General features: G+C 47.6%; 2 protein-coding genes across 2 annotated transcripts; one reads left to right on the top strand and one right to left on the bottom strand.

Annotated features, from left to right (window-relative positions):
- Positions 1-3931: 3931 nt before the first annotated feature.
- Isca2 (iron-sulfur cluster assembly 2) lies at positions 3932-5540 on the bottom strand. Its single transcript, XM_036206188.1, has 4 exons — positions 5423-5540; positions 5122-5224; positions 4888-5003; positions 3932-4475 (listed from the first exon to the last, which is right to left on the bottom strand). Exons 1-4 carry the CDS (start codon positions 5491-5493, stop codon positions 4301-4303), a joined length of 465 nt encoding a protein of 154 aa, XP_036062081.1. The 5' UTR covers positions 5494-5540; the 3' UTR covers positions 3932-4300.
- A 171-nt stretch (positions 5541-5711) lies between these two features.
- Positions 5712-25224, top strand: Npc2 (NPC intracellular cholesterol transporter 2). Its single transcript, XM_036206561.1, has 4 exons — positions 5712-6018; positions 12653-12760; positions 20571-20743; positions 24499-25224. The coding sequence occupies exons 1-4, from the start codon at positions 5937-5939 to the stop codon at positions 24583-24585; spliced, it is 450 nt and encodes a 149-aa protein (XP_036062454.1). The 5' UTR covers positions 5712-5936; the 3' UTR covers positions 24586-25224.
- The last annotated feature ends 35724 nt before the right edge of the window (positions 25225-60948 follow it).

Here is a 60948-nt window from a genome sequence, read left to right as displayed (position 1 = left end):
ACTGAGAGTGTTATTATCTTAGTAATATCTATACACAAGAGCTTCCGTGCAGAGATCCTAAGCAGTTAAGGAATCTGCTCACTTCCCAGGGTTCCCTTCTGTCCTCTACGCTTGTGATAAGCTTGCTTCTTCTGAGAATTTCCTACATGGAAAATATGTTTCTGATTCCAAACTCAATTTCCATGTTCTTTGGCAAATTGTCTTCCTATACCATCTTAATTATTAATTACATACAATTTTTGAATTATTAATTACATACAATTAATTAAATACAAGTTTTGGTTGTTAACAAGCTTTTTTGTTTGGTTTGAGACAATCTTACTATTGGCTGGCAATTTGCTGTATAGACCAAGCTGGCCCTGAACTTATAGAGATCCACTGCCTCTGCCTTGTGAGTGTTTGGATTAAAGATGTGTGCCACTATGCCTGCCTAAAGTTTTTTTTTTTTTTTTTAACTATGTGGGGGGAGGGTTATGCAAATGAGTGCAATGTGACCTTGGAGGCCAGAGAGGGTGTCTGGTCCCCTGGAGGTGGGGGTACAGGAGGTTATGAGCCTCCTGATATGGGTACTAAGAACGGAATTTAGGTCCTTTCTGAAAACAGTAATATTCTTGACCCCTGAACCATCTCTCCAGCTCTTCCCGACAACAAACTTTTAGGAAACCAAGCAGAATATGCATTTGACCAGTAACTCTTCCAGAGTCCACCTGTCTATGGTTTCCCATAGTATGGATAGCTATCTGTTGTGACAGTGGTATGGACTCTCTTTCTTTTTCTTTCTTTCTTTCGTTCTTTCTTTCTTTCTTTCTTTTTTTCTTTCTTTCTTTCCTTTCTTTTTTTTCTCAGAGCTGAGTACCAAACCTAGGGCCTTGTGCTTGCTAGGCAAGTGCTCTACCACTGAGCTAAATCCCCAACCCACATGGATTCTTTTTCTAATACCTGTCTAAACAGTTCTAGACTCCACAGCACTGCACTATAACTGTTTCAAGTTCTGTAGCCCATTTAAGTGTCACGCCTAAGTACCTTAAAAACTATTAGAATTTGTTTTAAAAAGCTTTTTCTCATGTGGAGTGGGGCTCATGGCTTCTGAATACAAGACCGAGTTATCCAAAAGTCTACAGTGCGTGAAGTTCATGCAAAGGGCGCTGGGCTTGAACACCATTAGTGAAGGGCTCTGGTGCTGGGGCTTTGCCAGAGCTTGAAGAAAGAGAGCCTCATTACAGAGCAGAACTCCTTGTCATGTCGAGATCTTTCTTAAGGACAAATGTCGTTTAGGGATTCAATCCTGAGGCCGAGAAGTTAATGTTTCAGATGAGCATTGAGAATGAAGCTGACGATTATCAAGATGCCACAGTGGAACTTGAAGATGGAGAGACAGATAAAGAAATGTCTAGAGAACACAAGACTTTGCTGGGAACAATTGGGAGTTTGCCAGGACAGACTGTGCCAGTTACGAAGACGAAAATGCAAACAGAAACCAACTAAAGCAAAGATGTTCTGAGAGACATGAGATTAAAATAACTCCAGGGTGCCCAGGAGCACAGCATTGTTTGGAGCACAACAGAATCCGGAACTCATCTTGATGGTTTCTGTAGTTGTTGACTTGTAAAGAAATGCAGTTTTGAAAACATGCTGCTCTTGAGACAGATATGTGATGAATGTTATATATCATTTTTCTAGTGGCATTCTTTTGTTTTAAATATTTATTTCTATTTTGTGTACGTGGATGTTTTGCCTGCATGTATGTCTATGTGCCAAGTGTGTGTCTGATGCCAGTGGAGACCAGAAGGAGGCATTAGATCCCCGGGTACTGGAGTTACAGATGGTTGTGAGCTGCCATCTGAGTTCTGGGACTCAAACCCAGGTCCCTTGGAAGGGCAGCAAGTGCTCTTAACCACTGAGCCACCTCTTCAGCCAGCCCCTTTAATGACATTCTTCAAAGTGGAACTTTAGCCCTTCATCTTCAGATATACATGTACACACAGGGCTGCTTTCTAAGGACTTTTTGATTTTATGTATATACACACATAGACACACACACACACACGAGAGAGAGAGAGAGAGAGAGAGAGAGAGAGAGAGAGAGAGAGAGAGCTCTCCACTTACTGACCTGAAATACATTGCTATAAATTAGTGCCATTGTTTAAACTGCCCTTATATTTATATTTTTACTTCATTAATCCTGGAAAGTCAATTTACATACTTTAGAATCAAATGTTATAAGAACTCAGCAAATATAGCTTATCAAGAATAAGCATTAGCTGGGCAGTGGTGGTGCATGCCTTTAATCCCAGCATTTAGGAGGCAGAGGCAGGTGGATCTCTGTGAGTTCAAGGCCAGCCTGGTCTACAGGGTGAGATCCAGCCTGAAGTATTTGAATGTTGAGGTTATTGTCAGTTTATAGTAGATATATTTTGTTTACATAGGCAGTTAGTTGAGTTACTTTTTAAAATTTATTTATTTGTATGAGTGCTCTATGTGCATGTATACCTTTATGCCAGAAGAGGCATCAGATTCCACTACAGATGGTTGTAAGCCACCATGCAGTTGCTGGGAATTGAACTCAAGACCTCCAGAAGAGCAGCCAGTGCTCTTAACCCATGAGCCATCTCTCCAGCCCCCTAATTGGGTTACTTTTTGATGTTCTATATAAAAGCTTTTCTTTTGGCTGGGCAGTGGTGGTGCATGCCTTTAATCCCAATACTTGGGAGGCACGGGCAGGTAGCCCTCTGTGAGTTTGATGCCAGCCTGGTCTACAGAATGAATTCCAGAATGGCCAGGACTATATAGAGAAATCCTGTTTTGGAAAACAGAAAACAAAAAACAGCTTTCCATTCTAATGATCAATAGCTTGCAATGGAAGGTTTAGCAAATAAATAAAAATGTCTAATAGACATACACAAGCATGATACATATTAAAGATTAACACAAAAGTAGTTGTACATCTGAAACCCAAATCTTACTAGTCATCTTGTATTTAACCACTCTCTATTTTTCAAGTAATCCGGATATCAACAGGGGTCTGGCCAAATTTGTTTTTGGGGGGGCTGGGGGTAATCTCTTGTTTTATAAAACCTAGCAGATTCAGGAGGATGAGAATAAAATATATTTTCCCTATAATATTGTAAGTAGAAAATGGCTTCATAGGACACAAGAGTATATCCCTAACACTTTTGAAGAGTGCAATAAAGCTGGACTGGTGACACAGGCCTATTATCCCAACTGATTGGAACACCAAGACTGGAGGATTGACAGTTCAAGGCCTGCCAGAACTACAGAGGAAACTCATGGCCAGCCAGGGAAAGTTTGAGACTCTCTCCAAAGAAAAAGTAAAGCAGCCTAGGAATATAATTCAAGTGCTAGAGCAGTGGTTCTCAGCCTTCCTGATGCTGTGATTCTTTAAGTTTCTCGTTTTGTGTGACCCCCAAACATAAAATTACTTTCTTCCCTACTTCATAACTGTACTTTTGCTATTATGAATCATAATGTAAATATTTGATATGCAGGATATCGGATATGTGACTCCCAACGTGACTGATACGAGAACCACTGTGCTAGAGTGTTTGCCTAGCAGATACAATGACCTAGGTCCCATGGGGTGGGGTGGGGGTGCGAGAACACACACACACACACACACACACACACACACACACACACACACACACCACACAAAAAAAAAAGAAAGAAAAAAGGAAAGAAGAACGAAAAGAAAAAGGAATGAACCAGGCCTGGTAGTGACATGTCTCAAAGGCTGAGGCAGGGAAATGGAGAGTTCAGAACCAGGGCTACCTATAAGACCCTGTTGAAAGAAAGAAGGAAGGAAAGAAGGGTAGATGGAAGGGAGAGAATATTGCATTTGCCTTTCTAATTCATTCTGGTTACTGGTGTTCAAGCTACCCAAACTGTGATCCTGATTGAAAACACAATAAGGAATAGTTTAAGATGATGCTTTATACATAGCTATACACATATATACAAACAATTCTGAAGGTAGAGACGTTAACTCCAAACTTTGGAGTCTTGGAGGTGCTACAGATTATACTGGGTTCCAACCAGTGATTAAAGTTGAGGTAACAGCATTTGGCCTTGGCCTTAACATTGTGCCGGGGAAGGGAAGAGTGTTGTGGCCAAGAGTAAAAGCTTCATGTTCCATAATTAATAGTGGTAAAATAAAATGCTCCTGGATTAAATTAAATAAAGTGAGAATGGGACATGATAAGAAAGAAATCTCCAGAATTCTGTTCCCAGGTTTTTCATACTGGTACAACTGGTGGCAATCCCAAGGTCATCTGTCACTGTGTCAGATTTTGATGGAGAAGGATGACCCACAGGAGCAGCCTTGCTGGGCTTGGGGGTTATTCAACACTTGAAATGAGCTTCGGATGAGTTCTTGGCTGAAGTCCACCTGGGCCCCTTTCACGAAGGCCAAGCTATCACGATCAACCACCACTCTTGCCCCACCCTGTTCAAATACCCTGTAAAGACAAGAGAGAAGCATTAATGACGAATATCACAAACGCCAGGAACCCAACACCCTGAGGCCACAGGTGCTCATCCTGTTCTCCAAGACATGAAATATTGCTTAGGACTTCTTTCAGGTGCTGACTTTACCTGAAGCAAAAAGACTCAATGTGAGGAATAGGAGAAATAGTTAGGGACTTGGCCTGAATCTAGTCTATCCTCTCTCTACCCAATGGACTCTAAGTAAGCCAATGTCCTTATTTTGAAACAAGAGGACAAATCTTTGCTGTATCCTCACAGGATGGGGAGGGTGGTTGGTGTTGAACATCCTTAAACGCTTTTAAGTGTGGAATAAAAGCTTATCTTAAACTGGGGTCACTTATATCCCTCTTATACTGCCTCTAGCGACCCGTCCGTCCTCCTTGCCTGTCGTCGGGGTTAATAACTGTATCCAGTGAAAATTTGTATTGGAATCCGGAGCATCCACCTCCCTCCACTTGCAGCCTGAGGAATTCTGACCCTTCGGTGATTTCCAGAAGCCTCTGAAATGTAGGAAAGGGGATCAAGAACGCCAGGCAAGCGGTGATAAAGGGGTGGATGAAAGGGAACTCTTTTAGGGCCCTCCCGGGCACCGCCGCCGCCCTGCGACCGGCCTCCTACCTGGACGCAGCTGTCCGTGAGGCGGATCTGTCCCTCGCCAGCCTCTGGAATGGAGGACGTCGCTTCCCACCGGGTCCAAAGTCCGGGAGAGGACGCGAGGAGCCTGCGATGTGCAGAAGGAGGATGAGTCCCGGGGCCAAAGTGGCACCCGATGAGCCTCTATGGCTGTCTCGCACCCACACCCGGCGACACCGTCATCGGAACTGCCAAACCTTCACCTCCCCCGTGAACTTTAGTCTCCCATCTATCCTGGAGGCGCAGAACCCAACACCCTTCCTAAGTGACCTCCCACCCTTGGTACCTGCCCCGGCGCCAGGGAATGACCGCCCTGAACGCCGCGGCCGTTAGGGACAAGGACCTGGCGGCTGCCATCTTGCCCCGTAAGCTCCGCCCCTAGCATGGTCCAAATCCCCGCCTTGGCCTCGGTTTCGGGAGGCGGGGAGATGGGGCAGGGGCGGGGTTGCACTGAGTCTCCGCCCCTAAGTGTGCCTATTGGATAATGAGACAAGAGGGCTTTGATTGGCTGAAAGTGCTTCCAATTGCCAACGCGGGGCGGTACCAATAGAGTGGGACGCAGGCAAGGAAGAGCGGGATCTCTGCGGGCCGTGCCTGGGAGCGGAAGAGATGGGCGGAGATAAAGGGCAAGCTGCTGGCCAAGCGCCCCGGAGCCCCGGGCGGGGCGCGGGCGGGCCTTCGCTGGTTACTGGTCGCAAGTGGCCTGACCCGGCTCCTCCCTCGGTCCGCCGTGACAAGTTTATCTTGTGACTGCCGCAGCTGCATTTTCCTTCCTAGATTGCGGAGCCTTCTTATCCACGATGCGTTTCCTGGCCGCCACGATCCTGCTGCTGGCGCTCGTCGCCGCCATCCAGGCCGAGCCCCTGCACTTCAAGGACTGCGGTGAGCCCTGAGCCCACTCGAGGAGACCCGGGGGCTGGATTGGGGCGGGTTCGTAGAACGTGGAAACTCAGCCGCGGACCCAGGGTGGAACGGGACGGGTTCAGTCCGAAGGTATCACCAGCCTTGATGAAACTTAACACCCCTTTCCCCCCCCCCCCATCCCCGCACAACTTTGATTCTCCTTTCAACGCGTGTTTTGAGATGATCGCCACACTAAAAGATGAACCTCTAAAAGTTCGTTGGGTGGACATCAACCAAGCCGGCATGTAGTCGCAGCACTCGACGGGATGAAGACCAGAAGGTTGCGAATTCATGGCTAGCCTGGGCAATGTAATAGGACCATAAAAAAAACAATAGGGTCGACAGCAAGTCTGCATCCAACACAGATTGAGGGGATGGGCAGAGAATTCCTTTTGATTTTCTCCTTGTATCTTCTCCTAGCTTTCCCCTTTGTTCGTTTGAAGATTACTCGGGGGGGGGGGGGGGGGGGGGGGGGAGGAGGGGTATGAAGCAGTCTCACTCAGTTTGGTCAATTAAGCTTTTTTTGTCTTCCTTTCTCTTGCTGACAAGACAGAAATCAGTTCTCATCATTTACAAAGTAGGGTTTCATTTGGGCCAATGAATTTCGTGATTCTTGGTCTGTGTCTCCTATAAAACTCGTATTTCGAGAGATAGGACACCTAACTTCCTCCCAACGCGCCGCGGGACTCTGTTAAAAAAAAAAAAAATACAACAGAGGGTAGAAATCTTGAGTTCATCCAGTCAAGCCTATGCAATTGGGGGTGGGGTGGCAAGTAGAGTTGGAAAGGCGTAGTGATAAGTGAAAGACAGAAACTGATTTTATAAAATACGTGAGCAGGAGGGAAAGAAGCATGGAGATCACAGTGAATCATTGAATTAAAGAGTTATTAGGTCGGGTTGGAGAGATGGCTCAGTGGTTAAGAGTGCCTACTGTACCAGAAGATTAGAGTTCAATTCCCAGCATCCACATCGGGTAGCTCAGAACTGCCTATAACTCCAAATCCAGGGAGTCCAATGCCTCTGGTACCAGCACTCAGAGGCACAGGCACACACTCAGATAACCCTAATTGAGGCTGTGGGGTGGGGTAGGTTAAGTTAGCCTTCCTAAAGTCACACCATTGAATGGGGAACCGAGTTAAGTATGCTTCTTTGTAGCCAGTATCCAGACAATACTCAATAACAACTCAATAAATACTTAACTGGAAAAGTAAATGAGGGAATTAGTACTTTTTCTAAGATGTTATCAAACCTCCTGTTCAGGCAAAAGCAAAGGTGTGCGTGTGGAACTGGATTGATTAATAAGGCCCGCTGCCTGGTAGTACCTCACAGATGCCATTTCACTAAACTAGGAGACTAGCTGAAAGTGGCCTTTTCCCCTGTTAAACTTCTTACATTCTTATTCTATTTTTAATATGTGTGTGTTCATGTGTACCCAAGCATGTGGCAGCCAGAGTACAGCCCCTCAGGTATCATCATCAGGAACACCATCTACTTCTTTAGAGACATGGCCACCCACTTCTTTCGAGCCAGTGGCTCTCACTGGCCTGGGGCTCACCAATTAGTCTAGAATGGCTAGACAGGGAGCTCTGTGGTCCTCCATGTGTGAGCTGCCATGCGGGCCTTGTTTGTTTGTTTGTTTGTTTGTTTGTTTGTTTGAGATAGGGTTTCTCTGTAGCTCTGGCTGTCCTGCAACTCGCCCTGCAGACCAGGCTGCCTCTGCTTCCCAAGTGCTGGGATTAAAGGCGTGTACCTCCTCTACGTGGCATTTTCTGTGTATTCTGGAAATTGAACTCAGGTCTTCTGCTTGCAAGACAAGCACTTTATCCACAGAGATATTCCCTTCCACCTGTCCTTTGGCAGCCTTAGGACCAACACTTGGATGAAGGCACTGTACTAATTTTATTAACTCATCCTTCAACATCTGTTTCACAGGAAGGAAACCAGAGCACATAGACTGCCGTGTCTAAAATCCTACAGCGAAGCAAGAGGTTGATTGATAAGTCTCTGAGCCATTTTGGCCTTCAGTATTTTTTTTTATTGTATTTATTTGTTTTATGTATGGGAGTGCTCTATCTGTACATTTTTATTTCAGAAGAGGGCATCAGATCCCACTAGAGATGGTTGTGAACCTCCACGTGGTTGCTGGGAATTGAACTCAGGACCTCTGGAAGAGCAGTCAGTGCTCTTAACCCCTGAACCATCTCACCAGTGCCTGTTGTAGTTGGTTTCTGTTTGTTTGAAACAGCTTTGTAGACCAGCCTGAACTCACCAAGATCTGCCTGCCTCTACATTAAGAAATGCTGGGATCAGCCGAGCGGTGGTGGCGCACGCCTTTAATCCCCGCACTCGAGAGGCAGAGCCAAGTGGATCTCTGTGAGTTTGGGGCCAGCCTGGGCTACAGAGCAAGATCCAGGACAGGTACCAAACAACACAGAGAAACCTGTCTCGAGAAAAAAAAAAAATAGAAAAGAAAGAAATGCTGGGATCTAAGTCATGTTCCTCCATGCCTACTTTCTCTTCTTCTTCTCCTTCTTTTTTTAAAGGACAGATACCTACCTCTGGGAAGAACTTGTTTTTCGCATTTTATTTATTTGTGTGTATGTATGTAGGTGGACCCACACATGCACAGCACACATGTAAAGGTCAGAAGACAACGCATAGGAATCGTATCTCCTCTTCCTCTGCGTGCGTTCCAGGAATTGAACTCAGGTTGTCAGCCTTGGTAGCAGGTACTTTTACTCTCAGACATAAAGAACTTAAAAGAAAGAGGGGTTCCCATGACAGATTTTTTAAATTAGAAAATACAAGGTAAAAATTTTAGCACCCGATGAAAAGATTTTGCATTCCACTTTGCGCCTACCTTCTCCTGGGGTGGAATTAACTCAAGTGAGACCTAGAAGCTAGCTTATGCAATATTTGCAGTGGGAACTGAGGGGTTTGTTCTATTGACATTTGAAATCCCGGAACCTCTTGTCAGGGGATGGGGTGGGGGGAAAAAAACCACACAAAAGAACTGTAAGTACCCTTTACTGTGTTTGATCCTGTGAAGTCACATGACCCAACTTTGAAGAGGCGGGTAGAGCTGGACACTGAAGCCTTGCCACAGGAGCATCATATTTTCAACTTTATTTTTCCTGACCGCCCATCATGGGATGCAGTGAGAGGGCGCCAAGAGCGTGGACACTGTGTGAGCAAGCTGGGAGATAGGGACTGCAAAGTGTCACTTACAGACCCCAAGGGGACTAGCTCATCGATCGGGTATGATGATAGAGGGAATTTCAAGGGAGCCTTCCAAGCCGAGGGCGAGCCCAGGTAGAGAAAGTCAAGCGCATTCGCTTTGTCATTTCATGTTCTCCGTGACCAGTTCTAAGCTAACGTGGAAACTACATGGCAGGCCATGTAGCCACAACTTGTGACCAGAGTCCATACTGTTGGCTGTAAACGTTACTGTTGTCCGTGAAGTGTGTTTAAGGTGAGAAGCTTAGCTTTCATGCCAGAGGAGGCCTTGCTTCCCCCACCCAGGAGCAGCTGTTTCAGTTCCTGGACCGAATCCAGAAATAATGGTGGTTACAGTCAATGATTTTAGTGGTACGGCTTGCTCCAGATCTGAGGCCGTGTGGGCTCACTACCCTCAGGGCAGCCCCAGGTGGTATCTTGCCTTGAGGCTGTGCAGTAAGAAGTTTAGCTGGTGAGACTCCAAACCCAGGTGACAGGCCTAAGTCTGCCCCTCAGTTCCAGTAGCTGAAAAGTACTGTCCCCCTGCCTGTCACAGGCACTCCTGTGCTCATTCTCTCCCATCCTGCCGTCCAGTGGCGGCGGCTTGAATTACCTTCGCGTTTTTGACCCTTTTTTGTTTGTTTGTTTTGTTTTTTGTTTTTTTGAGACAGGTTTCTCTGTGCAGTTTTGCACCCTTCCTGGAACTCACTCTATAGACCAGGCTGGCCTCGAACTCACAGAGTTCCACCTGCCTCTGCCTCCTGAGTGCTGGGATTAAAGGCGTGCGCCACCACCGCCCGGCCTGACCATTATTTTTTTTAAACATAAGTAGTATTTACAAGTATATTATTTCCAGCAACTGTGCAGCCCTTAGCCGAGTAATTTCCCTGGAGAGGAAAAGAAATCTAGGGTGGAGTACTCGTAACTGGTAACTGGTACTGTTTCAGGGAGAAGGAGTATGTAGAATAAAAGCCTGGGCCCTGGCCACCCCTCTGAGGTATGGCTCAGTGGCTCAGGGTACTCTGTTGCTCTTCCAGAGGATTCAGGTTCAGTTCCTGGCACCCTCTTGGTGGCTCACAACCATCCATAACTCCAGTTCCAGGGGATCCAATGTCCTCTTCTATCCTTCATGGGTACCTATGTGTAGGCAACACATTCACACACAGAAAATAAAAAACCTAGCCAGGTGGTGGTGGTGGTGGTGGCGCGGCACGCGCCTTTAGTCTCGGCACTTGGGAGGCAGAGGCAGGCAGATCTCTTGAGTTAGAGGCTAGCCTGGTCTACAGAGTGAGTTCCAGGACAGCCAAAGCTACACAGATAAGCCGTGCCTCCAAATAATCAAATGGACCTTTTAAAAAATTTTTTTTAAAAAAGCAAGTAATATTGAAAAGCCTAGAAAGGACATTATTCAGTGTGGCCATGTTCCAAAGAACATACAAAGGAACCACTCATCGATCTTCAGGGTACTCATAAGAGGTTCATATTGAAATGGAGGTCAGGAGATATGAATAATAAGGTAGTTGGCTCCGGTCTGTCCTGCAAGGTGGTCTGACAAGTTGTCAGAACCGTGAAATCTCTTCCTAGGGAAGCAGGTCTCTTATCTGGCTGGCACCAACGTGTCACACTGCCCCTGGTCCAAGCCACTGGGGTCCATTGTTTGAGTGGTCTGATAGATTTCTTTCAAATACATTCTCTTCTGCTAGAAGGGTTACTGTACCTGTTAATGTAGCTGGTCTTGCTTCTATCTTGACTGGGTGAATCAGCCCTGCTTGGGACCTAAGTTTATTTTTTCTTTGTTTGAAACAAGGCTGGCCTCAAACTGTGCGCTTCCCGCCTTAGCTGGCCAAGCACTGCATGTACTGACCAACCTGGTCCCTGCCGGGCCCTGAGTGTCTGTTGAAGCTATAAGGGTCTTGACCTCTGGCTTGCTCCTCCTCTGCTTGCTTCTGGGAAAAGTCAAGGTTGATGACTTAGGATTGGAGATCGAGCCTGTTAGAGCCAGAGTACTTCATGACTGTGAGTGATCCTCTTAGATCCTGCCCCGGAAAATGTGACCGACAGGAAAGCAGAAGTACTATGGAGAACTTCAGCTTTAAGGGACGGTCCTCCCGCTCTTGAGGGAACTGTTTCCTCTTTTAGGACCAACCCTCTATTGAGGATTGAGACAGTGGTTAAATTCTATAAGCCACTCACTCATAAGACAGTGGGTTTTAGGTACCACTGATTTAAAAAACCAAGTTTGGCCAACTAACCCAGACCACTAATATAACTGTCTATTTCTTTTTTGTTTGTTTGTTTTTGTTTTGAGACAGGGTTTCTTCTTGTAGCCTTGACTATCCCAGAACTCAATCTGTAGACCAGGCTGGCCTCACACTCAGAGATCTGCCTGCCCCTGACCTTCACAAATGCACTGTGGCACATATGCATGTACACATACAATAAATGAATTTTTTTAAAAAAGGAATTTAAGACAAGATATGAAGATCCCTGAGTCCGGTCCCCAAGTACCCCCACAAAAAAGACAAGGGGGAGAAAGGAAAAGCAAGACAAGAATCTAGGAGCTTTTAGAATTTTTGTGTATTTGTTGTTTATTTTTTACTTTTTTGTTTTTTTGTTGTTTTTGTTTGTTTGTTTGGTTGGTTTTTTTTTGAGACAGTTTCTCTGTGTAGCCCTGGCTTTCCTGGAACTCAGAAAGATCCATCTGCCTCTGCCTCCCAAATGCCGGGATTAAAGGTGTGTGCCACCATGCCTGACTTTTTTTTAATACAGTGTTGTGTGAACATGGTCTCACTATATTTCTTAATTAGATAAATTAGTGTTCTCTTTGCCAAGAAATCAACTGGCTTCTCATTCAGTTTATAGGATCGATTTTAGCAGTACCAAGATTCTTGACTTTTGCTTTATTGTGTGTGTGTGTGTGTGTGTGTGTGAGAGAGAGAGAGAGAGAGAGAGAGAGAGAGAGAGAGAGAGAGTGTGTGAGAGAGAGAGAGGTGCGTATATGATGTACATGCACATGTGGAGATGAGAGGAAGTCTCAGATGTGGGTCCTTGCCTCTGCCTTGTTTGAAATAGGGTTTCTTCGCCACTAAGCTGGCTGCATCCCACGGGCTAGCTGGCTAGAAAGCTTACAGGGTTACCTTTCTCTACCTCCATGCCTCTGTAAGAACACTGGGGTTGTAAATGCACACGGCCACACCCAGCTTTATGCAGGTTCTGAGGATGCAAACTCAGGCCCTCATGCTGTGCAGCAAGTGCTTTGTTTACCTTTTGAGGCTTCTCCCCAACCCCAAACTCTTGCCAGTCAGAGGAAAATCAAGTACACTGAGAGAGGAGAGGCGCTGTCAGCCTCAGTGATATATCTTCCCTCCTATTCAAATTCACTTTTCTTTTTTTGCAGGCTCTACGGTGGGAGTTACAAAGGAAGTGAATGTGAGTCCATGTCCCAACCAGCCCTGTGAGCTACAGAAAGGCCAGTCTTACAGCGTCAATGTCACCTTCATTAGCAGTGAGTAAATGTGACTTTACCTCCAATTCATGCCGAACCATAATAGAAATGGGAGGCGTTGAAATGAGCATGAGAATGCAGAGGACCATGGCTTGGCTGCCAAGAATTTGTCAGCCTCCTCTCTGACCTGCACAAAGCTAGAATTCACTGTTTTGCTGGACAGGACAGAATCTGGGTCCATAACTCTCCATTACTTGTCCCATTCTGAAAAACCTGGAGGATGGATTGATCAAAGGGAGCACATTTAACTTACAGTTCTGGCTAGAAGTAGGGAGGAGGGAAAAAACACGGAGTAGTTTCACAACGTATAGAAAGGATGTCGTAAAAGCTGGGAGCTGTGCCGACTTAGCTGTGAGTCAGAACTGGGAGAGAGTCTCTCTGAAGCCAGGGTAGCAGTCTGCTGTCTCCCAGCAGGAAACCCCAGGGCCACAACTGTGTCTTGAGACACCCTTTCTCATCCTGGGCTCCTGCTGTGTCCAGTGCAGCTCTGGAGACCTGACCGAGACAGCGACAGCGAGAAAGGACAGACAGACATCCTAACATCCTGCATAGTGTTCTTTCAAGCCAGGCTGCAGGGGAAGAATCATGAGCCCAGGAGCAGCCTCATATTATAGGAAATCCCAGGCTTGCCACAGCCACATGGAGAGACCTCATCTCAGTGGTTCTCACCCTTCCTTAACGCTGCGACCCTTTAATACAGTTCCTCATGTTGTGGTGACCCCACCACCACCTTGCAATTATTTTTGGCTGGGCAGTGGTGGCGCATGCATGTAATCCCAGCACTCGGGAGGAAGAGGCATCTGGATCTCTGTGAGTTCGAGGCCAGCCTGGTCTACAGAGCGAGTTCCAGGAAAGGCACAAAACTACACAGAGAAACCCTGTCTCTAAAAACCAAAAAAAAAAAAAATTATTTTTGTTGCTGTTTCATTACAGTAATTTTGCTACTGTTATGAATTGTAATAGCTGATATTCAGGATGTCTGATATGCAACCCCTGTGAAAGGGTGGTTTGATCCACAAAAGGCCTTATCTCAAAAGGGAAGAGAGGGCGTGTGTGAAATGGCTCTGTGGGTAAGGCACTTGTCACCAAGCTGGATACTTAAGTTCAGTCTCTAGAACCCACATGGTCAAAGGAGAGAACTAATTCCTACAAATGCATTGTTCCACACTACACACACACACATACACACACACACACACACACACACACACACACACTTTAAAGGCAGAGGTTGTGCACCAGGTAGAGATGGCTCAGTAGTTAAGAGAGATCGCTGCTCTTGAAGAAGACCTAAGTTGGATTCCCAGCACCCACATGGCAGCTCACAACCACCTGGAACCCCAGCTCCAGGCCATCCAGTGCCCCTCGCCAGGCTTGCACAGGCAGCCACACATATGTGCACGTACACACACATAAACATAAATGAAAATAAAATTTTTAAACGTTTAAAGAATCTAGACAAGTATAAAATGCTTCTTCTGGACAGAGCAGCGGTCTTCAGCGCTTCCTTTGTTTACTCTCCCATGAACTATCTAGAACTCAGAGTTCTCAGCACTGCTTGCTTCAAAGCTCAGAGAATGAGCTCTCTGCTTTCTTTCTTAATCCTCCCTATCCCCTCTCTCTGCTTGTTTGTTAAAAAAATAAATAAATAAAGAGGCCGGGGAGACGAGATGGCTCAGTTGCGTAAGAGCACTTATCGCACAAACATGAGGACCTGAATTCACATCCCAGCACCCACATAAAATGCTGGGTGTGGCTGTACACGTGCCTATAAGTCCCTTGCTATGAGTCCAGAGGCTGGAGGATGGTAGGGAGTGGGGGCCCTTGCTGGCCACCAGCCTAGCTCCAGTTTAGTGAGTGTCTTAGGGTTTCTTTTGCTGAAACGAAACACATGACCAAAAAGCAAGTTGGGGAGGAAAGGGTTTATTCAGCTTACCCTTCCACATCACTGTTTATTATTGATGGAAGTCAGGACAGGAACTCAAACAGGGCAGGAACCTGGAGTCAGGAGCTGATGCAGAGGCCTTGGAGGGGTGCTGCTCACTGGCTTGCTCCCCATGCCTTGTTCAGCCTGCTTTCTTATAGAATCCAGGACCAGCAGCCCAGGGATGGCACCACCCACAGTAGGCTGGGTCCTCCCCCATCAATCACTAAGAAATGCCCTACATCTGGATCTTACGGAGACATTTTCTCAACTGAGGTTCTCCCGCTTTCAGATGACTCTAGTGTGTGTGTATCAAGTTGACAGAAGACAGCCAGCACAGTGAGAGACTTTATCTCGGTGATTTATCTTTGAGAATCAGAGAGTAAAAGGGCAGAACTCAGGGTGTCCCCCTCTGGTCTCCTGCATATGCTCCTGTGGATACACACATGGCATTGTAAGTGAAAGCCATGCCCACCCTATACACACACACACACACACACACACACACACACACACACACACACAGAGCCTTGTAAGTGAAAGCCGTGTCCACTCCACACAGAAAGAAGGAAACAGCCACGTGTAGTAGCTGATGCCTATAGTCACAACACTATAGAGCAAGAGAATTCAAAGCTAGCCTGGACTAAATAGCAATATCCTTCTGTGGGTCCGAAGCCAGCCTGGTCTGTAGAGTGAGTTCAAGGATAGCCAGAAAAAAAATTTGTCTTTCTGTTTTTCAAAGACAGGGTCTCACGTGTAGCCTTAATTGGCCTGGAACTCACTATATAGACCAGGCCAGCCTTAAACTAACAGAGATCCCGTACCTCTTCCTCCCTAGTGCTGGGATTAAAGGCAGGAGCCACCATGCCCAATTAAAATTTTTTTTTTTAAATTGAGGGCTAGAGAGATAGCTCAGTCAGTAACATGCTTGCCATACAAACGCAGAGACCTCAGATGGATCTTCAGAAGCCGTGTAAAATGCCGGGAACGGTTGTCCTGGCAACAGGCTCATAGCCCCAGCAATGGGAAGGTGGAAACAGGTAATCCCCAAGGCTCACTTGCGGCCAACCTGGCCAAATCAGTAAGTTCTGGGCCAGTAGGAAGCCGGTCTCAAAAAACAAGGCGCAAGGCATCTTGAGGCAACCTCAGGCGTGTGTTCACACACAGACACTCGCACATGTTCTTACACAAAAAGTTTAAGGACCGCTTTCTGTGTGCTGCAGGCCGCGGGAATATATCATAAGAACTCAGCTGGTTATGGCAAAGCCACTACCTGAAGGGATCAATGAATACCTCCAGAGGAAGCCAAATTCCAAGGAGGTTTTGGTGTTACTTGGCTCGTTATATATCAGCTGTCTTCTGTTATGACAATCGTGTATGCCTTCATAGTTTTCCCAATTGACTTTTCCCTAAGAAGGGCTAACTGTGTGGACTGATCGCTCGCTGGACATACACATTCAAGGTATTTGGAGAACAGCCTCAGGAAAGGCTTCCTCTGGAATCAGATATCTCCCTTAGCCACTTTCAAGGACTAACAGTGATAACAGCCCACATGAAAGTCTCCTGATTTAAGGTAAATTCCACAAAGGGATACCGCCTAGATCAGGTGGACATTAAGTAATAGCTTTGCACAATTCAGCTTGGACCCTCCTTTCTTACAGCCTTACTAACTTTATAGACCTTTAACTCCTTACCTAACCACTTCTAGGAATATTTAACCTGTGCACTAACAGCTATACTCAGCCAGAACCCCAATTCAAGCCTCCCTGTAATTATCATTGGCAGCATCCGGCCAGGTCCATCCCCAGATGCAGGAAAGTACCTCATCAGAGATACCTCTGTACTCTCTAAGAACAGACTTAAGCATCCAGGCCACCTGTTTGAGAAGGCTTGGCGGATGTGCCAATTAAGCTTAACTTCCTCCTTTCCCAAATCTTACCTCCAGTTCCAGATCTCCCTTTAACTATCACCAGAGGCATTTAGCTGTACACAGGTTGCCTAGCAACTGAGCACACTTTCTCCCACCCTGCAGAAAAACGGCAGATAGCTACAGGAAAAAAGAAGGCAGTTTTATTTTCTCCCATTGACCTAGCAACCTATAGATTTTTAACATTTTCTACCATCACATTTAAGATTATAGTTGAGCACATAAGATCCCTCTTCTTTGATATTACTCATATTTAGTCTTTAGTTAATTCATTAGTCATTTCCCTTTTGGGTTGCAAATGATAATTAACAATTACTGCCCCTCTGTGTGATTCTTATCTCCCCTCCATTTGACCCTGGAAGCCTGACAATCACTGCCTGAGGAAACTCTTACCTGCCTTTATGACCACACAGGAATTCAGGCCAGGTGACCTGGGTGGAGGAGAGGATTGTGATTGTTTGGGTATATAACTGTAAAGCTAGAGACGGATGATGAATTAAAGTGAATGGACTGACGAGCTCGGTGTGCTGAGATTCTATTTCCCAAAAATAGTCCTCACCGTTAGTAGTTCTCTCTCCTGAGCCCCTGGGATGTATAATATTAAGGCTGGTCCCGCTAATATTATACCGGAGCTGAGGAAGCATGGCTGGAGGCTGTCAGAGGCTGTCGTTTCTCTGACAGCATGTCTTAGAAAGGGTCTCCTATCCGGGTGCACAGGATTTAATCCCAGCACTCAGGAGGCAGAGGCTAGAGGATCTACAGAGGCCAGCCTGCTCTACACAGTGAGTTCCAGGATAGCCAGAGCTAGGTAAAGAAACCCTATCTTAAAAAAAAAAAAAAAAAAGTAAAAGTTTCCTAAGGAGCCCCAACCACTGCAGAAGCTCCCCCAACTACTCCCCAAGCAGGGAACCGAACTCAGGGCCTTGGGCTTGCTAGACAAGCGCTCTACCACAGAGCTAAATCCCAACCCGAAGCTCTCTTTTCTAGTTCTGAGTTTCAGTACAATTGAAGGGCCATTTTGAGCAAGAGAGAACACTCACCCAAACACCAAGCACTCTGGGTCTTTGTAATTATCACTACACCATGGTGGAGGAGGTTGGTACAGCCATGACTACAGGGCCACATAAAGTGTCTGGAAGTGTTGTGGAACCAAAGAGCTGTGAGAAGAGAGTATCCTGAAAGAGCAGGTCCCACTCACCCATGAGACAGGTCTTCGTTGATATCGAAGAAGACACCGCAGTGCATCCCCTCTGAGGCTGCAGTGAGTGACATCATGATGGGCAGGGAGAAAAAGAGGAGCTTTGTTTTGTCACCTTTAACAACCATGACTGCAGATAAGAACCCCATTCAGAACCCCACCCTGTAAAGTAAGAATAACCCCGTGGAAGCAAGAAATAGCTAGCGCTTCATCCAGCCGAAGAAGGCAGAGCGGTTCTGGGAACTTGGGTGGTGGTCTGAGGTGGTGTTAGTGGTAATGACAGTTTAGGTACAGAGGAAACTTTAGTGGTCATGGTGGCTCCAGTGGTGGCAGTATATATATATATGATGGCTGTGGGGAGAGCTATAGTGGATTTGCTAGTCATGGAAGCCATTTTGGAGGTGGTGGACGTTGTGGTGATTTTGGCAATTACCACAATCTGTCTTCAAATGTGGGATCAACGACAGGGGGTGGGGGGGTGACTTTGGAGGCAGCAGCTCTAGCTCCTGGAGTGGTAAATGTACTTAGCTAAACCTTTACAAAACCCAGCTGATGATGCTGGTTCCACAGTAGCGATCTGTGGCAGAAGGTTCTAGTTACTGCCAGCAAACAAAGCTTAGCAGGAGAGGAGAAGCCGAGGAAGTGATGGGGAAGCCACAGGCTACAACAGTTGGGAGCTCAGAGAGTACAGTGGCAGGCAGGGCCCGCTCCCAAGATGACATGGTTCAGACATTTCTCGTGTTTCTGGACTGTGTCTGTGACTAATTGTGGAACAGGTTATTTTCATTTCTGTCCTATGGAAAGTGTTCCTGTGATGGGGGTTTGTGGGGTGGTTTTTTGGTTTTTGTTTTGTTGTTTTGTTGTTGTTCTGTTTTGTGATTGTTTTTTTGTCTTTGGTTTTTAGTTTTTACTTTTAGATTTATGCATATAAGGTTTTTGCCAGCATATATGTACGTGCACATGTGCAAGCCTGGTGTTCACAGAAGTCAGGAGAGCGTGTTGGATCTCCTAGAGTTGGAGTTATGGATGGTGGTAATCTACCATGTAGGTGCTGAGAATCGAACCTGGGTCATCCAGAAGAGTAACTAGTGTTCTTACCTGACAGACTTACTCTCCAGTACCCTCTGCCCCCGTGAAGGGTTAAAGATTTATTTATTTATTATGTATACAGTGCTCTGTCTGCATGTGTCCCTGCAGGCCAGAAGAGGGCGCTAGATCTCATTACAGGTGGTTGTGAACAGCCATGTGTTTGCTGGGAATTGAACTCAGGACCTCTGGAAGAGCAGTCGGTGCTCTTAACCACTGAGCCATCTCGCCAGTCCCCATGAAGGGTTTTTAATGTACACTTTTCTTCAGCTGTTTTGTTTATCATGAAAAGTAATAGTTTGATCAAGATGCTGACTAATTTGTTTTAAAAAAATAAAATTAAGGGGCTGGAGAGATGGATCAGCAGTTAAGAGCACTGGCTGCTCTTGCAGAGGACCCAGGTTCAGTTCCCAGCACCCACACGGCAGCTCACAACTGTCTATAACTCCAGTTTCAGGGGATCTGGCATCTTCATTTAGATGTTAATGCAGGCAAAATCAATGCACATGAAAATAAAAATAAATTAATTTTAAAAAGTAAAATTAAGAGCTCATGAGATGACTTACAGCTAAAGGTGCCTGTTGCCAAACCTTACAGCCTGGAGTTGAGCCCAGAATCCACACAGTGGAAGGAGAAAGCTGACTCCTGAGTGTTGTCCTCTGACCTCTACACCTATGCTGTAACATGTTCACACCCTTCCCCCACTCACTACATGGATTTTAGGCTTTTTAAAAAATTGTTATTTAAAAATTAAAAGAATGAAATACAGCCAGTGCCCTGGATCTCCAGAATACCACAACAGCGTATAACATTACTGGAGGTCTTGGGGTACAGGTCTGGGCCCTGGCAGCCTGACAGGGGAGGCCCAGCCTCGTCCTTGATACTCTAATTAAAAAGACGGTTAAGAGTGAAGTACGGAGAAAGGGAACTCGCTGGATGTGGTCACTGTGGGAAGAGGAACTGATCAAGAGGCTTCGAGCTCTTCGTGGTTGCTAACAGGTCGAGGTGGGTGAGGTTCAGATAGAAGGCAAGAGGTATGCGTTCCTGGTCAAGGTGTGATACATCGTTAGCTCAGCCCTGACCTGTCTCAAGTTATCAGAGCCCTGTGACCTTCTGGCATGGCAAATTCCTTCTTTTGCGAGAATTCCAGGGGGCGTTCCAATTCCTTGGGGTGGGGCACGTTGTCTCAACAGCCTGTAGTCAGAGGGATGAGCACAGTGGCCTCTTTAGAATCTCTTCACTCCTGCCTGAGAAACTGTAATAACTAGTTGCCCTAATCTGATAATAATTTTATCCCTCCTCCTTTCTGTGTAGAGGCTAGAGGGGACCAAGGAATGACGGTCTCTTTTAATGGTACACAGTACCTAAAAGATTACCTGTCACTGCCCAGCTAGCCTGTGACATTTAAAACACGCAGTGCACACTGACAGAGGTCAGCAGTCCTGGTAGATAAGGTTATTTGTCCAGGTAGCCTGATTCCCTTGATGGGGAGCATGCTCCTCCCACCTTGTACACCAGGGCTAGGTGCCACAGGTGACCCACAAAGATGGAGATGCCAGAAGAAAGAGACTCTGATCTGCTGCGGCAGCCATCCAGCCTTTGAGAATATTTGATGACTTGCCTTAGAATTTGCAGGTCCACAATCCTTCACCGGTCTTGCACTCTGTCTTCCTAGGCACTCAGTCTGAGAACAGCTCCGCCTCAGTATACGGCATCCTGGCAGGGCTTCCAGTCTTCTTCCCTATTCCTGAACCTGACGGCTGTAAGTGTGGGATCAGCTGCCCCATCCAGAAAGACAAGGTCTACAACTACCTGAATAAACTGCCAGTGAAGAATGAATACCCCTCTGTAAGTGACGCTGACCTTGTTGGAACAGAGGCCCTGGGGCTGGGTCAGACATCAGAGGCTGGGAGTAAGAAGCAGGGACTGGGCCAAAGGGCCTGTCATTTCTGGAAAAGGGACCCGAGAATGCCCTTTTTGTGGACTGAATCCCCAGGAGCTCCCTGTGGAGTGGTGTTATTATTTCTGGCTTGTAAGTGAAGAACTGTAAGCCTCTGATGTTATGTACTACAGACCGAGTTCAAGTTTGCTCTACCAGGAAGTCCTAGTGGTTAGATTTAGAGGCAGGGCTTCCAAGTCCAAAGCCTGTGCAGGGTTAAACAATTTTAGCCAGCTAGCAAATAGTAAAAGGTCTAAGTTTTCTTGACAGCATCTTCAGGGTCCTGGATTCTCCATGCTCTTGACGAAAGAGCGGGAGCCCTTAGCGCCACAGTAGCATTTCCTTGGAGTGATTGATGTTCCGTCTGCCCACAGTCCTGCCATACCTACTTCCTGTCCCGCAGGCAGTGCTGGGGTGGTCTCCCCCTCAGGTAGGAATCTTGAGAAAAGTGGACTACGGAATGCAATTGCTCTTTTCCCATAAGTAAAGAGCTACTTCGTTGTTTTATTCTGGAATTGTTCGTTTGTGTTGAGGCAAACAACTGCCTCAGCCTCCCAAGGGCTGCCATTACAGGCCTGTGTCACCGTCTCGGCAGGAGTTTTGTCTTTGTTTTTGTTTTTTTAGGAAGCCACGTAGAATCCATGTGCAATCTTTTCTAGAAAAGCGTAACAAGTAACAGACATTCTAAGAAAGCTACCAGCAGTCTGTGTTTAAGGCAGTAGTTTTCGACATGTGGGTCTTGACCCCTTTGGGGTTAAACAGCCCATTCACAGGGGTCGCCTAAGACCACTGGAAAACACAGTATTTACATTACAGTTCACAACAGTAGCAAAATTGCAGTTATGAAGTAGCAATGAAAAGAATTTTATGGTTGGAGGGGTCACCACAACACGAGGAACTGTATTAAAGTGTCACAGCATTAGGAAGGGTGAGAACCCCTGGTTTAAGGATTGTTGGAGACAGTAAAGATTTGTAGATGGCTAGCTAGTTCATAGTCCAGTTAACAGGCAGAACCTGACCCCCAGTAGGTACTTTGCATTTCGTTTGAAAAACAGCTTAAGCTGTTAGTTTATACAAGTTAAATAGTAGCATATGCAAGTCCTGAAAACAAAGTCAGGTTCTCAGGATTGTGCATGGTACTGTTCCTTGAGCCTTACACTGTGAAGACACTCGCAGTGCCAAACAGTGGTGGTACTAATGACGGGCAGAATGTCTACTTTTCTGCAGGCCGAAGTAGTCACCGGTAGAGAGGAATCGAGATAAAGATGGAGGAAGTAATTGCTTTTCCCCCATAAATAACTAACTACTTTATTAGAATTAGAAGTGGGTGGCCAGAGAGATAGCTCAGTAGTTAAGGAGTACTTGCTGCTCTTCTAAGTACCCAAGTCCATTCCCAGCTGCTGTGTGACCCTGCTCATGGCTCCAGTTCCGGTGAAGCTGAAGAGGCCTGAGGGACCCAAGAATGCCCTTTTTGTGGACCGAATCCCCAACGCCCTCTTCTGGTCTCCTAGGGCACTGCATGCACATGGTGCTCAACACTTGGAAGGCGTAGGCAGGGTTGCTATGGGTTGAAGGCCAGCCTAGACTATCTAGTGATGTAGCTCAGGCTGGCCTCAAACTCTTGGTCCTCCATTTCTGCCTCCTGAGCGCTGAGGTTCCAAGTGCACACTACTGACTTTAATCTTAGATCACAGGCATGTTCCAGAGTTCCAGGCTGCCTGGGATGCAGAAGTGAGACTGCGTCTCAGGAAACCAACAGTCACAACCACACAGCTCATGGTTGGAATGGAGCGAGCCACAGTCGCGGTCTCAGATGAGATCTATACTCCGAAATCAGCTTAGGATAAGAGCTGTGCCTGCTCATGTGCACTCCGGGCAGTTGAAAAGCTCAGGCAGCATTGACATGCCTGGGCTATACAGTTCAGAGTTCCAGGCCCGTCTGGGAGAGGAGAGGAGGCCAATGGGGTGGGGGCGGGGAGGGCAGTTCAGGGAAGTTAACTTAAACTCCGTTGCTACACAATGTGGTTGTCCTTTAAATTATCCAATTACACATGCCTTTGGACCAGTGGTTCTCAACCTTCCTAATGCTGCGACCCTTTTAATACAGTTCCTCATGTTGTAGTGACTCCCAACCATCAAATTATTTTCATTGCTACTTCATAACTGTCATTTTGCTGTCACAACGTAAATATCCATTTTCCAGTGGTCATAGATGACCCCTGTGAAAGGGTTGCTTGACCCTCCACCCCAAAGGTCACAACTCACAGGCTGAGCACCATGGCTTTGGACCATCCTTTGTGCTTTGGCATTTTTTATTTCTAGCTAACAAGAAAGTCTCTTTACACTGAAGAATCTAAGAGCTTTTATTTTCTGTTTTCACAGTTCAGGGGGAAAAGCCTATGGAAGTTTGTCAAATAAGTGAGAAGCTATTTAAATTTTGTTGTTGTTGTTTGCTTTGTTTTTGTGTTTTAGAGACAGGGTTTCTCTGTGTAGCTTTGGAGCCTGTCCTGGATCTCACTCTATAGACCAGGCTGGCCTCGAACTCACAGAGATCCGCCTGCCTCTGCCTCCCGAGTGCTGGGATTAAAAGCGTGTGCCACCACTGCCACCACCGTCTGGCTTAAATGTAAAACTATTTTTTTAAACTATTATTTTTGAAGGCTCTGTTTACATGCCTGTGATCTAAGATTAAAGTCAGTAGTGTGCACTTGGAACCTCAGCGCTCAGGAGGCAGAAACGGAGGACCAAGAGTTTGAGGCCAGCCTGAGCTAGCTAGCTACATAGCCAAGTCCTAGGTCAGCTAAAGCTGTGTAATAAAAACTCTGTTTTGACAAATGGAGGGCGGGAAGAAAATAGGAAAGAAGAGAAGGGTTTTAGAACTACATTTGATAGCCAGGTCTGGTGGTCCACCTAAAATCCCAGGATTCAGGGGGCTGAAGTCAGGGGATTACTACAAATTTAGGGCTACTACATAGTAAGTTCAAAGCTAATCTGGGTTACCTATGAAGACTATATCTTTAAAAAAGAAGAAGAAAGGGGCTGAAGAGATGGCTCAGTGGTGAAAATCACAAGTTCAATTCCCACCACCCACATGGCAGCTCACAACTGTCTGTAACTCCAGTTCCAGGGGATCCAACACCCTTACACAGACATACATGCAGGCAAAACATCAGTGCACATAAAATTAAAAATAAAGACATTATTTTTATTAAAAAGAGAAAAAGAAAACTTAAAGGAGGAGCTAGAGAGATGGTTCAGTGGTTAAGAGCACTAGCTGCCCCTGCAGAGGACCCGGGGTTCGATTCCCAGCACCAAGAAGCAGCTCACAACCATCTGTGAGTCCGGTACCAGGAATACAAGTAATGTACATGCATACATTCCGGCAACCGTTCATACACATAAAATACAATTTAGAAAATAATTTAAACAGAAAGAAGAGGAGAGAGGGAAGAAATGTTACCCTTGAGAAATTACATTGACAGACCGGACTGGGTTAGATAACACCATTGCTATAACTTGGTTTACTCTTCAGAGTTAAGGCCAACGATAGTAGCCATATCCTAACCGGGCTTCATGATGATATGACTTAAAAAGAAAGAATTCGGATTGATGGTGATAAATCGGGTCCCGGATTCATTTTTCCCACTTCCTTTTCTTGTTCCAGATAAAGCTCGTGGTGAAATGGGAACTTCTGGATGACAAAAAGCAAAAGCTCTTCTGCTGGGAGATCCCGGTGGCCATCAAAGGCTAAACTCTGACACGCTGAGTCTGTGTGGGGTGAGAGGCCGTGGCTGCAGGCAGGGGAAGACGCAGAAGAGAAATCAGACCTGAAATTGAACCAGTGCCAAGATGAACAGAATTTCAAGACTGCTGTTTGATGCCTCTGACCTCCAAAAACGTGTCTGCGACCCTCCTCTTGAGAGCTCGAGTTCTCGCCCCTCGATGGCCTTTGTTGAGGCCTCAGAAGGGAGCGGGAGACTGGAGTGACATAGAGTAGTCTCCACTGCTGTTTGCTGTTGGATTAAAGTCAGTAGGGATGGGAGGAGGTTGCTTAGGGATGTCAGCTAACTTGACCCAGGGGTATGGATCCACTGTGAAGGATGGCCTCCAAGAGACTCCCCTCTAGCTGGGGGTGTTACCTCTACAGGTTCCTGGTCTCTTAAGTGCGTGCCTCCTGAGTCCCGTGCACCTGGCCAGTCAGTCTCCTGAGTCTCCATAGTGCCCTCAGCCCCGATTCTTCAGCAATAGTGACCAAACTCTCCAGTGTCCAAACACTGGCTGAGAGGTGTTCTGCAGCAGAAACTGAGCTCTGATTAGCTGCTTCTCTGTGGTCAGCTCTTGGTTCTTGTTCTTTAGAAGTCTTCATTAAAGATGATGCTTGGTTGCAGGGGCTTGGTTTGTCTTGGTTTTTAAACAGTATCAACTTGTACCCTATCTCTGCGCTGGAGATTGAGCCTTCTGATAAATACTAACTTGCCGTTCTTGCTTTTGTGTTCAGGCTGTGGTCACCGGCTTCTTCCAGACAGGTCCACAGCAGGTAGGCAGCCAGTAGATAGAAACCGCCCTTTTCCTCATTCTCTCTATCCCCAGGAAGACCTTATCTGTAGAAAGCGACATTATTGTTCTGCTTCGCTGCACACAATCTTACACCACCAAGCATGCTTGAAGCCGCAAACACTACCTAGCGAAAAGCGATACCTAAAGAGGAGCAGAGGAGCATGGTGACAGGGACATCCTCTGCCCTAATAGGGAAGCCCAGAAATGGAAAGGTAAAATGGGGAGGTGGCAGCTTGAGGAGGCAGGCAGGAGGGTTGTGAGCTTCAAGCCAGTCTGAGCAGCACACTGAGATCCTGTTCAAATAAATAAACAGGCCTACCTCACAAGAGGCAAGAGGGTCATAAGCTCCAGACAAGCCTGAACTGTGTATTTACCCATCATCCACCTCTGCCCCCACACTCCCCCCCTCAAAAAACATCCAGGCTTAGTGGTTCACACCCATAATCTCAGCACTAAAAGGCAGAGGCAGGAGGATCGCTGCAAGTTTTTAGACCAACCCCATCTACATAATAAGTTCAAGGCCAGCCTGGGCTGAATGAGACCCAATATCAAAGAGATAGAGAAAAAACATCAGGTAATAGTTCATTGATTAAATCTTTTTTTGATTGTTTGTTTTGTTTTTTGAGACAGGGTTTCTCTGTAGTTTTGCGCCTTTCCTGGAACTCTCTTTGTAGACCAGGCTGGCCTTGAACTCACAGAGACCTGCCTCTGCCTCCCAGCCCATTGATTAAATCTTGACGTGACCAGTCTGGTCGTGAGTCTCTGTTTGCTGTATGGAATCCATGTACTCTTTTAATTTTTGAGACAAAGTCTGGTGTAGCTCAGGCTGGCCTTGAACTTGCAGTGTATCAGAGAACCCTGACTTCCTGATCTTCCTGCTTCTGCCTCCTAAGTGCTGGGATGCAGATGTGCACCCCCATACATAGAATCAGAACAGCCCTTGGTTTTCCTCACCTGTGAGTTTTCCAGGCAAGCCACCAGGGGGCAGCAGTGGGTGAGTAATGAAGGTATTAACGCAAGTGGTTACTGTACTATCTGATGTATTTTGTGTATCCTTTCACACTGAGCCCACCCACCCTGTCCTCCCATGTAGATGTTATGTGAGTCAGAATCATGTGAACTTCCAAAGCAGCTACCTGCTGAGGTCATTACTTCCAACTGCCTGTAGTTAAATTTTTGCCTCTGCCGATTAATGAGCTATGAATGTGAGCTTTGAATGATTTCATTTTTCTGTGCTTCAGCTTGTTTTTCCTAGTTCATTGACCAGGGACAGTGCTAGGGCGGTGGGTATGGAGGGAACTGAGACATATGAACACTAATACGAGTAAGGGCATGCGTCGATACTGTCCATGTGAGCCACTGTGCTAGCCTGCTTTTTGTCCTGATAGAGGAAAATCGGGAGGTTCAGTCTGATGGGTGGTAGTGTGTCTCCTCAGAAAAAGAAAGCTATCCTCTTTGGGGAGGACTTGCTGAGGGGACAGGGGAAAGAGAAATGTAGTTCTGTGTTTGCTGACTCCCCTATTCCCAAAATATTCCTGCCTTTTTAGCCCCATAGACGCTAACAGCTCCCAACCCTGAATTTCATACTCCTCTGCCCTCGTGTGAAAACAGTTATAAGAAGAAAAAAAAGCTCTGTTAGAGCATGTCCTTGTGTCCTTATAATTGGAGCAGGAGAGGACCCAACAGCTTAGGATTGTTTGCCAACCAGCCATTGGGAGGCTCGCTGGAGCCTGCGGTTAGGAGATAGGTAGGGTTCCCATGGGAGGAGTAGTTTGAAAGGTCATCTCTACAGAAAGTTCACAGTCATTAACACAGAAGCATTGAATCCTAGGGATACAAAGGGTTCTGCGCTTTCCAATGCCAGCCTCCGACTTTCTGAGAAATTCTTTTTACATCAGTGGTTCTCAACCTTCCTAAGGCCTTTAATACAGCTCATCAAGTTGTGGTGACCCCCCCCCACTATAAAATTATTTTTGTTGCTACTTTGTAACTGTAATTTTGTTACTATTATGAATCATACGGTAAATCTGATATGCAGGATACTGAAACGTGACCCCCAAAGAGGTCGAAACCCATAGGTTGAGAACCACCACTTTACACGAATCCAAGGCAGGTAAATCTCAGGACTCCAGTTGTTACAGTCTACTCTTCATACTAATAAAAACCAACGAGGGTTGTATAACTTCAAGTCCTGTGGGCTTGATTTTAAAATCGTGTGTGTGTGTGTGTGTGTGTGTGTGTGTGTGTGTGTGTGTGTGTGTTTTAAGAAACAGTGAGGGCTGGGGATATGGCTTAATGGGTAAAATGCTCGCTGAGCAAGTGTGGGGATCTCACCTTTGATCCCCAGGATCCACTTAAAAAGCTAGATGGAGGGCAGGAGACATGGCAGCTCAGTGGTTAATGCACTGGCTGCTCTTCTAGAGGACAGGGGTTCAGTTCCCAGCACCCACAAGGCTGCTCACAGCTCTCTCTAACTCCAGGTCCAGGGGATCTGACGCCCTCTTCAGGCATTGCACACACATGGCGCCTGGACTTACCATACCGGCAACACACACACACACACACACAGCTAAAATAAAATTGAGCGGAAAAGACTGCTTTGTAAAACATGCTGGCGATAATCCCAGCATGCTTCTACCAGCTCGCAGTGTATGCAGTGGCAGACGAGATCTGTCTCAAACTTGGACTGACATCCAAGGTTGTCATCTCCACACAAGGACAATGGCATGCTGAGGTCCTCACCAAATAATAATGAGTAATAATCCAAGCATGGCTGGTGCCCAGAGTCCTGCATTAGGCAGCAGAGGCTAGAGGATAAGAAGGTTAAGGTCATCCTTAACTACATAGCAAGTTCAAGGTCAGCCTGGGCTACATGGAATCCTGTCTCAGGAAGGTAGGTAGGAAAGAAAGGAGAAAATATGATAATGTTCCACAGAGACTGTTAAAGCAGAATAGTCCCTGAGAACGCCCCAGGCATAGGAACGGACGTGAAGTGGGTGAGGTCAGCTAAGAAAAGATGATCTTAGGTTACCATTTTCTTTAGAGAATCTGTGAACCGTGCTTCCACAATGGGTTGGTTTGGCAGCAAAGCTGTGGTACCTAAGAGCAACCCTGGCGTGGAGGGAGCTGTATATCAAAAAGTCAGTCGGGTGAACATGATTTGAAACAAACCCTTCCCCCAGCAGCCCTCTGAGGGGAGACAGAACCAGGAATAGAGATTAGCGTGTGCCGTGCGGAAAGGCTGAGACGCTCAGTTGTATGTGTGTTGGAAATGCCAATGGATAGTGCTGTGTGATTCGAGGTAGAAAGTACCTGTGGTTTCCCCAAATATTGACTAAAAGTCTTGAGGAGTTGACTCATTTGGGGTGGTTGTATCTTTTCCTCTCCAGAGAGTCCCTGGGCCTACCCCTCAGCTTGTGTAAAGCTGAATCCGATTCACTTACAGCTGTCAGTTGACTAGCAACTAGATGGTCTGAGTGTTGGTTGCCATAGAAACAGCTAAAAGGCCCATTGCCATAGGAACCTACCATGTTCTCCAGACCAGGGGTTTGGTTGCTGAAAAGACCTAGAGGAACCGAGGAGCTGAGTTGGGTGAGCGAGGGTCCCACCAGAGGATGAGTGATATGTGTGAGAGCCTGGCCAGCTCCTCCAGTGTCCCACACCTGTCCCCATTGCCCTCGATGGACACAGAGCACAGTGCTTGTCCCTGTGGACAGTAAGGGCACAGATTTAGAGCAGTCTTGTCATGCCAGCACTACCACCCACCCTCCCCACTCCAGGAGCTCTGAGAGGGTACATCTTGCTCTCTCTGGTGGGCCCTTCTCTACAAACCGTATGTCCCAGATAAACAGCCAACAGGTAAAGGGATTAGCTTAACTCTGCCTGCCAGCGGGTCAGGCCACTGAGGAACTTGGCAGGCAAAATGGATGGCTGCTGGCCTTGAACGAGGCGGACACTGGGTGTACCAGATCAAAAAGCAGCAGGGCAGGCTGGTGGCAGCAGTCTGTTCTCTGCATGAGAGAAATGTGTCGCTCTGCTCTCTGCACCCCGTGCATCTGGCCTCTGCCACGTGGATCAAAGTATAAAAGCCACAACTTGATAGGGCTCCTCAATGTATCTGAGCAATGGTCACAAGATTCTTGTGTTTTGACAGGTGGTGGCGGTGGCGGCACACGCCTTTTAATCTCAGGCAGAGGCAGGCGGATCTCTGTGAGTTCAAGGTCAGCTTGGTCTACAGAGTGAGTTCCAGGACAGCCAGGACTGCTTCACAGAGAAACCCTGTCTTGAAAAACCACCACCACCACCAAAAAAAAAAAAAAAAAAAAGATTCTTGTGTTTCACAGTCAAGAGAAGGGAGTCCCAAGTCACTGGTTAGTGACAAGGGAGAACAAAGAGGAAACTTCTGTGTCATTGGCCACCGTCGCTATAAATGTAGAGACTGGAGGAATTCAACTAGGTCAGCTCCAGTTCTCTGAGCATGAACCGCCTATGGTGGCTCATTTACCTGTGAGGGTGAGGAAAACCTTAGGAATCCAGAGAAGCTTGGGACTGAGACTAAGGCCGAGAAGACATTTGACTGATGGGCCCCTCCCAGATGCTTGGTTGAGGGAACTTTGCTCTCCTTCTTCAGGACTCTGAGGTGTGTGGTGCTCTTTCGCCTAACCTGACCTTCTGATTGGAGTTCGAGGGTCACAGCCCCCCCCCCCCCGCCCGCTGCCCAAAGGGGCTTCACAGCCTCGCAGCCCAGCACCAGAGAGACAGATCTCTGGGAAAGGACTTCACTTTGGGAAGCTTACAGACTGGATTTTAGCTGGGTTTTTGTCTCCCCGCCAACTCTTTACAGTTGATTGACTTTGGATACCTCATAGGGCCGGCCTCAGCTTCCTCGGCTTTAACAGATTCTCAGTCCCCATGGCCTTTCTCTACAGACATAAGTATCGTTATTGTACTTGATGAGGAAGGAAGCTGTTCAGAAGCCTGGAATCATAGTACATGTCTTGCATTTTGGCTTCCAGATTAACTCCGGCCCCTCTCAAGCTCTGTGGCCTCCCAGGAGCCTGCCCTGCTTTGCCTCCATTAAGACAGACACTTACCACGTTATTTTTGAGGTACATTGGATGTGTGTGAGCTTACCTTCCTACTAGATTATAAACAGTTTGAAAAGAGGGCCTGCCCTTCAGTCTTTGAGTAAACGGCTAGAACTCAGTGCCCGGCATTTTTTTTTCTATTTCTTTTTTTGAGACTGTGTCTCATACAGTTCTGGCTGTCCTTGTACCCTGTGTATTGAGGTTGACCTAGAACTTCTGATACTCCTGTCTCCATCTCCCAGGTTCTGGGATTACAGGTATGCACCACCATGCCTGGCACACAGAATTATTTATCTAAAGGTCTTTATGGAAGTCAAGTGCTATTTTCTGTGACATTTGGATGGGACCATTTAACTCTATAGCAGCCTGGTCCCTAAAAGTGAACAGAAGAGTAACAGCTGGCTTGTTTCATTCTCATGGAGAAGGACACCAAAGTGCCCTGTCTCGGATAGGCAAGTTCGGGGCTCACATCTTCTGGAAGGCAGCCGTCATCAGCATCTGGGACTCACTGACATCACAGCCTCACCTCCAGCTGGCTTAAAGGCCCCCTGGCTCCAGCTTCAGTACACAAAGCCTCCTCTCCCCATGACTTCCGTCCGGGTTGTTGCGATGTCCCTGGCTCCATAGCTGCAAGTCATATCGCATCTCTGAGAGGGTGAGAGGAAGCACATCTGGCTCATGCAGCTGTCTCCCCTGTGGCGTGTTGAATGTCTGCAGCCCCTGACAGTCCCTACAACTTCCCACCAGGCTTGCCAATGCATGGGAACAGAGCCCAGAGAGTTCTGGAGCATCTCCTAGACCAGAGGTTCTCAACCTACCTAATGCTGCGACGCTTTAATACAGTTCCTCAAGTTGTGGTGACCCCCAACCATCAAATTATTTCATTGCTACTTCATAACTAATTTTTGCTGCTGTTATGAATTGCAATTTAAATATCTGATATGCAGGATGTCTGATACGCAAACCCCCAGTTTGAGAACCACTGGCCTAGGCTGTCTAAGCCCAAAACTGTCCCCATTCTAGGTGGCTGACAGAGAAAGCCTGGAGTTAGGGGATACAGCAGAGGAGGGTAAACGGAGAGGCTCTGGGTCTGGTCCATGCTCTGTGTGATCTTGTGTAAATCATTTAACCTTTTAGCTAAATGCCTTGCAGAAGTACTGTTTGTTTTTGGTTTTTTGAGACAGGGTTTCTCTGTACAGGCCTAGCTGTCCTGGAACTCGTTCTGTAGACCAGGCTAGCCTCAGACTCACAGAGATCTGTCTACCGGGATTAAAGGTGTGTGCCACCACCACCCAACTCCTCACTGAAGTACATTATGGATAAAACAAAGGATGCTGTGCACATGTAGCTTGGAAACAAGAGTCCCAAGGACTCGGTCTCTTGGGTTTTCTCCTTGGGTCTTGTTGGTTAGAGGAGGTAGCTGAGCACACCCACGGAAATATGAAAACCACACAAGAAAAGCAATGACCTAGATTCGATCACCTCAGGAACCAAGAGTTGGAGGGCTAGAGAGATGTCTCTCTGGTTAAGTGTGTACTGCTCTTGAAGAGGACCTGAATGCAGCACACACCGGAGCTGATCGGTACCTCTGCCCTCTGAGAGCATCAGAATTCACACGCACATACCTACACACAGACACAAACATATACACACCAATAAAAGTGAAGTTTGAAGTGGTTTTTATTCGGCAGTGCTGAAGACTGAAGCCAGGACCTTGGCTATCCTGGGCAAACATTGTCAGTGAATTACACCCTCTTCTAGTGTCAGGGTCTTGCTAAGGTGCCCAGGCTGCCCTAGAACTTGCTATGCAGCCAGGCTGTGAGCTTCTGCTCCTTCTACCTCAGCCTACCCAGTGGCAAATTACAATCCACCGAGCCGGGCTAGATATTTTTTGAGCCGGGCTAGATACTTTGTTGTACAGCAGACCTGCAAGGTAGCCAAGTCTCTTGAAACACTTTTTTTTTTTAGGACACAGAAGTCACAGGCAATTGTATCCTTCAGCCTTCTTGACTGCCATGCAGTCTAGGTGAATTTGTATGGACAGACAGCATGAGGTCAAACCAATACTTACTGGGCACCTTTGGTGTGCCATGAACTGTGTTAGGTATTGGAGATTAAAAAAAAAAAAAAAATCGTGGATAAGTCCCTGCCTTGGAGGAGATCAGAGTCCAGGGAAGAAAGGTCAGCAGCAAGCCATCACTGATACAATGGGACAGTGTCGTGACAGTCAAGTGTACAGAATACCATGGCAACGAGAAAGACCAGCACTGTGGGTGATTTATTTGCTCTGAGAAAGGAGCTAGGCTGGGCTTCTGCTTGAAGCATGGCTGGGAAATACGACATGTAATACTGAATCGAATCTTCATCCATGCATCATCTAGCCAGTCCTTCATTCACAAATCTGTTCCTGCCTCTTTTTTTTTTTTTTTAAGATTTTATACATACACACACACACATACACACACACACACACACACACACACACACACACACACACACATACATATAAAATTCTTCCTGCATATATGCCAGAAGAGGGCACCAGATCTCATTATAGATGGTTGTGAGCTGTCATGTGGGTGCTGGGAATTGAACTCAGGACCTCTGGAAGAACAGTCGGTGCTCTTAATCTCTGAGACATCTCTCTAGCCCATTCCTACCTCTTGTCCTCTAAGATTTTTTTTGTGTGTGTTGGGGGGGGGGATGCACATGTGTGCACATACATGTGGAAACCAGAAGTCAGCATTGGATGCCTTCCACTACCACTTTCCACTTTTTTTTTTTTTTTTTTTTTTTTTTTTGACAAGGTCTCTCACTGAACTGGCCAATAAGTTTCAGGGGTCTCCCTGCTCCCCAGCCCTGGGCTTACAAATATTTTTGTTGTTGTTTCTTGTTTTTTTGTTTTTGTAGAGAGTTTTTTTTTTTTTTTTCTGTGTAGCCCTGGCTGTCCTAGAACTTGTTCTGTACACCAGGCTGGTCTGAAACGCTGAGATCCGCTTGCCTCTACCTCCTGAGTGCTGGGATTAAAGGTGTGCACCATTACTGTCCTGGCACAAATACCTTTTATGTAGGTGCTAGAGACCCAAGCTCAGGTCCTCATGCGTTGTGGGATATTAGTTGAAGATGTGTTACATTGATTTATGCTGTGGAACATTTGTTTAATGATGCGAAGATGTGGTGCATTCTTCTATGTTGCGTTTGTTTAACTCTGTGAAGCTGTGTTACTGTGCCTGTCTAAAACACCTGATGGTCTAATAAAGAACGGAACGGCCAATAACAAGGCAGGAGAAAGGACAGGTGGGGCTGGCAGGCAGAGAGAATTAATAGGAGGAGAAAAAGAGGAGGACACTAGGGGCCAGCCACCCGGCTACACAGCCAGCCATGGGGTAAGTAAAGAAAGGAATAGAGAATAGAGAAAGATAAAAGCCCAGAGACAAAAGGTAGATGGGATCATTAAACTAAAAAAAGCTGGCTAGAGATAAGCCAAGCGAAGGCTGGGCATTCATAAGTAATTATTTGGGAGCTGGGTGGCAGGACCCCAAAAGAGTAAAGAGTGAAAACAGAACCAAGTACACGCATGCTTGATGGCAGCCATTTCCCCAGCCCTGGTAGTTTTGTTTGTTGAGACAAGACCTTACAGGGTAGCCCAGTCTAGTTTCAAACTCTTGGCAGGCCTCCTGCCTCAGCCCCTTGAGTTCCGGATTCACAGGCATTTGTTGCCACTCCTGGCTAGAATACTTACAAGAAAGAGCTTACCTCCTACTGAGCCCCTGCTCTTGGCTAGTTTATTTTTACTTAAAGTCTCTCCTACTTAATTTACTCTGGAACAAGTCCGCCTATTTGGTTCTCTCCTGGCTTGGCAACTCAGTAAATACACAGTTATGATCCAGATCCAGTCCCCCCCCCCCCACACACACACACACGCTTGCTTTTTTTTTTTTTTTCAGAGACAGGGTTTCTCTGTAGCTTTGTGCCTTTCCTGGAACTCACTTGGTAGACCAGGCTGGCCTCGAACTCACAGAGATCCACCTGCCTCTGCCTCCCGGGTGCTGGAATTAAAGGTATAAGCCACTGCCACCCAGTGATCTAGTCCATCTTACATCAATTCCCCATCACCTGTGTGGGCTCCAACAAGACTGGACCCCATTCAGTTCCTCATTTGGTTCGCATCTCCCAGCCTGGAGGCTCTCACACACGTGTTTGCTATGCCAGAGGACCCTTGCCCTCACTCCCGCCCCAACTCCTGCTATGTTTTTGCTAAAATGTCTCTTCCTCAGGGAAGCCTTTCTTGACCATCTCCCCTGACCAGGCCAAGCACTGGCTGTAATTCTCAGAACACTATATTTTCTCTGCTTCGTGGCACAATTCAAAACTACATAATGCCGTGAGTATCTTCCCCAGTGACTTACAAACATCACTGGGATACAAAATCGTTTGTTTGTTTGTTTCTGTTGGTTCTATGTCTGTGTGTGTGTGTTTCAGACAGGGTCTCACGTAGCCCAAGCTAGCCTCAGACTTACTCTGTAGCTGAGGATGGCCTTGAACTCCTGTTTCTCCAACTTCTGCTTCCCAAGTGCAGGGATGTGCATGAGCCATGCTTAGCAACAAGGGAAACCTTTCTGGTTTGGACATCACATGACCCCCAGTATCCAGCACAGTTTGGAATCTAAGGAGCAAATGACCAATAAAAACCTTAGAAATAAGGTGGGAGGTGAAGAGGGGCGCCCACTTCCGCTCACACACACTTAAACACACAGATGCTTACATGCACGTGCCCCATACATGCATCGAGCACACACTGGAAAGGTAATTTCCCAAAGTGTAAATGAGATCATTAGTGCCTTCTTACTGTTTGCCTTGGGCTCAAATGGTTCTGTGTCCCCAAGCCCAGAATAACACAAAACACAAAAGCAAGGACCAAACGGGGAGCCTTGTCTAAGGAAGGCGCAGAAAGAAGGGAAATTAAAAGAGAGATTCCCAGACTCGGAGGAGGCCTAAGAGATGGAAGGTCCTGGTGGGAAAAGGCTGGAACTGCCAGGGAAGGTTAGGGCTAGAGGGTGCCTGAGGAGAGGGGAGAATTCGGACCTCTGTTCTCTTACCTCCTTTGGGTTTAGACTCACTAAACAGGCAGTAAGTGTAACTGTGACACACGGGACACTTGTGTCCCTTGAGTGTAAATTAATGTGTCAGGAAGATCGGGTTGAAAGAGAGATAGCATGAGCTGGGTGGTGGTGGTGCATGTCTTTAACCCCAGTACTCGGGAGGCAGAGGCAGACAGATCTCTGTGAGTTCAAGACCAGCCTGATCTACAGAGTGAGATCCAGGAAAGGTGCAAAGCTACACAGAGAAACCCTGTCTTGAAACACACCAAAACGAGAGAGGGGGGCAGGAGGGAGGGATAGCATGAACCCACTTTCTTGCTGTTTCCCTGTTATAGCTAGCTGCACTTTGGTGGTGTGGTGGTGGGGGAGCTACCCTAGGCCTGTGTGACAGACATTTGTCTAGCTTGGTCTACTTGTGGGACTCTTTCTTCTCCCCGCTTGTTTTTTGGAGACAGGGTTTCTCTGAGTAGTTTTGGTGCCTGTCCTGGATCTCGCTCTGTAGCCCAGGCTGGTCTCGAACTCACAGAGATCCGCCTGGCTCTGCCTCCTGAGTGCTGGGATTACAGGCGTGCGCCACCACCGCCCGGCCACTTGTGGGACTTTTAGTGGTGGAAGCAGGGCCTGGCCCTAACACTTTGGCTGGCTTCCAGGAACCTATTCCCCACACTGGGTTGCCTTACCCAGCATTAATACAGGGGAGGAGTGCGGCCCTACCTCAACTTGATACTCCATGCTTTGTTGACGCCCATGGGAGGCCTGCCCCTTCTGAATGGAGGCAGACTGGGGAGGTGGGGGCGGGGAGGAGTGGGAGGAGACAAGGGAGGGGAAATTGCTGTTGGGATGTAAAATAATTAATAAATTTAATGACTAAAAACCCTGTAGTTCTATAGAATAGAATGTAAATGTCTTATGATGATCAAAACTCAGATAAGAGGGCCACGTGGCATGTACCTGTGATCTCTGCCCTTGGGCAGTCCAAGCAGGGGGATCAGGAGCTCCAGTCTAGCTTGGGCTGCATATCTACTAGTTCAGGGCCACCCTGGGTTACATGAAATCCCATCTCCAGAAAGCTCAGGTGAGCTTTTCAAAGACATTAATGCCAGGACTCCAGCAGGTCATTTAAGACACACCCCACCTCTGGGTGTGTGTGTGTGATACATATGTGTGGTGTGAGCATGTAGGCATCTGTGTGTGTGCCAGTGTGTGAGCGGGTGTGGGCGTCAGTCTTCACCTCCCACCTTATGTTTATTAGCACCTCAAATCACTGTATTCCAGAGGACTCCAGAGGCCTGAAGTTCTGGAACTCGGGCAATACCAGAAATGCATAGAGAATGGGCACTCTGGAGGCCAAGCTGTTCTTCTTATTTTCTGCCACTTGCCACTCCCACAGTACTCGGTGTGCATGGTGGTTCATATCCGAGCCTACAGCAAACACCACAGTCTAGGCTGTAAATTGTTAATTAGATCTCATCTAGATTCCTCCCTCAGCCTAGACACTCCAGAGACACTGGAAGCCACTTCCTGATCTCTCTGGGAATCATCTAGATAAAGAGGCACCGTGAGGTGCTGTGTCCAAACTATTCCAGGATAAATGGTGGTGGGGGGTGGGGGGTGGGGGGGGGGGGGGGGGGGGGGGGGGAGTTAGGAGGGATGAGAGTGGGAAGAAAGCAGAATACACAGAATGAGATTTCCCAAGTTGTCCGTGAGGAAATGGTTCTCTTCGTGTTTCCAGTGTTACCCGTGTTTTCCTTGACCCCAGGAGCAGCCATGAGTCGTCCAAGTTCTCACTGTTTTAACACTAGGCGCCTTAAAACCATACACAACGCTGGCTCTCTGTCTGGCCTAGGGAATTCCCGGGATCTAAGGAGAGAAAATACCTGTAGATAAAATCCTTTGAGAGATACCCAAACAAGAAAGCCATCTGGAGCAGGCGGAGAAGACAAGGAGTTAGAAGAGGTGTATGAGGCCTGGGGAAGGGCACTTCCCCTCTCCTAATCCTTTAGCCAACTAGGGACCTAAACCAAAGAGGCTCCCAGAGACAGGAGTGTGATCACAGAGCCTGGTTCCCAGCAGGGGCCTGGACGAAGGAGACAGTGTTCTCTGCTCTTAACTCCCCAACATCTTTCTCATGGTCCCTAGCTGGTACCCCACCCCTACCCCCCCCCCCCCCACCACTCTTGTAGAGGACCTGAGTTCTGTGTCCAGCACTGTCCACGGTCAGACCCACACCACTGCCTGTAACTCCAACTCCGGGGAATCCAACACCCTCTTCTGGTCTCAGGCACACACTCATGCTTGGTGTGTTAATTTGAATGTAATTGGCTCCCATAATCTCATAGGGAGTGGTGTGCTATTAGGAGGTGTGGCTTTGTTGGAGTGGGTGTGGCCTTGTTGGAGGAAGTGCGGCACTGTGGGAGTGGACTTTGAGGTTTTCTGTGCTCAGAATACCCCCCATCCCCCCACCCCACCCCCTCGGTTGGGTCCGTCAGTCGACTTCCTGTTGCCTGCAAGATGTAGGGCTCTTCAACTACCGTCTTCCTGCATGCCACCATGTTCCTGCCATAATGATGATGGACTGAACCTCTGAAACTGTAAGCAAGCCACCCCAATTGTTTTCTTTATACGAGTTGCTGTGGTCATGGTGTCTCTTCACAGCAATAGAAACCCTAACTAACACACTTGGCATACACCCACACAAATGCATACACATACAAACAAACCTTACTTGAACACAACCTCTGCCTTCTACTTGCGGATCTAATGACCCAACTGTCACACTCCCAGCCATCAAGGTCACGGCCGTGCCCTCTGAAACTGTAAGTGCAGTCTTCACCCCTCATCAAGGAAACTTCTCTTCGCAATAGACGGAGGCCATGACAGAAGACCCCAACCAGTCAAAATGTAGAGTCATGGAGCCCAGTCCTAATGGATACATCTCAGAACACGCCCACACCTAAGACCCAGGGTACATTTCGGAAGAGGAGATAGAAAGATTACAAGAACCAGAGGACCAGGGAGTGTGCTGTGAGATTGTGTCTCCTAGTAGAGTCAGAAACGACACCCACAAAGTCTCACCAGCATGTCACACAAATGTGAGCTGAGCAAGGATGACACCAAGAGGCATGCGGAAGTGGAGGGGGAGGGGCAGTAACTAAGGATACTGAGAATGGGAGAGAGAGTCTTCCCCAGGGAAGAGCGTCTCATCTGGTTATTCAATACCAAATGGTCAGTCCTGGATGTTATGATATGGCCCACGTGCGCGCGTGCCCGGGGCGGGGTGGGGTAGGGGGAGCAGCTGGCTGGACCAGGGTGTCCCACACATGGGGGAGAACATGCTGGCATGCTGGGCAGATGCAGTGGCAGGCGGCGGCGGCGGCGGCGGCGGGCGAGACATGCCATGTGGGCATGATGGCGGTGGCAGCAGCAGGTGGACATTCATTCACAACCCAGGCGCTGCATCCTCTCGGAAATGAGTCTATTATGATGGGAGATAAAGAGAAAGATAGGGAAAGAAAGGGACAGGAAGGAAGAGAAGAGAGAGAAAGTGGAGGTGTGCGCGCCTCGTGGAGAGGAAAGGGGGAAATCAGAGAGAGAGAGGAAGGGGGGAGTTTTTTCCTTAAAATGAGGCTTTTACATCAGGATGCCAAGGGGCGGGATTTCCAGGGGTGGGTCAAACTAGTAACATTGGAAACATACAAGTAACATACAGACTGAACAGGTTATATTTAGGAGCATATATGTAGATACATATGTGTATGCATTAAACAATAAAAAATGACACCATGAATTTGAAAGAGTAAGGAATATGTGGAAGTGTTTGGAAGGAGAAAAGGATGAAAGAAATGTTCTAATTATACTATAATCTCAAAACTTAAAACAATAAATAAACGCACTTAGAAAAAGAGGAGGGCTGTAGTGACGGCTCAGCATGTAAGGTCACTTTCTGCTTCAGCAGGTGGCTTGGCTTCTGTTTGCAGCCCCACATGGCAGCTCCCAACCCTCCACAACTCCAGTTCCAGGGAACCTGATGCCCTCTTCAGGCTCCGCACGCACCAGATCCTCATGCTTCACGTGTTGCACAGTTACATGCAGGCAAAACACCCATGCACATAAAATAACTCTTTATGTTGGTTTTTCAAAACAGGGTTTCACTGTGTAGCCCTGGCTGTCCTGGATCTCACTCTGTGGACCAGGCTGGCCTCGATCTAGCAGTGACCCGCCTGCCTCTGCCTCCCGAGTGTTGGGATTAAAGGCGTGCGACACACCACTGCCAGGCTGTTTTGTTGTTGTTGTTTTTAATAAAGTAAACAAAAGAAGGGAAGGAGGGACTGCAAGAGGAAGGCAAGCAGGCAGGTAATGTGATAGTCCACATTTGTTCAGCCAGGTATGGTGGCTCACACTTGCAATCTTAAGCACTCAAGATGCTTAGGCAGGAGCATTGCCGTTGAGTCAGGGGCCAGCCTGAACTAACAAAGAGAGTTCTAGTCCAGTTTGAACTATGGAGTGAGACCTTGTCTCAAAAAATAATGAGGGGGGTGGGAGGAGGGAGGACAGGGGAATCTGAGGATGATATGTAAATTTTAATTATAAAATAAAAATATTTATTAAGTAAATAAATAAATAATGAGGGGGCTGGAGAAATGGCTCAGAGGTTAAAAGCACTCTTTACAGAAATCAAGTTCTAATCCCAGCACTCACACAGTGCCTCACAGCCCTGTGATACCAGCCCTAGGGGATCTGGCGCCCTCTCCTGGCCCTTATGGATACTGCACACAGAGAGTGTATAGTCATACATTCAGACAAAACACCCATACACATTAAATAAATAATTTAAAGTAATAATAAATAAACAAAAATCAGAAATAGTAAACAAGCCGCTGGGCACTGGGATGGTTTGGAAGCTGTAAACAAACCAAATAGGACAGAGGGAAAACAAGAATTGCTTCCCGGGAGGACAAGGAAAGCATCCAGCCAAGGGCATGAAGACTTGTCGGCAGAGAAGTCCAGGGCAAAGCAGGAACTCCAGGAAACGCCTCTCTCCTCTCCCTCCTGACCGAGTTTCCTTCCTCTGCTGTCACCTGGAAGTTGCGAGTCCTCTGGCTGCACCCACTTGAAACTACAATCTGTCAGCCCTCAGATTGGCATTCAGGGCTGGTCTTTGTCACGAGAAAGCAGAAATCTTGTTTATTTTGGTAAATTAGTTGCTGGCAGAGAAGAATTTTCATTTTCCAACCAGAACAATAAACAAAGAAATTACTGGGCCAGGAGGTACCTAAAGGTTACTCCGGGCCTGATGGCCAGACCGAGCAGCAAATGCACAGAGCTTCGCATCTCTGAATGTAAAAACCACAAAACCATCCAGGACTATGTTCCGAACCAAATGTGTACACTGAACTAGCCTCATCCCTCAGCAGTGCAGACCCTGGGCCCTCCCCGTCTGTAACTCATCTACAGGCCCTGTTTGTGGGGGTAAGTGCTGTAGAGTAGGGTTAGAAGGGGCCATGCTTCCATGGAGTCGCCCTACATAAGGTCACAGCAGCCTCCACACCTGATGCTGTCCTGACTTTCTATACACCCAGCCTGACCTGGTGATCTTCCTCACAATCAGGCTGCCAGCTAGTCTGCAGCCCATGCCAAACTCACCATTGGGAACCAGTGGCATGGTCCCACTGGAAGGGATGACCTTTAGAGAACTTAGCAGCCATAGTCTGGCTGGCAGGATGGCTCAGCAGGTAAAGGCACTTGCTGCCATGCCTGGTGACCTGAGTTGCACATGGTGGAGGGAGAGAACTCCCACAAATTGGCCTCTGACCTCCATGTGTGCTCTGTAGTGCGCGCGCACACACGCTCAAGCACACACACACATAACACACACAGTTTTATTAATAATAATATTTAAACCCACAGACATATAACTCATGTACACACATGCAGTTTTATTATTATTATTATTATTATTATTATTATTATTATTATTATTATTTAAACTCACAGACATATCTCACACACACACACACACATACATGCAACAGAGAGGCCAATCCTGTTATAGTCTGCAAGGTGTTGAGAGTGAAGGGGAAGACGGCTGACAGGTTATTTGGGGAAGGTTTCCCGGAGGAGGGGAGAGAGTTAACACATTGTTCAAAGGGCATTTACTTGATTTAGCAGAGAAAGGGAGGGCATTGCAGGTGTGGGGCCCAGCCAGGGATGGATTGCAGACAGGAGGAAGCAGAAAGCTGTTGTCTACAGCGGGGGCTGGCACTTGGAGCAGAGTGAGCCGAGACAAGCACCCGATGAGTAAGTCAGGCATAATATAGGATGCACACCTAAACATATAACAGTTTCCACACAGTGGATAATCATCCCAGACATCCCAGATAGCTTGGAGAGTGGGCTGGAGCACAGGACCCAAACAGGAACCGCCACTTCACTGGGAGCCCAGCAGCAGACAAAGAGTTGGCTGGAAAAGGAAGGAAGGAAGGAACGAAGGAAGGAAGGAAGGAAGGAAGGAAGGAAGGAAGGAAGGGAGAGGAAGAGAAAGAGAAAAGGAGGGTAAGCTGGCACTGTCCTTGTCTTCCCCAGGAGGAAGTAGGGAAATCCACAGGAAAAGCAGAGGTGTGGCCCGGGGCCTTACTGGACAAAAGCAGGAGGAAGAGGAGCCTAGAAGGAGCAGAAGGCTGCCAACTGGAGCCCCTGCCCATTGCGTATTCCTGTGCACTGACTTTGTTTTGTGGTGGGATCTTGCTCTATAGCCCAGGCTGTCCTGGGACTCCCGAGAGATCCCTGGTGCTGGGATGGATTTACAGGTGTATATCAGCACTCCTGCCTCAGGAAAACGAGTCAGTGTCTGAAAAGAAGTACCTTACCAAATGTGGTAGCACGTGCCTACAGTCCCGGCATGTGGGAGCCAGGAAGACCAGGAGTTCAAGGCCAGTTTGGGCAACATGAAATTCTGTCTCTAAATAAACAAACAAATAACGCCAGGTGTGGTGGCACACCTCTACAACCCTAGCACTCAAGACGAAGAAGCGGGAGATCAGGGTCACCCGGTCGCTCTCAGCAACATAACTGAATTCCAGGCCAGCCTGTACTCCATTGAAACCCTGACTCAAAATAAAGTCCAATAAATAAATAATTAAATGCCTTATATGCTTTAAAAAATAACAACAAAAAACATTATGCCAATGTAATTAAATATTCTCTAAGGGAAAAAAAAAGAGATCCCTTTCCATCTGTCACTGTTCTGATCGGATCACTGCAGGAAAGTGAGCAGGGAGAAGGGCAAAAGGAACTGGAGACGCAGAGTGGAGAAAATACCTGGCCCAAGCTCCCAACACATGTCACCCTCTCCCAGGACAGCATGAAGGAGGAGGACTTTGGTGGGCCGGACTGCCTTACACAGCCTTCCCGACCTGCCAGTGACCTTGTTCCTTGGGCATCTACGGAAGCTGCATGCCGCTTCCCAGTAGGCTAGGCCATTAGGTTCCCCCTTGGGACCTCAGATAGAGGCCCTGCCGTGCCCTACGGTGCCCCCACCTCAAAGCTGGCAGGAGAGGCACGGAACCTGACTTCCTTCCTTCTCCTGGCACTTTTGGCTGACCCTCAAGTCCCCTCAAGGCTCCATATCAGCACAGGTACCTCCACAGTCCTTTCTCATTCCTCCTTGGAAGATGTTCTCTTATTGGGGAAAAAAAAAAAAAAAAAAAAAAAAAAAAAGCAGTAGACTGGATGGGAGCTTGCTGTGTTCCATTGTTCGGAGGGAGGATTTTCATATCAGTGCTCGTGAAGGCAGTTGATGGCTGTTCTTGACACCTGCTGTGAAAGGCAATTTCATCTGCCCAGTCTGAATACACTCGGGAACTGCGTTTCCCCAAGAAACCAAAGTGCAGCCGCTCTGCTGACTGAGCTGTCCCTCACACAGGGCGGAAAAAGTCCTGGACTCTTCTGTTGATGTACCGAAGATTTGTTTGTTTGTTTTAAGATTTATTTTATTTTTAATTATGTGTATATGGGGAGCTGGGGGTGGCTATGTGTAAGCCTGAATGCAGGTGCCCATAGAATCCAGAAGGGAGTATCAGATCCCCTGGAGCTGGAGTTACAGGAGGTTGTGAGTCGCCAAACACAGGTGCTGGGAACCGAACTCAGATCCTCTGTAAGAGCAATAAACGTTGGTAGTCACATAGCCACCGCTCTGGCCTCCAAATCCTGGGCTTCTGACTAAGGGAAGCAAGTGGGGAAAGTGGCCAGCACGGGCACCAGGCCTGCTCAGCCCTTGTTACAGGACCTAACTCCATCCCTCTGAAAGTCGAGACTTAGACTGGAGGGCAGAGTGGGAGACACGAGTTTCTAAAAGGAAATCGCATTCATGAGAAAAGTGTAAGATAGCTATAATGTGCCTCTATGGCCAAAGCTGATCATTGGAAGTGTTGTTCCTCTAGCTCCATGCTCAAAGAATTCTCTCTGCTTTAAGGAGACTTCTGGGAGAAGAGAGAGAGAGAGAATCCAGGCATCTCTGCTACTCCTGTTTCCATGATAACTTACAGTAACTCTGCAGTTGCCTCCAGAGAAAGCCACATGACCCAAACATTTCCACAGATGGCAAGGAATCCTTCACAGATGTTTAGTCCAGTAGTTGTCCCCTCTGTTCCCACAGGACCCTTGTCTAGTGCCATTCTCTGTGAGAAGTTCAACATTCAGGAGTGGAGTCAGTGTGGTGGCTGAAACGGAAGACCACAAGGTCAAGACCAGTAGGAGCTATGTAGTAGATCTGAAACCAGTCAGACCTAGAGATCCCCAAATACAGCAATGACATTAAAAAACCAGGGTTGGTTATAGCTCAGCAATAAAGGAAGGGGCAGGAGATCCCCGCAAGGCCAATACTTTTCTTTCTCCCACTTCAAACCAACAGCACGGCCTGTTTGTGGGGGTGGTGTGCTAGGATATGAGATAAAAGGATCAGTGCAGTCGGTGGAGGTAGACCTGAAGACACTTCACGGGTGTCCTTTTACGAATGAAGAAACCGAGGCTGAGAGGGGTGTCACATGCCCAGGATCATGCAGGCTTCCTTTAGGGTTCACATCTTCTTGGTCTCTGGACCAGTTGGCCTTGCCTTCATCCATTCCTCAGGGCTTCCAGCCAGCCAGCATCCATGGAGCACTGGACCTGCCGCGGTATGGACCACAGATGCATCGATGAATACATTACATAGGCCTTGTCCCTCAGAGTCAGTACCACCTTCTCCACAAACCTGGGAACCGCAAAATTTTCCCACCCCAGTGCAAGCCTCACCCTTCCTGTCACTCAGGCTCCCAGCAGCCGGAGCTAAAGATAGAATTGAGGGCAGCGTTTTAAGTCGGCAGCAGCAGACCTGTCTGGCCAAGTGGGGATGGGGAGCTAAGCCAAACCGGGAGAGCATGGGCTTGGGGAATCAGACCTCGTCAAAGCAGCTACTGTGTTTCTCTATAATGGGCAGTTCCTGGGAGACAGGCAATAGCTGCTGCTGTTTTTTCTTGCAGTGGGTAGAGACCTGCATGGGGCTGGTAGGGCCTCACTATGACACCTCATTCCACATTCTAGTCTCCCCTGACCTCAGAGATTTTTCTTCTGGCTTTTTACCCTCTGTACACACCGCTTCTCTGACCCCAAGGCTTTAGTTATTCCCACAGACAATGAAAGTCCACATCTTCAGCTTTGCTGTGCCCTCAGGCCGGTGTTCACAGGCTCCCTTAGGGCCAGGGAGGGCTAGAAGATGAGACCCTGAGCTGGAGGAATCAGGTCTTGGGCTGGGAGCCTGCAATACTCAGACCTGAGGGGGCCGGGGATGTGGGGAGCATAGTAGAACCCAGATGTTGCCTGTAGCCCTTGAGGCAGCGTGGGGTCACCATCAGATCATACCCATCTGGATTCCTTGCCCATCTCAGGGCAACCTGATTCTCTTCACGGCTCCTTGGATGGGCCTGGCTAATAGCAGCACATGGAAGTTTAACGGCATCATCATGACGGTGTGAGGGGGGGGGGAATGAGCTGTACTCCCCTCAGGCTGTGGCCCTCCATCTCCAGGTGTGGGGGGCTCTAGGGGATGATGGAGCTGCAGGGTTTGGTCAATGTGAGAGGAGGGAGATGAGCTACCTTGAGCTGCTCACTTTTCCTCAGAAATGCAGAGGACTAAAAGCAGCTTCCTTGTATATCTGGGTCTGACTGAAATCTGAACCCAGCCGATGTAAAGAAGGTAGGTTAGAGGTTCCCGGGGAGGTTCAGGTTGCCCTGGGGGTTATGTGAGTTAACAGAGACTTGTCCAGGTCTTCCAGGGGGAGGGGCGGCCTCCATACCTCACCAGTACCAAATGGCACGGCTGACAGGATGCCACCCACTGCCCTGCAGACACTGAAGTCCCCTGCCAGAGATGCTTTCTAAACAAAGGGTTTGTTGAGAGCCACCAAGGAGCATCAGGCTGGAGAGCCAGAGGAGGTCCATCTACCCAGAACTCACTCTCTTGCTCCCACACTGGTACAACATGGAAGAACACTCCAAGAACCTGCTTTCCAGGTACAGAAATAGTATGGAAGGGTGGGGTGCGGGGGCTGGGGCTGCCACATGCTGCTTTTCCCTGGGCATTCTGGGTAAGAATAATAATGAGGCTATTAATAACGTCTTACCTCTGTCTAAGTCTTAGAGACCTTTCTCAAGATGTTTCACCGCCTGCGCACCCAAGAGCTCAATTGATTTTTCCAAGACAACCCTGTGCATCTGTGGGGTCATCACCCCCATTTGGTAGATGTGGAAACTGAGGCACAGGGAGAGGAGTGTTAGACCCTGCCCCACGCCAAACACACTGCTAAGCCATGGCTGAGTGGAGCCAGGCTGAGGTTTCCCTGGGTCATTGTTAGAGGTATCTTGTTGACAAGTGGTTCCAAAAAGCCAGGCTTTGTTAGGCTGTTCTTTGTTGGTCCCTTTGGGGGATGGTGTAAGCACAAAGTCCCCCAAAGCAGTACATTTGTTCCCTAGGTGAGCTGGCAAAGACTCATTTGTGCAGCACTATCCCGTGATACACACCCTATCACAAAGACAGCCTAATGGTTTGGTTTGGTTTTAAGAGATGGGGTTAAGCTGGGCAGTGGTGGCACACGCCTTTAATCCCAGCACTTGGGAGGCAGAGGCAGGAGGATCTCTGTGAGTTCGAGGCCAGCCTGGTCTACAAAGCAAGTTCCAGGAAAGGCGCAAAGCGACACAGAGAAACCCTGTCTCCAGAAACCAAAAAAAAAAAAAAAAGAGAGAGAGAGAGATGGAGTTTCAGCTGGGCATGGTGGTGTATGCCAGGAAGACCAGCACTCGGGAAGCAGAGGCAGGAGGGTTAAGCAAATTCCAGGGCAGCTTGGACTACATAACAAGACTATGTCTCAGAAAACCAAGGACTAGGGATGTAACTCAGTGGTCGAATGTCTTATTCAATCTCTAGCACTTATATATATATGCACACTCACGGGGGTGGGGGGTGGGGGGGTGGGGGGTGGAGGGAGGAGTTGGGAGGAGGGAGGAGGAAAGGAGAGAACTGTTGCTTTACCAAGATTATTCTCTGTGCCTCTTTTCAGCACCCACCTGTGCCCCTCTCCTAACATCGCCCTACTCTGGAGCAATCAGGGAGCAGTAGCCAGACTGCCACATCAGAATGAACACATGCCAAGGGTTGCCAGAGGCAGACTCGATTGCTGGGCGTGTGCAAGGATAGGCTCTGAGCCCGGCTCACCTTGGGTTTGCACTAATAAGCAATGGCCCAAGTAGACCCTAGAGTGTGGTGGTATTGTGTTCCCAAAAATATTGTGCACCCTAATAAATTTATCTGGGATCAGAGAACAGGATGGCCACAATATTAAACATGAGGATACGAAGTGGTAGCACACGCCTTTAATCCCAGCACTCAGGAGGCAGAGTCAGGCAGATATCTGTGAGTTCAAGGCCACATTGGAAACAGCCAGGCATGGTGACTCACACCTTTAATCCCAGAAAGCGAGTCTTTAATCCCAGGGAGTGACAGCAGAAAAAGAAAAGATATTTAAGGCATGAAGATCAGAAACTAGAAGCATTTGGCTAGTTAAGCATTTGGCTGGTTAAGCTTTTAGGCTTTGGAGCAGCACAGTTCAGCTGAGATTCATTTGGATGAGGACTCAGAAGTTTGCAGTCTGAGGAAACAAGACCAGCTGAGGAACTGGTGAGGTGAGGTGGCTGTGGCTTGTTCTGCTTCTCTGATCTTCCAGCATTTACCCCAATACCTTGCTCCAGGTTTGATTTTATTAAAGACTTTATAAGATTTCTGCTACACTAGAGCATCACAGGTTACCCAGGAATCTTCTCCTATGTGCAAAAACCCTACTATTTTTTTCTAGCCTACTTTTTTTTTTTTTTTTCAACCGGAGCTGAGGACTGAACCCAGGGCCTTGCGCTTGCTAGGCAAGTGCTCTACCACTGAGCTAAATCCCCAACCCCTCTAGCCTACTTTTAAAATCTGTTCATCAGACTTCATGTTGCTGTAGCTTACTCCTGGCATTTAATGCTTCTCTGTTTAACCTGGATCTGTCGTTACTAAATTGAACCCTCTTCTTGGTCTTTGGAGGAATGGGGTTTTTGGTCATAGTTTTCCAAACAAGGGGTTTTCTAGACTTGAAATGTGTAATCCAGGAACCCTCAGCTTCTCTATCTGAGGCTGATAAATCTCCATTTCCCCAATTAACTCACCACCTCAGCCTTCCTTCCTTTCAGGGCCTCTCTGCTTCCCCCATTGTGTGATTGGTTGGAGTTTTTTGTTGTTGTTTTTGTTTTTGTTTTTGTTTGAGACATGGTCTCACACTGTAATCCAGGCCAGCATGGAACTCACTACGTATCCCAGGCTGGCTTTGAACTTTCTGTAGTCCTCCTGCCTCAGCCTCCCAAGAGCTACAATTACAAGTGTGTGCCTCCATGATCAGCTTCCCCCTTCTTTAGCTGAGGGATACAAGGCCAGAGAAAGGGTATCCTTGAGGGCTGACCCTCAGCTCGTGACAGCAGGGAGGAGGCACACAGCTTGGGATTGGTGGAAGCGGAGCAGGGGTAGGAAGAGCATCCGTAGCCAGCCTGCCTAGGAATGATATTCCATGAAGCTGCCCCACCTTGTGAAACCTTGAGGGCGATCTTTTAATCTTCCTCACCTGGTAAACCGTCTGTGTACAGAAAGTTCTGCCGTGTTTCCTGGAACTTGATGACCTCTCCCTTCCTCCTTTCATCGTGCTGGTTATGAACTAGCCAATGACATCAGACTGTGAGATAAAGTTCCAGCCAATGGGAGACACAGTCACCACCTGTGAACTAAGTGAACTTCCTTCCCGGGTGTGCTTGCTAGCCCCGTTTGGGTCATGATACAACCTTTTTACAAGAAGAAATTGCCTTGCCAGGATCCTTTGACTTTGGTTGGTTGTTTCTTTGTACAACACTAAGAACATTCTTTTCCAAGAAGAATGTGAAGAGTTACCTGAGGCTAAACCGTTACTCCTGGGAGGGGCTAGAGGAGTGTTCTCAGGCTCCTGGACCACAGTGTGGCACAGTATCCTGAAGTATGAAATATGGCTTGGCAGGTAACTGATTCGGCAGGTCTGAGGTCAGTGGACACTAATGAGCCTGTTCTTGTTAGTTAGACCTTTTAGCTCATAGCCTCGTATTTAGAAGCTCAAAGTAGCTGGCTGTGGTGACATACACACACCTCTGATTCTAGCTACTCCGAATTATCTGACTCCATTTCCCCAGTACCGGGATCACAAGCTTGCGCCACCACACCTGGCTCACACAGGATGATTTTGACTTGGCTGGTTTCTGAGAGCAGTGAGCCTGGGAGCTGTCCCACCATGCCCTCTTCCCTCTAAGAAGTAGTGATTCTACAATCCTGAGAACTACCCTGAGGCGGCGGGTAACCTGACATTTCATCCCAACCTCAAGATACTGACCACACATGCCATCCAAAGGCAACCACATACTGTCCATGCCCCCCCCCCCCTTGCTGGCCATGAGAAGGACAGGCATGCTGTCCAGTCCACGGTAGAAGATGGAAGGATGGGAAAAGTAGGCAGAGCTCCCCAGAGCCTGACTTGCTTCCTAGAAAACCGTGTAAATCAATGAGATGAAGCTGGGCCACGTTGGGTGATATTGTAATCCGAGCATTCTGGAGGTATAGACAGGAGGAGTGTGATGCTGAGTCAGTGTGGGCCACGTAGTGAGTTCAAGGCTAACCTGAGTTACATCCTGGATCCTGTCTCCAACAACAGAGCAGCCAGTGGGGTGGAGAGACAGCTCAGCAGCAAGAATGTTTGCTGCTCTTGCAGAGGACCTGAGTTTGGCTCCCAGCACTGTGACAGGTGGATGGAACCCTCCCATCATGCAGCTCCAGGAGATCTGGCGCCCTCTTCTGGTCTATATACGCACAGTCATACACATGTACATGCACTCCAAAATAAAACCTTTTTTAAAAAAAAAAAAAAAAGCATGCAGGCATGGTGCACACCTGCAATCTCGCACTTGGGAAGCTGAGGCAGGAGGATGGAGGGTGCTAGGCCAGCTGGAGCTTCGCAGCAAGACGACCCTGTCTCAAAACAGCAAACAAAATCCTATGTGGGAAATCTTTGTTGACAAAACAGTTCAAAAGTGCCCGGTTAATTATTGTCCGAGCCCGGAGGAGAGCCAGGGAGATGCAGTCGTAGCCATCTGGGCTTGTCCACACAGCATTTGCCTAGCTCAAAGCATGTGAACTGGCTTAAATGGACTCGTATCTGAAAGCACCAGCCAATCCTCAGGAAATGATGGCTGGTTCCTCTTCCCTCAGTCTTCCCAGCTCCGTTTATAAATGAGGAAAGTGTGGCCTAGAGAGATTAATGGGCCTTTTCGAGGTTCCCACAGAATCATTTACAACACCATGGACCCTTGAAATGACCTCAGCTTCCAAAAAAAAAAAAAGCAGGGGGGTGGAGCACGCCTATAATCCCAGCACTCGGAGGCAGAGGCAGGTGGATCTCTGTGAGTTCGAGGCCAGCCTGGGCTACAGAGTGAGTTCCAGGACAGGCTTCAAAGCTACAGAGAAACCCTGTCTCAAAAAACAAAAACAAAAACAAACAAACAAACAAACAAACAAAAAACCAAAACAATGACCTCAGCTGCCCCTGAGAGAAACTATAGTCCCCAGCCTCCAGGATGCGAATTTAGAGAGGGAATGAAGAGTCTTCTTTGTGAGTGGGTGACGACGGTATGGTGGCTGGAGGGTGGGGAGGGATTCTGCTTGGGGGATCTTTCCTGCCTTCTTCTGCAGGACAGCCCTGGTAAACAGCCTTCAAGAACTCGCCGCCGAGGAGCAAGTGGAGAAAGGGAGTAGGAAGCAGGGAGAAAATAAACAACCAAGCCGAAGACAGCCAGCCAGGGAAAGCAAATGTGAGCAGTGAGGCAGAGAGCTGATGGATGGCGGGTGTCTCTGGAGGAGGAAGGGCAGTTTGGGGGAATGGAGAGAGCTCACAGGCGGCCCTGGGAGGGTGAGAGAGCAGCTCTTGGGGGAGTCAGGCATGCAGGGAGCCTCCGTTGCTTCTCGGGGCAGGATACGGGTGGTTTATTGACCCAAGGCATGGGGAGTTGGCACAGGGACCTCAGGTGAGAGCAGGAGAAAGGGCTGGAGCCAAAGTGGGCAGAGGGCCCCCATAGCCGCGGCAGGATGGATGGTAAGGAAGCAGGGGGGAAGAGAGCTGGGCTGGCTCTCTGAAAACCGGGGCAGGACACGGACCCAGCCCCTGACCTACCTGCCTGAGGGCACCTAGAGTCTCTTTGGCACTATGCCATGCCCTCCTAATGTCTCTCTGAAAGGCCCGGGCACCCTGGACCTGCTCCTAAGACCACTCAAGGCCCAGATACTTAACATGCATCCGACAACGCTCAGACAGTTGTGACAAAATTAGGCAATTTCCAAACCCATTAAACACGCCTCCTGATAGCATCTCTCTCAGGGCCATTTTCAAAACTGTGAACCGCTGTGGGAGGCTTCACAGTGAGTGGTTCCGGGCTGTGCTCTCTGCTTCAATCTGGCCTTATAGCATAGACTGAGTGACTTCTCCCAAGGGCCACCTGCAGGGGCCCAACTCTGCTTCCCAGAATCCTATTGTCCAGACCCAGGGTAACCTGTTACTCTGCGCCAGCCCTGACTGAGGTGCCAGGAGCCACAATGTGCCAGGCTGAGGACTGGAGGTTCCAGCTCTCACTTGGCAGGAAATGAGCTATGTGACCCACTCCTCCTAAGCTCCCATGGCTTCTTATAAGATTGGCAGGGAGGGAATATGTCTGACTTGGAAAATGACATTTTTTAAAAGTCATACTGGGTATGTGCTGCGCAGTAGTCCTAGAACTTGGGATGTGGAGGTAGGAGAATTAAGAGTACAAGGTTATCATCAGCTACAAAGTGAGTTCAAGACCAGCCTAAGCTAGACAAGATGGTGTATCAGACTCCTATGAAGAAACTGGAACTATTAAGAAACTGAAGACCTGTGTACTAAGTGGTTCTGTGTGTCAACTTGACACAAGCTATAAAGTCATCAGAGGAAGGAGCCTCAGCTGAGGAAATGCCTCCTTGACACCCAGCTGGAAGGCATTTTCCCATTTAGTGATCAATGGGGGAAGGCCCAGCCCATGGTAGGTGAAGCCATCCCTCGGCTGGTGGTCCTGGGTTCTATAAGAAGGTGGGCTGAGCAAGCCATGGGAAGCAAGCCAGTAAGCAACTCTCCCCCATGGCCTCTGCATCAGCTCCTGCCTCTAGGTTCCTGCCCTGTTTGAGTTCCTGTCCTGACTTCCTTCAGTGATGAACAGCAATGCTGAGGTGTAAGCTGGATAAACCCTGTCCTCCCCAACTTGCCTTTTGGTAATGGTGTTTCAACCCAGCAATAGAAACTCTAATACAAGCTGGCCTCAAGTCCTGGGTTTTTTTTCTTTCTTTCTTTTCTTTCTCTTTCTTTTTTCCTTCCTTCCTGCCTTTTCCTTCCTGCCTTCCGTCCTTCCTGCCTGACTGCCTGCCTGCCTGCCTTTCTTTCTTTCTTTTAAAAAAAAAATTTTTTTTGAGACAGGATTTCTCTGTGTAACTACCCTCACTGTCCTGGAACTCACTCTGTAGCCCAGGCTGGCCTCAAACTCACAGAGATCTGCCTGCCTCTGCTTCCCGAGTGCTGGGATTAAAGGCAAGTCCTGGTTTTTCCACTCCACAATTGTGTGATGTTCAGCAAGTGATTAAACCTTGCCTGTCTCACTTTCATCTGAATAATGGTGGGTTGGAGAACAGTACTTCCCACGTGGTCACCCTCTCAAGTCATCTGTGAAATAATGGCATCTTGACCTGGTACATAATCGGCACTAACAATATGAGGGGCTTCCCCACCCGTCTTTGTTTTCCCTTCTTGTCTCCTCTGCAGTACACAGTGGACCTTTGGCTAGGAAATGTCACTGAGCAATTCTTCGTCCCCATGGTTGTTGCTGCAGTCGGCTCATTAGGGAGTTTCTCAAAGTGCAGAGGGGGAGGAAGGAACATCACCCCTCTTACAGGGGGTGAGGCTGCCCCGGTGTTGCAGTCTAGAGGCCGTGACATGACATGATGAGCAGAGCCCCAGCAGGAGACGCGCTTCTGGGGAGCTGTCCCTGAGGCTCTCTGCTCAGAGGAGTCCCATTTCATAACAGTTTTTCAGAAAGAACAGGTCCACAGAGGGTTCCATTCAGCTGCAGACAGAGGGCAAATGGCAAAGCCAGAGGAAAGGATATCTGGGAAGGAGCTCAGAGCCTCCACTAAAGACTGGAGGGGGAAGAGGAGGGGAGAGCATCTGGCTAGGCTGAGAAGGGAGAGGGGTCCTGGGATATGTGTGTGTGTGTGTGTGTGTGTGTGTGTGTGTGTGTGTGTGTATGTGTGTATATGTATGTATGTGTGTGTGTATGTGTGTAGAGTATGTGTGTGTATGAGTGTGTATGTGTGTATATGTATGTGTGTGTGTGTGTGTGTGTGTATGTGTGTGTGTGTGTGTGATGGTGGTGAAGGTGGACTCCAGGGACTCCCACATGCTAGGCAAGTGCTCTAAGCACTCAATCTCTGAGATACACTCCTCCTTACCCTTCCTCAAAAAGAATACGTAGGTGTGCCAGTCAGGGTTCACCAGAGGAGCAGAGCCATAAAATATGAACATGTTGAAAGTTGGGCTCCATGGAGTTGGCTCACACAGCTGTGGGAGCTGGCAGCCTCGAGGACACACCCGCCAGGCTGCCATCCCTCTATTGCAGTCTTGAGGCAGAATCTCTTTCGCTGAGATTTTCCAGTTTGCTGGATGAAACCCACCCACACTACCAAGGCCAATCTCTTCAAGTCAAGGGAATATAGATGTTAATCTCTTCTTGAAAACAGCATCCTCTCTTTCCACACTCTCTCCTTCTGTATTCCCCCCTCCATGTTCTCTCTCTCTCTCAATAAATCTAAAAAGAAAGAAAGAGAGAAAGAAAACATCGTCATGCTAACACGCCCCAGCGAATGACTGAGTACTGTAACTTGACCAAACTGACATATAAAACTAACCATCAAAGGCAGGCGGGGTGGCTCACACCTGCAATTCCAGCACTCAGGAGGCTGAGGTAGGAGGCTGCTGCAAGTTTGAAGCCTGCCTGCTCAGTCAGTACTACATACATGCAAGAACCTATCCCCAAAAAATAAAGCAAAATTTTAAAAATCAAGAGTGGGCTGTACAAAAACCATGAAGGTGGTACCTCATGCCTAGAACTGAGAAGCATCACTGTAAGTAGAGAATACAGGTCTGGGGGGCAGACAGCTTAGGATGTGGGCCAGCTCCGTCATTCAGCAACTGGGAACTTGGACAATCTTTTCTTTATTGACTCCTACAGATGGCCTTTCTTGTTTGTGTTTCTACTCAGTTATTCTTCTTAACTTTTCCTTTTTATGTTGGATGTGTGTGCATGTCAGTGTGTGTGTGACTGCATGTGCGTAAGCACCCATGTATGTGTATTGGATATTTCCATCACTCTCTGAAGTAGGGCCTCTCACAGAACTCTCACACTCATCTAGTCTGACTATCCAGCTTGCTCTGGAGATCCCCTCTCTCCACTCTCCTTGAGCTGAGGTTACAGGGAGGCCACTGTGGTCGAAAGTTACTCTGGTCCCACCCAGCCCCGTGGTACCACTTATAAAATAATCACTCAGAGGCTTATATTAATTACAAACTGTATGACCAATGGCTTAAGTTTCTCGCTAGCTAGCTCTATCATCTTAAATTAACCCATTTCTATTAATCTATGTATTGCCACGTGGCCATGATGTTACTGGTCTGCTGGCATGTTGCTCCTTGAGTGGCAAGCTGGCTTCTCTTCTGCCTCTGCCTTTCTTCTTCCTGTCTCTCTCTTGGATTTCCTGCCTGGCCATAACCTGACTCACCATAGGCCAGAGCAGCTTCTTTATTAACTAATCATAGCAACAGGTATTCACAGCATACAGAAAGACATCCCATAGCAGGCCACCGTGCCCACCCAGCTTTCACGTGGATTCCACGGACCCAAACCCCAGTCCTCACCCTTGTACAGCAAACACTTTACCCACTGATGTATCTCCCAGTCCCTAACTTTTCTTAAAAAACGACTTTATTTTGCCATAGCTGCCACATTTCATGTATTTAAACTAAGTGATTTGGTGCCCGTCAATCTACACAATCACGAAACTCTCATCATAGTAATGAATGGACCCATCACTCCCCAAAATGGCTTCATCTTTGTCTTTTCCCTTCACGTTCCTCTCCCATGCCAGTGTCTACCCAGATGATGGATCTGCTTTCTGTCACTGTAAATGAGCTTGCAGTTTCTAGAGTTTTGATTAGATGGAGTAATGGTGTGTGTACTCTCTAGGGGGAGGGTGTCTGTCTCCCCCACTCATGAATTGTTAATTCACCCATGTTCTATAACTAGTACTTCATTCTACCTTATTGTTAGCTAGTAGTTCCTCCTGAGGACAAACCATGACTTATCTACTCATTGGCTGATAGACGTCTAGGGTGTGTCCAGTTTAGCCTTTGTATTGACTTCTACAAGTTCGTTCTCTCTCTCTCTCTCTCTCTCTCTCTCTCTCTCTCTCTCTCTCTCTCTCAGCAAATATCTAAAAGTGGAAGTCTAGATCGTTTGCCAGGAACATACTTAACTTTTTTTTTTAAAGATTTATTTATTTATTATGTATACAGAAGAGGGTGCCAGATCTCATTACAGATGGTTGTGAGCCACCATGTGGTTGCCGGGAATTGAACTCAGGACCTCTGGAAGAGCAGTTGGTGCTCTTAACCTCTGAGCCATCTCTCCAGCCCACATACCTAACTTTTAAGAAATAATCACTTCCCTACCACTGTTCATTATTGAAGGAACTCAGAACAGGAACTCAAACAGTTCTGGAGGCAGGAGCTGATGAAAAGGCCATGGAGGGGTGCTGCTTACTGGCTTGCTCAGCCTATCGTCTTATAGAACCCAGGACCAACAGCCCAAGGATGGCTTCACCCACCGTGGGCTGGGCCCTCCCCCACTGACCACTAAATGAGAAAATGCCTTCCAGCTGGGTCTCACATAGGCATTTCCTCAGCTGAAGCTGCTTCCTCTGAGGACTCTAGCTTGTGTTAAGTTGACGCACACAACCAGCCAGTACACCAGCTTGACCATTCTTTGACGACATCTTATTCAGACAGCTTGCACACTTCAAATCTCATTAAATCTCTTTCTACAATTAATTTGTTTGTTTGTGTATTTGCTTCTTTTGAGAAAGAGTCTCACTAAACAGCCCAGACTGGCTTCCAATCTTTAATTCTCCTGCCTCGGTTTCCCCGATTGTGATGATGAACTATGTCAGCTTGATTGGAGTACTGATGAGGCATGGCTTCGGGTGAGTCTGTGAGTTTCTCCAGAGAGGTTTAACTGGGGAGGGACGACCCTCCCTGAATGCGGGGCTGGAGTCTTGGGCTGGCAGAAAGGGAAACAGGAAAAAGCCGGTCTTGAGGCAGCACTCCCTCTTTCTGTGTTTCTGTTTGGCTTCATGGACCATGCCTCTTGCCTGGCCCCGATGGACTACATTCCCTTGAACTGTGAGCTAAGCAAACAAGGAAAGCCACCACACCCGGCTCTTGGACTGATGTTTTTTATGTATATATTCTCTTTACCTGGGCCAGGCGATGGACCTACAATTCCCAGCTACTCAACAGGTTGATGCCAGGAGGATGAAAAGTCCAGGGCCTGCCTGGACTACAGAGTGAGTGAATTCACCTTGGGTAACTTAACAAGACCCTGTTTCAAAATAAAAATTTAAAAATTTGGGGCACTGGCAAGGTGGCTCAGTGGGTAAAGACATCGTCACCAAGCCTGATGATTTAAGTTCTATCCCCCAGGAATCACATAGTAGGAGAGAATTTCCATAGATCGTCCTCTTGCTTCTGTATGTATTCCACAGCACATATGGAACCACATATGCACTTCCATATGCAACCACATGCATTCACCCAGAGATACACATGATAAACACATAAACAATCAGAATAAAAATAAAACAAGATTTTTAAATTTTTTTAGCGAGATGGTTCAGCTGAGATTACAGGCCTATGCTACCAGGCTAGACAATGTTGTTATTCTGAGACAGGGGCTCCCTTGTGTTGTTGGTTGTTTTTGCCCTTTTGGGGGCCCGCCACCCAGCTCCCAAATAAATCACACAGAGGCTTACTCTTAGTTATAAATGCCCACCCTAACTTGACTTGTTTTTTGCCAGCTTTTTGTTTCCCGAGACAGGGTTTCTCTGTGTAGCTTTGTGCCTTTCCTGGAACTCACTCTGTAGACCAGGCTGGCCTCGAACTCACAGAGATCCACCTGCCTCTGCCTCCCGAGTGCTGGGATTACAGGCATGCGCCACCACCGCCCGGCAGCTTTTTTTTTTTTTTTTTTTTTTTTTTTTTTTAAGATTTATTTATTATGTGTGCAGTATTCTGCCTGCGCATATGCTTGCAGTCCAGAAGAGGGTGCCAGATCTCATTACAGATGGTTGTGAGCCACCATGTGGTTGCCGGGAATTGAACTCAGGTCCTCTGGAAGAGCAGGCAGTGCTCTCAACCGCTGAGCCATCTCTCCAGCCCCTTGCCAGCTTTTCTTCCCTTTAAATTATCCCATTTACCTTTTGCCTCTGGGCTTTCTCCTTTTCTTGCCTCTGTATATCTTACTTTCAGTCTTACTCCATGGCTGGGTGGCTGGGTGGCTGGGTGGCTGGCTGGGTGGGTGGCTGGGTGGCTGGCTGGGTGGGTGGGTGGCTGGGTGGCTGGGTGGCTGGCTGGGTGGCTGGCTGGCTGGGTGGGTGGCTGGGTGGCTGGGTGGCTGGGTGGCTGGCTGGGTGGCTGGGTGGCTGGCTGGGTGGCTGGGTGGCTGGCTGGGTGGCTGGCTGGCTGGCTGGCTGGCTGGTTGGCTGGTGGCTGGCTGGCTGGCTGGTGGCTGGGTGGCTGGCTGGCTGGGTGGCTGGCTGGCTGGCTGGCTGGGTGGGTGGCTGGTGGCTGGTGGCTGGCTGGCTGGCTGGCTGGCCCCTGGAAGCCCCCTCCTTCTCTGGCTCCTTGATCTCCCCCTTCCCAGAGTTCTCCTTCAATTTATCCTTTCTCCTGCCTCACTATTGGCCGTTCAGCTCTTTATAGACCATCAGCTGTGTTACACAGGCACAGTAACACAGCTTCACAGAGTTAAACAAATGCAACATAAGCAAAAGTAACACACCTTAAAATAATATTCTGCAACACCCCTGTGTATCAGAAGCTGGCCTTGAACTTGCTATGTTGCCCAGGGTACTCTCAAACTCACGATCCTCCTGCCTCTGTCTCTCCAGTGCTCGTCCTTGAATTTTACCCTATGGGTCCTTTACATTCTGTGTCCCTTTTCTGTTCCTTCCTTTTCTTCTTGCAGGACTGGAGATTGAAGCTAGGAGCTCACACACACTAAGCCAGTGCTTCAAGTCACGTCCTGGGCCCTCTTCCTACTTTTTATTTTGAGACAATATTAAATTGCCCATGCTGGATGGTAACAACCTCCTGCTCCTCTTCTTCATCTTCCTCCCCCCCCTCCTCCTCCTATTAAAGTAGAATAAGGGTAAAGAGACCAATGATTAGAAACTTTTCTGGTTTGTTGGTGTAACTCGTGACTTAGGGAAAGCACTGCCTGTACTGCTCATTTCTAAGCATGACGTCACTGGCTACCTGGAACAGAACGACACGGAGAAGCCGCAGAAACAACAGGCCATTGCCCTTAACAACCTGACCCATCTTCTTGCTTTCTCGTCCTGCTTTGTGCTTTGAGAATATACAATGAGAATACTGGACCTGCTACTGAGGCCCCTCAGGAGCTGTCCTGCCTTCGGCCCACAGTGACATCTCCCCTCTCCTTCTCTTCACTGGTGTCAGAATGCTTATCCAGAGAGATTCCTGCAATGGTCCTCTCCTGGTCTAGAGTCTCATTATGTAGCCCCAGCTGACCCAGAGCTTGCTATGTAGACCAGGCATTAAACTGCAATCCTCCTGCCTCAGACTCCTGAGAATCTGTGATATTACAGGCTTGTGTCACCTGGTCCAGCTTAGAGTATATTTCTTTTTTCTTTTTTGGTTTTTCTGAGACAGGGTTTCCTGGCTATCCTGGAACTCATTCTATAGACCAGGATGGTCTCAAACTCAGAAATCTGTCTGACTCTGCCTCCCAAGTGCTGGGATTAAAGGCATGTGCTACACTGACCAGCTCGAGAATATTTCTTGTCAACAGTATGTATTTGGGTATTGGATTTTGTTTTGTTATTACTCTAATCTGATAATCTGTGTCTTTATTAGGAATGTTTAGAATATTTGTCTTTAATATTATTATGTGGTTAGGATTAAATGATCATCTCAGTATTTTTTTATTAGGATGTATAATGTGCACCACATTCATGCTTGGTGCCTGCAGAAATCAGAAGAGGGTGTCAGGAGGCTGGGGAGATGACTCAGTGGTTAAGAGCACTGACTGCTCTTCCAGAGGACTCAGGTTCAATTCCCAGCACCCATATGGCAGCTCAAGCTGTTTGTAACTCCAGTTCTAGGGAATATAACACTCTCACACAGATATATATGCAGGAAAAACACCAAATGCACATAAAGTAAAAATAAATTTTTTTAAAAGTATATATGGGCTGGAGAGATAGCTTGGCAGTCAAGAGCAGTGACTGTTCTTCCGGAGGTCCTGAGTTCACTTCTCAGCAACCACATGGTAACTCACAACCATCTGTAACAAGATCTGAGGTCCTCTTCTGGCGTACAGGCATACATGCATGCAGAACATTATGGTGATATATTATTTGTACTGAAATGTGATTTTATTTGTATGTTAATAAATAAAGTTGCCTGGGGGTCAGAGCTAACAGCAAGCCATAGCAGAAGCTGGGTGGTGGTGGCACACACCTTTAATCCCAATCACACGACAGGCAGATCTGTGTGTTCAAGGATACAGCCAGCATGGAGACATAAGCCTTTAATCTCAATACCAACCATAGAGACCTAGAGGTCTGTATAGACAGGCAGTGTCGAGGAGGTCATGTGGTTGGGTTTACAACCAGTAAGAAGACAGAACAGAAAGTCAATAAAAAGACAGACACACAGGAAGTAGGCCTCTTTCTGAGGGGAAGAACGGCAGCGGGTGGTAAGAAGGCGGTTTTAAGTCTCAGCTCTTAGCTACTGCTCCGGCCTCTGGGGCTTTTAACTCTGCATTTGGCTCGTGTTTCTTATTTAATAAGACTGTTACATCTACAGAACATTTTATACATAATAAGTAAATAAATCTTTAAAAAAAAGAGTGTATCACATCCCCTGGAGCTAGAGTTACAGGCGGCTGTGAGCCACGGAGTGGGTGCTGGGTACTGAACAAGGATCTCCACAAAAGCAGCCAGTGCTTGCAACTGCTGAAACATCTCTCCAGTAGGCTGGACTGGTGGGCTGAGCCCTCCATGTCAATCATTAGTCAAGACTCTCCAGTGGGCTGGACTGGGCTGAGCCCTCCATGTCAATCTTTAGTCAAGACAATGCCGGCAGACTGTGCACTGTCCAGGTGACAGAGACAGCTCCTCAGCTGAGCTTCTCTTCCCAGGCAACTCTAGGTTGGGTCAAGTTAATTCAGACTCACCAGGATGCTACTTTTGGATGCAGTGTTCTAAATTTAGACCAAACTTGTTATTTGCGTTTTCCAAATCTCCTATGCATTCCACTTTTTCTTTTCTTTTTCTTTCTCTCTTTCTTTCTTCCTTTCTTTCTTTCTTTCCTTTCCTCCCTTCTT

Source organism: Onychomys torridus, chromosome 14 (assembly GCF_903995425.1).
Source record: "Onychomys torridus chromosome 14, mOncTor1.1, whole genome shotgun sequence".
In the NCBI taxonomy this organism is placed as follows: Eukaryota; Metazoa; Chordata; class Mammalia; order Rodentia; family Cricetidae; genus Onychomys; species Onychomys torridus.
Note: the sequence above shows the minus strand (reverse complement) of the source record. Positions and strands in the feature narration are given on the sequence as shown.

Excerpts from the sequence above, each read along its gene's own strand:
- Isca2 (XM_036206188.1), bottom strand. The coding sequence starts at position 5,493 with ATGGCAGCCGCCAGGTCCTTGTCCCTAACGGCCGCGGCGTTCAGGGCG. Across the intron at positions 5,225-5,422 it reads ATTCCCTGGCGCCGGGGCAG|GCTCCTCGCGTCCTCTCCCG; the intron begins GTACCAAGGGTG and ends TGCACATCGCAG. Across the intron at positions 5,004-5,121 it reads TCACGGACAGCTGCGTCCAG|AGGCTTCTGGAAATCACCGA; the intron begins GTAGGAGGCCGG and ends CCTACATTTCAG.
- Npc2 (XM_036206561.1), top strand. The coding sequence starts at position 5,937 with ATGCGTTTCCTGGCCGCCACGATCCTGCTGCTGGCGCTCGTCGCCGCC. Across the intron at positions 6,019-12,652 it reads CCTGCACTTCAAGGACTGCG|GCTCTACGGTGGGAGTTACA; the intron begins GTGAGCCCTGAG and ends CTTTTTTTGCAG. Across the intron at positions 20,744-24,498 it reads TGAAGAATGAATACCCCTCT|ATAAAGCTCGTGGTGAAATG; the intron begins GTAAGTGACGCT and ends TTCTTGTTCCAG.